Source organism: Phyllostomus hastatus, unplaced genomic scaffold, assembly GCF_019186645.2.
Source record: "Phyllostomus hastatus isolate PE091 unplaced genomic scaffold, TTU_PhHast_1.1 phas_contig_29, whole genome shotgun sequence".
In the NCBI taxonomy this organism is placed as follows: Eukaryota; Metazoa; Chordata; class Mammalia; order Chiroptera; family Phyllostomidae; genus Phyllostomus; species Phyllostomus hastatus.
Window position 1 is genome coordinate 39685670 of NW_025333835.1, and position 71433 is coordinate 39757102.

The following is a 71433-nucleotide window of genomic DNA, read 5'->3' on the forward strand; positions in this document are numbered from 1 at the left end:
TGCAGGAGGCTAACAAATTAATACTAGGTCACTCCGGCTCTCCATCTGAGGTTCAGAAAGGTGGCTTTATGCTCCCTGAAGAGCTGACCAGCTGTAGGCTTCCATGTGACTCACTCCTTGCTCGGTCCCTCCGAGCAGGACACCTGCCTGGCAGCAAGTCTGGCCGGGTCTGGTTGTCATGGTAATCACAGCTGATCCGCTTGCTTCTGGAATCTCCGCAGTCGGGGAGTGGTGCCAGCTCGTTCAGGCTGTGGCATCTGGGGACCTAGGATTTCATGAGCTTGCACACGTCTCCTCGAAGGGTTAGTGGAGAATTTTCAAAGGTGAGTGCCCATTTTCACATTTGCCCTGACCCGGCAAACACGTCTCCAAAACTCAGTTTTTTTTACCACTACATCACTTCACATCGTTCTACAATATTAGTAGGAGAACGGACTGAGAATGAGCGAGACCAGAATCAAGTCAAGAACTTAACATCGTGATAAAAAAAAAATATGGAGAGCTGCTACCCTGTGGCATATAAAAGACAGCTGGGCAGGAACAGGTAAATGCATTGCTTATAGTCTGAAGGGCACATTTGTTTCTCTTGGTGGTACCAGTACATAGAAGTTTGAAATTTTCTTCAGCAACATTCTATGGTACATGTACAGAATTAGAGAAAGAGAAAGATTAGATTCATTTAAGGTTGGGTGAGGTAAGGATAGTGCTTGGAACACATTAGGTAGTCAATAATAAGGAAGGAAGGAAGGAAGGAAGGAAGGAAGGAAGGAAGGAAGGAAGGAAGGGGAGGGGGGGAGGGAGGGAGGGAAGCAGGTCACAGAATTAAGAGTACTAGAAACAACTTTACACCCATTTGGACCACTAGGTCCAGACACAGTAGGAAGAGTAGGGAAGCCAAGTTGAGGCCGATGAGATAGATTGTTGAGGCTGCTCTGACTGGGGTCCTAGGTGGAAGCAAGATTGGATGGACCCTGAAGCTCAAGTCGGGGGGATGACATCGAAGGGGTTGCTTCAACAAACATTTAATTGTATCATGAAAAAGATCTGTTTCAAATAGCCCAGTTGAAAAACCAGCAACAATATAAACGTGCCGTTCAGAACAAAAAGATACACAAGTGGCCAAGAAACATACACAGAGAGACTTAAGCTGTCTAAAGATGATAGTACAATTAAACAATTTTGCATCTTTCAAACTGGCAGAGATGAAAGGGTCTATTAAAACCCACAACCGGTTGTGTGGTAGGCGGTCAGACAGACACGAGCAGAGTAAGGGCAAGGGCCAGGTACAGAGGGTCAGCAGGGTGGACACCCCGGGGGGCCCAACACCAGGCAAAACTAGGAAAACAGGGGCCTCACCCCCAGGGCATCCTTGTGTCTCCTAGCACAGCGCTAGTCATGTGGTTGAGCGCCTTGAGCTTCATATCACCAGTCATGTGTTTGGACCCTCCACTGACCTTTCCTCCCCTGGCGTGTCACTAGTCACTCAGTAGACCCCCTTGGAGGAGGAACAAGAGGCCCAGGAGTGGCCTCATGTGACTCCCAGGAAGGGCCTTGCATGACCGCTCCATTAAGCATTAACCCCTCTGGGTCTCAGTGTGTTTCAGCTCCGGGCCCCAAAGAGTGGCAAAATCAGACTGAGGAACAGCACGGCTGACCTCAGGACCGGATGCACGGACTGATGCCTGCCCGCCCTGGCACCAACCCACCGGTGGAGGCTGTGACCCTGAAAGGCCACGGGTGGGACGCTGATGAATATTCTATTAGGATCCTCCCCTGAGACCCCCAGACAAAGGCCCTCGAGACAGAGGACCCAGTGCGGCTCTCTCTACGGAGCCTAGCCTGTACCCTCTCTCCACCCCCTTCCCCTGGGTGCGGGTGTGTTTCCTTGCCTCTTTCTCTCTCCTAGGCTACACCGGCCCTTCTCGTGCCTCTGCAACTTGTTTCCTGGACCCCTTTCTTTGACAGCTGACTTTTTCTGCCTCTGTGACTTTCCAAATAGACTTTCTTTCGTAGTCTGAGTCTTGGCTGTGAATCCTTTCTCAGCCAGAACTCAAGCACTGAGGTTGCCGAACCAAGGTCCTATCGAGGGTAACATTCAGGTGCCACTTCGCCGCTAACAGTTGCAGTGCAGGCAGTTTCAGGAACAGGGGTGTCCAGCCTGCAGCCCGCAGGCCACATGCGGCTCAGGACGGCTGTGAATGCAGCCCAGCACAAAATCGTAAATTTACTTAAAACATAATGAGATTTCATTTTGTGATTACATGTCTCAATGTATTTAACGTGTGGCCCAAGACAACTCTTCTTCTTCCAGTGTGGCCCGAAGATGCCAAAAGGTTGGGCACCCACATGCCTTTCCAATGTCAGGTGTGTGTGCTTTGGACCCAGAAACAGCACTTCTGGGCATCAGTCCCTCAGAAACGCGCTCACCCCTGTGCAGAGGGGAGAGCACACACAGGGTGCCCGAAGCAGCGGTTTTTCCAACAATGGCAACAGGGGCCACTAGAAATTTGTGGCTTTCAACTTGGCCATGCCCTCACCTGGGTAATGATCAAGTTTCTGCTTTTACTTTCCTCTGTGACACTTCAAAATTCTCACTTCCCCTCATTTGCCTTCCCTACCACTCAAGAAGAGATTGAGGCCATGGTGAATTCCCTTATGCCCCTTTCTCAAAGTTTCTATATCCAGAAATTCATCTCAACTCCTGCCTTTGCTGGTCCAGAAGGATGAGGGAAACCCCACCCTTCCCATTCCACCCAAGCCAGTGCTCTGCCCTGGGGCCTGTGTCCCCTGGGGCCCGTGAATCACCTATCCCTGACCCACCATCAGCCTCTCCTTCTCTACTGCCCAGTCTCCCTTTCAGAACACTACAGGATCCCATCCCATGCAGAGAGAGAGAGAGGGGCAGGGAGAGAGAGAGGGGTGGGGGGGAGAAGTTAGTTTCTGAAGATCCTTTTGAAGGGAAAAACTCAATTTCCTCCTCTACTCTCTACTATTATTACTCTCTATAATTATCACACTTCTGACCACCAGAAAGCGTGCTTTTTTCCACACCAAGCAATTCTTCAGTTCTCTGAGGACACCAGCAGGCTGCCCTACAATTCAATTCAGTTGTGACATAGCTGCCTGGATCCCCCAACACATCCCACAAGCAAAGACTGTCCTCACCTCAGGCACCAGTCACCAATCCAGGTTGTCACTTGTGCTCCTGACGATTAGCTGTCAATTTCAGGTCCCCATGACCTGCTCCTCAGGTTTGATAATTTGCTAGAAAGGCTCACAGAACCCAGGGAAACATTTTATGTACAATTATTAGAGAGGTTACAACTCGAGAACAGCCGGACAGAAGATGCCCCCAAGGCAAGATGTGTGGAAAAGAAGGCAGAACCCCAGGCCTTCTCCAGGTGCACCCCCTGCCAGTACCTCTGCCCGTTCACCAACCTGGACGGTCAGCAAATCTCTCTGATCAAGGGGTTTTTTACAGACCTCAATTTTTAGGCTCTGTTTCTAAAAAAATCTTACTTTCATAATCATTTGGTATTTCTGGTGGCCAGAGCCATCCTGAGGCTACTTAGGGGCCCCACACTAAGTCAACTTATCAGCATAAACTCAAGTGTGATTTCACGGGGCCTCCTGTAAATAACAAAGACACTCCTAACATTCTAGAAATTCCAAGAATTTTAGGAGTGCTGTCCCAGAAGCCTGGGACCGAGATCCAATACATTTCTCACACCACACTTTCCTGGACCCTGGACCCTCCTTAGGGCTGGCCCCATCTTGATTTTCTCAGCTCCTGTGGATGTAAAAAGTCAAAAGCTGTAGATTTTTTTTACAGAGTTTATCCGAACCCAATTGATGACATTGGCCAGGAAGCAAAATCTCAACAGACTGAGAAGTGTTCCAGAGAGTGGCTGTTTTGCAGCTTATTTTAAACATGGGAATGAAAGGAGGGGATGTAAGGAGGGTTATGTGAAATCTACTGGTGGTAGATGAAAGGGGCGGGAGAAAGCAAAGTAGGAAAATCTCTGGGCCTGGAAAAAAGGAACACGGAGAAACACTACTTAAGAACTAACGTTTCCAGCACGGAGAGATGCCTGAACAAGGTAATGTAGGGAACAAGGTAACGAAGAGGGGGCTGTGGTCTCACACTCTGTCTGGCGCAGCAGTTATCTGGGGGGGTCTGGGAAAGGACACGTCTCTGCCTTGGGACACGCTTTCAGTTCGGGATGTTTCTGTCCAAGACGGTCCTGTGGGGTTCCTGTCGGTTTCTGAGCCTGTATCGCCCGTCATGCCCGCCTCCCCTGGCCTTGTCAGGCTTCATGTGTAGCCCCCCACACTCCATTCTGAGATCCGTAACTGCAATCGGCATTAAGGCTCTCGGGGTCTTCAAGTTAGACATTGCGAGGAAACCCCAGAGGCACTTTCAGACACATTTTATTAAGCTTATGCTCGAGCACAAGGGAGGCGCCATGGAGGAGAGGAAGGAGGTCCCTCTGAACTGGCTGGGCGGCTGGCTCTGCTGGGCCGCGTGTATAAGCTGGGGGCAAAGTGGGCTTTGTCAAAGGCAGGCTTGGGAAATTTTCCATCTCAGGTAGGGCGACTTCCTTTTCCAGCTGCGTTGCCTGGTAACCATGTTTGCCTGCACTGTGTGGACAGGCCGGCAGACTGTTCGTGACCGCCACCCTAGAAAGGCAGAGAGGTCAAATCTTGATCAACTGCGTGCGCAGGTCAGTGACTTCGACACCAGCAGTTAGAAGGGAGGTATCGGCTCCCTCCGCTCTTCTGAGCAGGGAGTGGCGGGGTGGCGACATCTTTGCGGTCAGCCTATCTGGCACTCTCTCTGACCATGTGGTCTCAACGTGGCTTCCTGGCTGCCCTGTATTCTCTATTCCCGGCCCCACGTGCCTGTGCTGTCTCATCACCACCACTCGGTCCTTACTATCCAGACGCTCTCCTTCTCCCCCACACTGCACTAAGTCAACTCCAGAAATGTTGTCTGTCTATTGCCCAAGCCAACAGGTGCTTTTCAAGTCCTTACCTTACCCAACTTCAGCCGGCCACCTGCTTGTTGTTGACTATCTATCCCCTTGACTGCTGTGGTATTGCTTCCTTCTGTTGTCTGCCACGCCTCTGACCATGTTTTTAAACCATTCCTTCTCGACCTCTCTGGCTCTTCTGCCTGAAACTGACACCGTGGTGTTATTTCTCATGGCGTGTTTGTGAATCGTGACGCCCACCATCAGCCTTGTTCTTGTGTGTGATCTCCTTGGGGAGATTTTAATCCGCTCTCTGGGTCTTAATAGCCACTGAACTCATTAATACAGGGGTGGGCACAGGTAGGTTTACAGTCGTTCATACGGAAAAAGACATGCAGGTGATGATGATTACAACAGCTTTATTAACTCAAAAGAATGTCACAATGCAACTGTAAACCTACTCGTGCCCACCCCATATGAATCTCAGGTTTTCTCGAACCCTGCCCACTAGTCTGAGCCTCAGATTCGTGTCTGATTTTCTGTCAGATATCTCCTTTTGCATGCCTCGCCGATGTCTAAAGCTCATCACCTCCCAAACATAATTTACCGTTCTCCACCCCTTGCAGTGCAATATTTACAACCTTAAAATACCACCCAAGTCAAGAAAGTGCACCTCCCTCGTCTAATCATCTGGTTTTTAATCTCAACACCTCTCACGTCTGTCCTCGACACCATCCCTTTTGGGCAGTGCTGGGCTGTGGGTAGCCTGATTTACAGCGACGGCTTCATCATTGGGATCCTGCAGGGGCTCAATCTTGCTTTCCTTCAGCTCATCTTCCACGCCGTTAGCACAATAAGCTATCAAAGCTGTAATTCTGCTGTCAGTAAAAGTGGCCAAAGATCTCATAACATATAAAACCATTCGTGATATAGTGCTTAGCGTAAAAAGGCGACTCTGAAACAGTATGTCCATTATAGTTCCATGTTTGATTTTTTTTTTAAATTATATCTATTAATTGACTTTTTGGCTTCTATGCTGCATGTACCTGCCTTCCCCTGCTCCTGCCCCCAATCTTGTACTGTGGGAGGGATGAGATAAGGGGTGAAGGGTTACGGCTTCTTTTTCCTACCCAATGCCCTTGCCAGCTTTCCACACACTCAGTGTAAGAATCTCCCCACTGCCACCATCTTGGCCAATGGGCCAGATTCCCCCGGACTCCAACTGTTTTACAGTAACAGCGAGATAAAGTCCAAGCATTTCTTCATGGCAGACAAGGCCCTCCATGACCTGGCCACCCCATCCCTCTCCCGCCTCATCCCCCCGCCCGCTTCAGGCAGCAGCGGTTCTCAGACATTAGGGTCCATCAGAACCACCAGGCCGCACCCACGGAGGTGCCAATTCCCTGAGTTGGAAATGGGGCCAGGAATCTGCATTTCTAAGAACTGATGCCAATGCTGGTGGTCTGAGGGCGATTTTTTAAAATTATCATGATAAACTATACATAACAAAAAGTTCCCCTTGTTAACTACTTTAAGTGTATAATTTACAATGTTATGCAACTACCACCATTATCACTTTCAGAACCTTTTCATTATCCCAACATACTCTGTGCCCATTAAACAGTAACTCCCCCTTTCCCTCCCCGCCCAGCCCCCAACCCCCAGCCCCTGGTGAACCGCTATTCTACTCTTCAAGTCTATGAATTCCTACTCCAGATGCCTCCAATAAGTGGAGTCCCTTGTCCGCACTGGGTGGTATCAGTGTTACAGATTTTGGGCTTTCTAATGGGTGTGTAGGGGTATCTCGTTTTCATTTGCATTTTCCTTGTGACCTATGATAGGGAGGATTAATTTCTTTTAAACTTTTTTGCATTAAAAAAATAAACTGGTTTTCCATTATATGTTCCTAATGTCTGTCAAGGTTATCTCCTGAGATTAGACAAACAATAAAGTGAAGGCATTAAAGTTGGAAATAAAAGTGTACACAAGTCCTGGCTGGGTGGCTCAGCTGGTTGGAGCATCGCCCTGTGCACCACAGGACTGTGACTTCGATTCCCAGTCAGGGCACATACCTAGGTTGCCGGTTCGATCCCCGGCCAGGGTGCATATGGGAGACAAGAAATCAATGTTTCTCTCTCATATCGATGTTTCTTTCTCTCTCCCCCCCACCTCCCTTCCTCTTTCTCTCAATTCAATAAACATATTCATGGGTGAGGAATTTTTTTCAAAGTGCACACAAAAATATGTGCAAGAACAAAGGACACAAAAAGTGTTATTTTGTCATCTACTCTCAGTGACCAAACTCCACGGACCATTTGCTCCCGGTCGGCCTTGTTTCTGCCTGTAACTGCTGGGCCCCTGAGCTCTCACCCCAGCCTCCCTTTGCCTGCTATCGTCTCCCTGTCTCCCAGGGCTCTGGGCTACCTCCAAGGGGCATTTTCCTTCCTGCGCATCTAAGGCCAGTGAAGCCCCAGTTCGCTTGCCCTCACTCTCTACTCCTGCCCGACCTGCTGCGGACTAGTCCCAATTCTGGCTCAATCTAACCATGTTCACAAATCTCCAAATTCTAGAGTTACCAGTGTTCAACTTCACTTCCTGTTTGTCAGGCAAATCCTCTGACTAATTTTGGGTCTGCTTGCCCTTCTCCCAACCTCCACTTCCTCAAGGTCCTTATTCCCCTCCTCCCCACTCCCCCACCACCTCTGCGCTCAGAACCCACCTTGCTTCCTACTTCACAGAGAAAACCACCATCACTCATGCACCGCAGCCAGAGAGTTGGGCATGGTTTTTGACTCTTTTCCATTTTTCAATGTAATATCCAATCAGTTACATTTCTCAAATCATCTTAGTCTTAGAGGAGAGAGGAATTAAAAATATGCAATCAAGTATTTTAAAATTTTTGTACCGCAAAATAAAAACATACATTACCCCCAAAAACAGACTCTATAATACATTAAAATATTGAATTTATAAATAAAATCATGATAAACATTAAGTACATAATACAATTTCCAATATGTGGTTACTTACACAGAGTTCAATGACTGATTTTGAAAATATAAAAACTACGTCTTTGTTTTAAAAAAACATTTAACTTAATATTGCAAAATTATCCAAAATTAAAAAGTGCTTCCATTTGGTCCCACTTTCAAAGCTCACGTGGCACGAGAGCGCACCTTTAAAAAAAGATGAATCAGGGCACACCATCGCGCGCCGTCTAAAAAGGAAAACCCCCGAGACTTCTCAGGCAGCGGGAGACGAGGGCACAGCGGTCACAGCCGGCCCGAGCTCCGCGTCCTCGCTCCCAGATGTGGGGGGGAAGCTCCCCTCCGGCCCACGCCTGCGCAGGGCTCCGTCTGTGCCTCCTGGCTCCCAGCCCAGAGAAGGCTCCGGAAAGAATGTTCATATTCAAATCCTACTCGAATACTTAAACTCTTCTCAAGATGGGCAAAATTTCTGCATTTTATACCAAAAGTCAGGCATCTAGTTCCAAAGGAAAACAAGACACTTCATTTGGTCGCTTGACTTCACATCACTCGTTGAGGTAGGGTAAGGCTCCTCCTTCTCCAAAAGCTCCGTCTACACAAACGGCGGCTGTGCCTGCGCCGGGAAGGGCTCTAATGCCTTTTCCGCGTTCTTCCAGTTGTGAAAATTCTCTCTGTACCACTCAACTGGTAGGGAAGGAAACAAAAGACAAGGACCAAAATTAAAAAACCAAACGTCAGTGCACCAGAATTCACCGGGTTCCCGTAAGGAAGAGGAGTCCTGCCCGACAGCTGACCAGCGGCCAAGGGCGGCGCGATGACGACAACAGTTCGATTTGGAACTGACAATGAGAAACATTTCATCATCTGAAAATTCAGATCTAAAAAACCAACTGTTTTTTTTAACTTCAAAAGTATTATATTGAATTTGCTGGTATAAGTATTTAAGACATTCTCATTTGAAGAAGTCCAGGGAGAAAGGGAGATAAGCCATTTGTACTGGTTTTAAAGTTACAGAAAATAAGTGTGGTATTTTATTCATGCAGATGCAGCAATACTGCAGTACAGGCATAGTGAGATGATGTGAGTTTACTTCTGTTAATATGTGAAATTATTTTATCTTGCTATACTAGCCTTAAAGTTTTTTTAGTTAAAAAATAATCTTCTAATTTGCTTTTTAAAATGTAACACTAGTATTTTGTATTTTAAGCTCTGAATCAAGACTTTATGTTTGAATATATTTTTTCTCATGAGTACGTTTCTAAATAGAACTTTAACATACATACACTTATATACATTTATTTTAATAGATTTTCTGCACATGGTCAATTTGCCTCCTATTTAATATAAAAAGACTCAACACTTACAGACTGTAACTATATATTTCATCAAACCTAAGATGTCACTTAAGATGGACCATTGTTTTACATACCAAAAAAAGAAAAAAGTTGCAATAACTTTAACATGTGAGTGACTGTAAAACACACACCTTCCAAGGGTATGAAAAGAATAAGGAATGCACACCCGAGAATCAATGAAACAGGAATCTGAAAAGTGCCAGTAAGATATAGGAGGGCAGATCAGAAGTTACTCTATGAAATTCAAGAGGCTTAGGAAATATATTAAATATAACAATTTGAAAAGTAAAAATGATTCATCAAAATATCCCACTGAATTTGTAGTGTTCTAAAAATAAACTACTTTTTCTTTAAAATTTTCTGAAACCCTCAGCACCTAAGGGACCAAGTCACAACATACTTGTTTTCTTTATTCCTTCTTTCCAAGGCACTTTGGGTCTCCATCCCAAGCCGTGTATCTTCTCTGACTTCATTGGATACCTCATGTCATTGGTGGGTCTTGGGAAACGAAACAGATTTAAAATGACACTGTGGAAATATATTTATACATCTGAGTATTATGAGAAATAATGTATCCTTGCATCTCGACCATAATTTAATTAAAAAAAATTCTCTTTGATAACATGATCATAGAACATTTGTAAAATAAAGTTTTTTTTTTAAGATTTTTTATTTATTCACTTTTAGAGAGGGAAAGGAGAGAGACAGAGAGAGAAACATCAATGTGCGGTTGCTGGGGGTTATGGCCTGCAACCCAGGCATGTACCTTGGCTGGGAATCGGACACTTTGGTTCGCAGCCCGCGATCAATCCACTGAGCTACGCCAGCCAGGGCCATAAAGTATTTATTTTTAAAAAATTAGCCCTGGCTGGTGTGGCTCAGTGGACTGAGCACCAGCCTGCAAATCCAAAGGTCACAGGTTTGATTCCCAGTGAGGGCACAGGCCTGGGTTGTGGGCGAGGTCTCCAACCGGTGATGTTTCTCTCCCTTTCTCCCTCCCTTCCCCTCTCTGTAAAAATAAATAAATAAAACCTTTAAAAATATTATCTATAACCCCAGATACCTAACACTCCCCACGGCTTGTCCTGTTCTTATCTCAGCACAGTCTAGCTATGAATGCAGTGGATAATACCTACGTGTCTGAGGAATGAGTCAGCAAACACACACAAACTTATCAGGGCTCTTGGGTTCCACACCCTGGGCCGGGTACTTTGTGTTTATAATCAAACCCTAAAATTCTTGTTAAACAGCAAGATGGTCTTTTCTCTATTTCACACTCGAGGAAACCTCAGCCTTGGAAAGGGTCAATAACTTTCTTTAAATCACAGAGTTAGCAAGTAAGAATGTTACACTTTATTTGTACGACATTTATAATTAGGAAAATATTTTAGTAGGAAACTCAAAACGAACCAACTGGTTTTGGCCCATTCCCTGTATTTTATAATTCTGCGAGCACCTCAGGTCTCACAGTCTTTCCCGGTGTTTGCACTTGGTACCCACCTGTCACTGACATAATCAACCCAGCGTTCCGTTTCAGACTCCGACTTGGTCTCCTTGATCTGTCGAAACGGAAAAGGCTTTGAGTCCAATTATAAAATGAGACCAGAGAACAACAAGGTATTCCCTGGCAGAGTCAAAGGGTGAGAAGTCCAACCCCCTCAAAGCTGCGGAGACAGCTGAGACGAACAGCGTTTCAGTAACACCATCTGTACTTTACGGCCCAAATTCTACCTGAAGCTCAGTTAATACACGATGTATACTATGGCAGAAAATGCATTTGTTTGGCTTTTGGTTATTACTCAGTGTGATATTGTGATTTATAATAAGAAACACAGGCTTGGTCGTCACCCCCGTTCCTGGCACTGGTTCTAGGAGTAGAACACTTGAGATTTCCTAAGTGATGAGATAAAGTCTTCCTGCTGTTTACAGCAGCCCCTTCCAACCACACCGGAGTTCACGTTCGTGTCTTTGGGGAAGTCCATAAGGTGGGGCACTGGTTTTCTGGGGAACCAACCATGTGATTAGAGGCACAGAACTCAGGCCTACTCCCTTCATACCCAGGAGAGGGCAGGAGGCTGGGTCAGTCACCCATGGCCAATGAGTCAGTCAATCATGCCTACTTGACAAGACTCCATGGAGAGCTCCCAGCCTGCTAAGGTGCTGGGAGAGGGCATGCCCACAGAGTGTGTGCACACTCCATGCCCCTTCCCTCATGCCTTGTTGACCTTACGTGTGTCCTCCATCTGGCTGTTCCTGAGTTATATAGCCTTCGTAATACAAGTTCTGTCCAGAAAAAGCCCAGCCATTGTTAGTATAATGAGAACGGTTTGGTGGCATCGATGTCACCTGGCAGCCAAGGACAGTGGACTGGAATGTGCATGTGTGAACAATGACAACTTCACTGTACTAGTCAGTGGGGGTGGGAGATGCTGCTGAGTGAGCACGTGCACTGTGTGACCACAGTGCATTCACATCCAAAATGTCACATTCAAAATGACTGAGTGAGTAGAGCAATGAATCTGCATCAAATTTTGTGCTAACCTTGAACATTCCTCCACAGAAACTATTCAGATGATTCAGAAGGCCACAGCTATGGACTACTGGTGACTGGCAGCTTCATCCCGACAACTCCCCCCACTCATGCATCATGTCTCATGCACTTTTTTGGTGAAACATCAAATCACCCAGGTGACTCAGCCACTCTACAGCCCAGACTTGGTGCCCTGCGACTTCTGGCTTCTCCCAAAACTAAAATCACCTTCGAAAGGGAAGGGACTTCAGACCATCGGTAGCATTCAGGAAAATGCCATGGGGCAGCTGATGATGACTGGGAGAACTGTGTGAGGTCCCAAGGTGCCCACTTTGAAGGGGACTGAGGTGTCACTGTCCTAAGTGCAATGTTTCTTGTATCTTGTGTAAGATACAATAAATGTCTCTCTTTCACATTACATGGCTGGATACCTTCTGGGCAGAACTTGTAAACCCGTAATCTAGGAAGTAAACTGCTGTTTTCCCCAGTTCTGTGAGCCACTCAGCGAATCACCTCCAATTTATCACTGGCTGGTCAGGAGCACAGGGACAGCCAGGCCTCACAACTGGTATCTGAACTGAGGGCAGTCTCGTGGGGCCGGGTGCTGTCTCCAGGCAGGTCACATCAGAACGGAGCTCCACTGCAGGACACCCCGCTGGCGTCGGGGTGGAACACCCACGCTAGGAGCACAGCGCATTCTGATGACAGTGCAGAGGCAAACAAGTTTCCCAATATGCTCAGCCTTCCTCTCTACTGAGTCCCGAGGTTTTTTACGACTGATATTCAGAAATACACACCTACACTCACGACCACAATTATTTATATATCATTCCATTGTTGCTTGATTTTAGGGCACCACCTCACATTTCTGAAATTGAAGTAAGTCTTTTACTGGGTGCGCACACTTAACCTCCTGCGGGGTTTTCCCTGAAAAGACTGCTGCTGGACGGGTGACACAGCCTCACACGACGTGTCCCAGCACAGACGGTGCCGGCAGTGCTCTCCCGCCTTCTCTGTCCCGGGGGACACGTGAACTAACGGCTAAACTCCTGCGGCACGCCGACAAATGTATTACGCTTTTCGCTGATCTGACGAAAAACAGGTATGATTTTGATTCGCTTACGCCGGACGGCTAATGCTGTGCTGGCTGCTGCCATGTTTTTATCTGACAATCTACGGGGAGAGGGGCCAGTGCCCCGACTAAAGAGTCAGGTGCTGCGTGTTTGAAACCTGCGGTGGCACACCGCTGGAAACTCGCTGGCGTGCGTAATTACAAATGTCACTGATCAAACTTCACTTTTCACCAAATAAACTGCAAACGGCTGGCTCTGCCTGAAGCGGTGACCGGCCGCTGCCCCGAGGGACGGACGACCTTGAAGCGCGCGCGCGCACGCACCAGCTGGATGAGCTCGCGGGCCAGCTGCAGCACCGACATCTCGAGGCTGCTCCCGATGTTGTAGATCTCCCCGGGCTCCCCCTTCTTGAGGACGGTGAGGAAGGCTTCCACGACATCGGTAGCATACAGGAAGTTCCTCGTTTGAAGCCCTGACCCATGGATGCAGCTAAGAAGGTTGGATAAAAGGGCATCATAAAATGTCAAAAGTAAGCTCTCCCAAGCCACAGCGAGGCAACAAACAACTGGGTACAGCTCCAGAAAAGCCAATTCCCGTGGCGATCCTGGAGACCTCAGACTGCAAACACCCCATCGCGACTTTGCTGAATCTTATCCCGAGTTCTTAAACGATCTCCAGCCCTGCTGAGGGTGCTCAGTAGGACAGCGGCAAACGTGTAAGTGACCCCCGAGAGAGATTTTTTCATCAACTGTATGCCTTAGGTTCATTTTGAAGAAATATCTACAGTTCTATGAATTAAATCTTCTCAAAAAGTTATATAAAGATAGATGTCAAATTTTACGGGATCACTAAAAGCTCCAGGATAAATCACTTGAGAACTAAACTTTTCTTCTGCCACTATTTATCCCCGCTTTACCCTCTTCATCCTCCCCTACCGCCCCGCCCCCGCCCCCGGTAATCACCATACCGTTGTGTTTATAAGTCGCTTTGGGTTTTCTGTTTTTGTTTTTGCTCAGTCCCTTCACTTAAGAACTGAAATTATCTTAGTAAATACACTGTAAAGACGAATTACAGATCATACTTATTTAAAAACCTCGCCCTGGCCGACACGGCTCAGAGGGCTGAACACGGCCCGTGGACCAAAGGCTCGCGGGTTCAGCGCGCAGTCCGGGCGCAGGCCCGGGCCGAGGACGGGGTCCCCGGCTGGGGGCCTGTGAGAGGCGACCCACGGGTGCTTGCCCCTCGCATCGCTGTTCCTCCCCCTTCCCTTCCCCCTCCTCCCCCCCTCTAAAAGTACATACATGATTTAAAAACAAGAAACCATTACACTGACTGTAGAAGGAATTCTTAAATTTGTTGAGACATCCAATTCTGTGGCCTCCAATACTAAGACTTTATGATTTTCAAGAAAGACTGTCAGCAAATAACTAACAACATATCAGAGAAACATCTGGGTACAAAGGTGAATAATAACATACCATTTCCTGTTGTGCTGTAGTAAAGATATAAATTTTGGAATAACCTAAAAGAATATTTAAATATCATTTCAGACTTTGGGAATTTGCTCACTAATATGTATTTGCACTCATAAGATTAAAACATTGTTATTGTTAAGAAATATACATATAGATACACTCCAATTATTATCAGCTGTTCAAGAAAAACCTATTATAACTTTGATAAGTGAAAGAACTCTAAGATCGCTTCCTATTTCACAAAACAAGTTAACTGCTACAAAAATATAAAAAGAAAACAGTATGAACAGTGGAACATGTTTATACTGTTTTCAGAAAATGTCTTTGTGAACAACTGCTTTCATCACAAATCTCACTTTTGTGCTGATTTTTACAAGAGCAGGAATCTTATTTAGTTATTGCTTTAAATACAACACCTACTCAGTAAGTGCCTGGGAAATCAATTCTTTAAAAAACTACATTCCAGCGCTTTGGATTCAAAGAAAATTTATGTTAAACAGAGCAAGACAAATTATTACATTTATAATAAACCTGTTGAAGATACTATATAAACTAAGTGAAGTAGGTATTACTACCAGCAGACCATGACAGGGGCCCTTCCCTCACCTGGGAAAACAGGTGAGCGCATCCGGCAGGGGAGTGAGATGTGGCCCAGTCTGTAGACTCAGGCAGAGGGCGGGCACTGGTCGCTGACACGTGGGTTCAGTGACACAGAGCCAGGCACTCTCGGCCTCCCCCTGCACTGCTCCCCTCACCACTCGTGCCGCTGTGGGGCCCTATTTCCGAAGTGCCCTCTGAGGTCACTGAGCCCCTCGGGACTCCCCAACTGGAGCGACCGACCTGGCATGCGCTGTCTGCGCCCACCTGGAAAGACTCTGTCCCACGCTGGTGCCCCACTGCCGTGGGGTCTGAGAGATGCCTGCACAGGCTTCCCGCCCCACGCCCTGCCCCGAGTCTCCCTCCGCACAGCCCGACACACTGGCCTGACTGCACACCCGGTGTCTGAACGGTGCGGGAGGCAGCGCAGGCAGAACCCCCCCCCGCCCCCCGGTGCTGGGGAACCCTGCACAGTACAAGGCGCTCTCACACTCCTCGTCTCACCGGAGCCTCCAAACTCCTGCCTGATCGTACCGCTACTCCTCAATTTAGAGGTGGCGCTCAAAGGGCCTGACTTAAGCTTGAATGTTCAAACTTGAAACCAGGTCTGCATGTGGCCTATGTAACATTCATAGATTACGTATCATTACTAATTACATAAATTCTGAACAAATAACTGGAGAGGCTATTATAAGTAGTAAGTTCCCATCACTAACACACACTAAATTCAGAAGTAAAATGTACCTTTTCTGGGTATTGGTGTGGTCCATAGACATTGCTGCTCCTCGTGATGACAACTGGAAACTGAGAGCAGTAAGAATTGAGAGAAGGGAAAGGTCCTGAATGATGATTACCTAAAGTTAAAGTTCTAAAACATGACACTTCTGGCTAAATGATTCCTCACACCGCGAGGACAGAAGTGAGGGGACTTTTTCTCATGTGAGGCCCCTGAACAGACAGGAGACGACAGGATTCAGACAAAGGCAGGAGTTCCAAAGGGAAGGGGAGGAATTTGTCCTTCACTGGGACAAGGGGAGGATAAATGCAGATGAAGGCAGGTTTCTAAGTCTGACGGAAGAAAATTAAGGACATTTCCAGCTGGTTATTTCAGAGACTGCCTCTAAGACTCTAGGTTTGGTTAGATGTTCAACTTCAAGTCGGCTTCCCCTGCTGAACCAGCCCTTACAAATAAAAAACCTGCCACGAAAAGAAAAGAGGAGACCCCGCCGTCTGCCCCGGGCTTGCCCCTGTGGCCCAGCCCCTCGGCACTCCCGGGAAAGGGCAGTGCGGAGGCACACGCGGGTGTTCGAGTCGGTGACTCGGGTCGGCTAAGACCCTCAGACTGACACCACAGAACCCCCCCCCCGGGAACCTGCCTCCTACTCACAAGGCACCAAGGGAGGTGGGCCGGGCAGGGAGGGGCGCGCGGGGGAGCTGGAACCTGCCCTGCCTCCGCCTGCCTCCACTCAGAACAGGGCTTGTCGCTAGAGCCGTCACACTCGGCCTGTCACTGAGCAGGAAAAGCACTCTCGTGTACGCACACGCCAGCCCTGAAACGGGGAACTGAGGAAGCAGCAGGTCCTACTTTGTCCGCATGGTACAGAAAGTCAGTTGTTTAGAATTCCTTAATCTATACCTTTCCCCAGTATCTGTCCTCTACCCTAGAAGTGAAACACTGCTAAGGCTAACTTGAAGTTTAATCGCCTAAGCCCAAAGAAAAATGATTTGAGAGTTTTTAAGTCGGTTCTTACTTTGTATCGTTCCCAGTAGGACTGCACAAAACACTCGGCGGCTGCTTTGGAGGACGCGTAAGGATTTGTGGGTTGCTTGGGCGAAGACTCATCAAACTCCTAATTTTAATAAGATACATTTAAAAATAAATGTCATGCATACTTTCTAAGTAGAAAAATCAGAAAATATTATTACAAACTTGAAATGCTAATCACTACGTTAAAAAAAACAGTCATGAACCCCAACTATGTGCCCAGCATTTTTCCCAGCGCTTGAACGTACTGCAGAGTAACCTATTCCAAGTTCTCGACCACCCCGTCAGGCAAGAGGCAGAAGGGCAAGTGCAGAGGCCCTGAGACAGAAGTGCGTTCAAAGGAGCTACAGGGAGCTCCGTGAGAGGGGGGAGACGTGGGGGATGAGGCTGGAGGGCTGGGGAGGCCAGAACACGTGGAGCCCTGGGGCCCAGCGCCGGAACACTAGCAGAGTGAGAGCGCGGGGATGTCACGGCCTGCCTTACACTTCACAGATCATCCTGGCTACCCCGTCACTCCTGCTGTGGCGTGACAACGCACAAGGAGGAGTAAGACAGCCTCACAAAAACGGCCAGGAGAACGGAAAGTGGCTGCTGCTCAGAGCTGGGACTGTGGACTGGAAAGTGGTCAGGATCTGCTTTTTCTCAGTGTAAGTATTTTCGAACGACTTGATTCTTTTTCACATGAGTTTTGGTAAAAATAAAATAATAAAACAGGATGAGGTCACTGCTGACCACGAAAAATACAAACTGGAAAACGGAGCCATCCGTTTGCATAAAATGAGTGCGACACTCACGAACGACCGGGCGAGGGGAACGGGTTCCCGTCTCTGCAGGAGTTGCCGCACACTCAGCCGGCACGGGCAGTGTGCCGCAGCCTGGCGCCCACGAGCTTTGGCCGTGGGAATGCCATTCACCGTGTGTGCAAGACTGGGACACGCAGATGAAATCGGCTGCTCTCTTGTAAAGTACTGCCGGTCAAAGGTCAAATCACACACACGCCTGCCCTCAGATGACTGCTGGGCCGGTGGGGCGGCGCCGTCGGATCGAACGGAAGGCACGATGGCAGGACACGCGGACAGCCCCACCAGGATGAGCAACCGGAGGATGGTGAAACAAGCCCAGAGCAGGCCTTACTGAGACAGGCTTGCTCCCCGGTCCACGGGAAGCCGGCGGGCGGGCGTTTCCTGCACTCACCTTGTCGAGGCTGCCGCCGTACACCTCGTCTGTGCTGACGTAGATGAACTTCTCCACCCTGGCTTCGTGGGCTGCACTCACCAGCACGTGAGTGCCGTACACATTGACATAGGTGAACTCGAAGGCACGCACAAATGAAAGATCTAAAAAACAGAGAAAAAGCTAGAACGGTTTCACCCTAGGGACAGAACAAATACCAGAGTTGATAACAGATAAGTCAAGTTAAAGTATCTAAGGTCTTTGTGTTACTTGGGAGGTGAGCAGAGGTTTTGACAGACTTTAGGCTTTGGTAAGCCAATTACACATGTTATAATTTCTAGGGAAACCACTCACAGAATGCAGGCAGAATATGTAACTTCCAAGCTAGTAGAGGAAGAAAAATAGAATAAGAAAAGCTCCTCAGTCAAGCCCTTAAATGAGCAAGAATTTTTTAAGGTATTTTTTAAAAGGCGTGGAAGAATTATTTTAAAAAGAATTTAAAAAGAAACAAGCAGAGAAACAGAACTGGTGAGAAAAACAGAGAGCACATAATAAGACGAAAGGAATAAATCCAAACAGATCAACAAACTCAGTGTTTAGGGGAACTACCAAGGGTGGTCAGACTAGATGAAAGAAAATCCAAACATAAGTTGTTTATAAGACACACAGCTAAACCACAAAGTCAGAGAAAGGTTGGAAATAAAAAGATAGAAAAAGACATATCATAAAGATAACACCAAAGGAGAGGTGACACAGCTATATTAATGTCAAACAAAACTGATGTCAAGGCAGTACACATCACCAAGGAAGAAAGATCATTTCATAAGGATAAAAAGTTCAATTCATCAGAAATAGACAGGAGATCTGGAGATCATGATCAGCCAACTTAACACAAGAAATGTGTAATCACAATGTACTCGACATTTGCAGATGGCACATTCTTTTCAATACACGTGAAAAGAATACACATGGGTAAGAATGTTCACGGTAGTACTGCTGAGAATTGCCCAAAGCGTAAACAACCCAAATGTCCATCAGTAGTGGAATCGATACACAAATTGTGGTATATACTGAGAATGAAATATTTTATCTCACCGAAAATGAATAAATCACACCCACACTCAGCTACATGGATGAGTCCAGCTGGGTGGAAAAAGCACAACCAAAAAACCTACACGTTATTTTATATATAAATTTTTATAACATTTTAAAAAACAGGCAAAACCTATCCTATTTCTGAATAAATAAACAGACAGCAAAACTACAGAGAAAACCAAGGGAAATGGTAACTTTGAAGTCAGGTTAAAGCAGTAGTAACACTACAGCTAAAGAGGGCTCAGCAACATTCTGTCTTTTGCTTAGGTCATGGCTACAAAGGTGTTCGCAGTATCAGCATTCACTTAATCTTCCTTCTAAATTCTTCTGAGTATTTGTATCTCACACTATAAAATGCTAGACAAACGATGAGAAGAATCTCAGATGAACAAACAAGTACAATTATATACTGTTCAAATGTGCATCCAATGCCCAACTTAAAAACAACAAACACAGTTTGAATGTCCGTCTGCCCAGAAGTAATCGCTGCGCTGAATCTGGCTAAACTCACGGTTTTGAGAGAGTGTTCAGGGTTATAGTTCAACCTCCCTGAACAGAAATGACCTGAACAACGACAGCGATCTCAGTGGTACAGAGACCGCTGGCTTGTTCTCTGGTAGAGCACGGTACGTGCTCTTTCAGAGACACACACACACACACAGGTACCCGCTCATTCAACCCCAGGACTGCACTTCGACGCGGGCTCATCAGCAACTGGAGGAAACAATGTGCCTGTTGTAACTGTAACACAAAACGATGCTCACCGACATGTGTTTGTGCTGCGAAATGCAGGACCATGTCTATTTTCTCTGTTTCAAACAGCAGCTTCACAAAGTGAGGATCACATATGTCGCCCTGTATGAGACCGAACATGAAAACACTGAGTTTCATCGCACATGCCCGTTCGTAAGAACCATTCTACTGCAGGAACCACAAAGAAAAATGATAAGAGAAGAATTCATTCTCTCCTCCCTGGTTTAAGAGAGCATATCTTAAAAATTCAACTGAGGGCTAGAGTAAGTATGGTAATGAATGACGCATCTTTTTCAGCATCCTAGGATATAAAATACTCAATTCAAAAATTTTGTTGCAAATTAATGCCTAAAATATTTTATTATGCACTAACTACTACAAAGGACTTGCCAACCTAAGATCATTAAGTTAACAGGAAACTTTTTAAACATATTTTCAAGAGTTTGAGATAAACATTATTGAAATGTACTTAAAGTACATGTTACAACTGGAATGATGTTTTGAAAAATCTGTTTAATCACAACTAAGTAAATTTATGAGTACTTTTGTTATATGTATAGTTCCAAAAATGTGTATCCTCAATAATCCTTTGGTGACTGAAGGAAACCCTTTCTTCATACAGAACAGAATTATGAAATGTTTTCTCAGTATATTCTTTAAGATTCATGATTAAATGAACCACTACAAAATAAAAATAAAAACAAAGCATAGGATAAATAGTTACACTTGCCATTAAAATTCCCCTTTGCAAATCAATGACCTGGCTCTCTGGTTTATACTTTGGACTCTTTTGGGAGTGGCTAGTAAGAATCAGTCTTCCAGAACCAATCCATTAACTCTCACGGGAGAAGACCATGCTACAGGCTGTATGGCGGGCTTTTTCGCTGTTGTGTGGCCTAAGTCACACCCCACTTTATGCCAGTCTTTCAAAATCCCAGCAAGGCCTTATTTAGAAGCATAGTGAGGACCTAAAAGAATCCCAAACCATGTGAGTTCAATCAGCTACTCACAGATCTGCTGAGACACCAAAAATCACATGTAACTTTATATGTGGTGTAGATCTACAGCATGTGGTGCTTCTGGAAGCTAAAAGGTTTTTAATTAGCATGCTTTCCAAGCCCACGTCACGCAAGTGTGGAAGGAAGATACAATATCTGAGTAACTAAAGACACCGTATAATAATTATATAAGAAACTATCATACCTGTATAAATTTGTAGTTTTGTTTGTTACAAATGGTTTCAAGATTCTTCAAGCTTGCACAGTAATCCAGCTTAAAATATTCAAGGGGAAGGGAGGGTGGAGAAACAACACAAAAAGAGATGATAGCTTTTCCTAGAAAATACCAATTTATTGTAAAGATGTTCTGATTATAGTGCAAGAACATGTCTTCTCAAGGTGTTTGCACTTTGTATTTTTAGATGTTTCTAATATATTAAAGTAAAAACCAAACAAAAAATATAATTTGTTAATGTTTCAAAATTTTTTTAAAAAATTAGTTGTTATAAACCTCTCCTTTAAAAAGTTTTTCCACCCAGATTTGCCTCCAGCCCCCAGGGGCTAGAAAAGTTTACCATTCCTCACTGAAGAAGAATCAGCGGTTGAAGACAATTACTCCTGTGTCACACATTGTAACTCATTACACTTTTTCCTGAGTAACCGGTGGTAAGTCAGTGGAAATGGAAGAAACTACTGCCCATCATATTAAGGCAGGTAAAAATTCCCGAGACTCACGGATTACCCTTTGACTAGACATTGTTACTATCACGTTTTATGAAATGAAAGTGACTACCTGCCTCTTGTGTCTAAAGTAAAAAATTCAGTGACTACCAATCCAGGCTTTCAGACTCTCTCGGGAGACTCCAATTATGACAGAAAAGTTCTCAAAATTAAATTAATTTATTTACATTTTAATTTTAAAAAATACAATCTTCCATGAGATGGCGGTTATAAAATCAAAGAATAAAGTCAAATAATTTGGAATATTCCAACTCCAAAAAAGGTTAATAATCACAAGATTACACTAAATATTAAATTTAGGGTGAAGATTTTTTTTTTGGTAAAAATACTGCTCTTCAGACCTTTACTTTATGGGTTATCATAATAAATAAAAAAGTTTCAAAAGACTTTATGTAATATTAAATACAGCATGAATACATAACTATACAGGTCCCTAAGTTGCTGAAATGACTAAATAAAGAACTAAAATATCAGCATGACAGGATTCTAATACCTTTAAAAATGTAGATAACTTTCATGAAGCTCATTTTTATAAAACTCACCTTGTCTAGATTTATGATCATATAATTTGGATAATCTTCTACTAAAGAGACAATCACATGTGATGCACTATAAGAAAAAAGTATATCTTGTTAGTAAAAAATGTAATGATTTCCATAAATTCTTAACTGTTACCCTAAGCCATCAAGTATTAGGAAACTATTCAAAGATACCTTTACATTTTTCCAAGAAATATAACTACACTGAATAGACACACACCCACCCTTTTTACTAACCTTGCCAACAGATCAATATACAAAGCCTTATATTCCCTTTACACTATAGAGAAGAGTGAATTTACTGCCCCTGGGTATAAGAAAAGACTAGTTCAACCAAATGATCTGTCCATGCATGCTTTGAGTATGGGAGCAAAGCAGGATGATAAATATAGTGGTTGGTGGTCAGTGCAAATGGGCTATAATGTGCCTTTTCAGACTGTAGGTGTAACTATGTAAAAATTAAGTTAGTACAGGCATAGGAGTTGTCTGTGTCCATAGTAATTGCTAGCTCTTCGTACAAGAATTTGATGGTGTAAGCCGGGTGCGGGGCAGAGCGCAAGTCTCAGACTAAACCTGGTTTTCAAGGCTAACAGCTGACACCACCCTGAGTTCAATATCCACAGTGACTCCTAGGTTTGGGTTTCAGAGGACCCTGAAGTGCAAGGACAGGCACAGCTCAGTGAGATGACTCACCAGATTTTATCATATACACCACACAAGGACAGGATCAAGGGCAGCACCCAACCAAATCACAAACTCAAGAGTTTGTACCTGACAGCCCTTTCAGTGTTTTCTGAAAGTACCCTTCCTGGACCAGCAGTATCACCCCTGTACCACCCTGTTATGTCCATGCTCCTGCTGTCATTAAGTCAACCTTGCGGGCCTGATACCCTCCTCCAAGTCACTGTCAGATCAGAAGAGGAGATGTAACATGCTAATGGGCCGGTGGTGAGAGAGAGTCCCATGTTCCTCTTCTCCCGCTAGACATTGGGAGAGCTTCTTGTTTGTACTTATGCATTCAGCCATTCAACAATTACTGAAGACCTTTATAAAATGAGCCAGACATTCTCTTTGGTGCTGAAAAGAACAATAGTTTCTGCCCTCATTCAGTTTACATCCTTAAGTGGGGGTGCAAGCAATAAAAACAAGTAAACACAATACACAATACAATTTCAGGTAGTGATAAGTGTGTTAGTAGGGAGAGGGGTAGTTTAGATAGGGTGGTAAGGGAAGGCCTCTCTGAGGAGGTGATGCCTGAATACATGTCTGAATTGAATGATGCAAAAGGGGAAGCAAGTGTGAAGGCCTCAAGAAAGGAGGAAGGAACCTCGTACGTTCCACGGACGGCAAGGGGTCAGTCGGGAAGGCACAGAAAAGAAGGGGGTAGACTGGGAGGAGAGCGGATTGGAAAAGTAGTGCCAGGCACTTGAGACTCTTCAGGATATGGGAGTCTCGATTTTAGTCTAAGTCTGATGCACTTTCACTTAATAAACACTGACTTGTGAGGAACAGAAGCACTATGCCCAATTAGGATGCTACAGTAGTAGTCTAGGCAAAACCAACCAACCAACCAACCAGTAACCTGGGCTGGGGTAGAAGGGGAAGGGAGGTGAGGAGTGGCCGTGAGAATAGACTTTGGAAGCAGGGAGAGAGGACTTGCTGACTGCGGGTGGAAGAGGGGGCACAAAACGTTTAGTACCAAGAGAGAATGTTTAATTCAGCTGAATAAATAAACGTCTGGTCGTGCATTAAGACCCTCCCCTTATCAGGCACCCAAAGCTGGTCCCAAGTTGCCTAGAGCGAGCAGAGCCGCAAGAAAAGGTTGGGGTTTCTGGGGAGCCACTACTCGGCTAGCGACGCCGTTACCTACATGAAACCAGCACCCCCGGTCACCAGGACCCGCTTCGCAAAGCTGCTGGGAGGACCCGGGGGATCCACCCCACCCGCAGCCGACATCTCCCGGCTCAGCAGTGGCTGGCACCATAAAGCCACAGGTCTCGGCACCGCAGGGAGGTTCCACCGCGACCTTTTACGACGGGCGCAGTTTCCCCGACACGTTTACAGGGGCTGGCAGGGGCGGCTTCCGGAGCGTGGCGGACTTATCCCCGCCCCTTGGAGGGCTGGGCCGAACCCTCCGGTGCGCACACCCCCGCAGCGCCACTGCGCAGGCGCAGCTCTCTGCGCAGTCCCCTGGCTCGGTAGCTGCAGTTGTGGGTGTCTGGAAAAGTGGGCTTTGGCGCGTTGTGCGGGAGAGTGTCACCAGCATGAATTAGGCTTTACTTAGATGCACAAGTAGTCGGAGTTATGAATGATTACCTTCTTGTCAACCTTGTACTACAGCGATCTCCACAGGCACGCACCAGTTGTGTTGAGAACTCCCCAGGAGTTCTCTTGCAAAAGTCTAGAAATGGGAGGTTGGATTAGCCAAATGACCTTTTGCTGTTGTTGTTACGATTATTATTACAGATGTTCCCTAGATCCTACCCTCAGATCTTCTCCTACTCTGCCCCAGCCTCTATTCCTTGCTTTTCCCTGAATATGCCTGGCTGCTGTTTCCCCAGATGTCTGCCTAGTATTTACCCTTACTTGAATTCTCAGTTTGAATGTCGCCGTATTAGAGAGTCCTTCCTTGACCCCCCAAATTAAAATAGCAAGCGCTACTCCAGCCCTGCCGAACAGCTCTACCCTTTATTTTTCTCCGAAACAGTTATCAACATTTATGTTGAATTGCTTACTGTCCCTGCTCCATGAGGGCAGAGGCTGTTTCCTGATGTAATCCCAAAGCCGCAGGACCAAGCCTGGCACAGAATAAACCATCAGTGAGTATTATTAAGTAGGTGAATAAAAACCTTGTGGCTTTTTAAACAATGTGTGTTAGCAGTGCCTAAAAAGAATGGGAATACCCAGACATATAAAAGAGTCATTGGTAAGAACCTTTTCGTGGGCAAGTTAGTAGTATATGTGCAGAATTCAAATGTATGTATCCTATGATTCCCAAGTTCTATGATGGATAGTGTAGGTAATTACAGAAAAACACAGGTATGTTGATTGCTGAATTGCTCGTAGTGATGAAAAATGACAAAATATAAATGTATACTAATACTGTCACAGTTTTTAAGTTCAAGGGTTGATATATAGCCTTTAAAAAAAATGTACCACCATAGAATGAGGACCAAATTTATTGGAGTGGATACTTACGGTTTTATATGACCAGACTCCCCCGCCCTTTTTCATCTTCCCAACTTGACCCACTCTGGGCAGACCCCCAGATGGTCATGTGACTCACCCTACACCTATTGAAGCCTCTTCCTGGGATCTGGAATTGGACTAAGGTTCTAGGGTAGTCTGGTTGCTCTTCATGAACTCTAAGGACCTACACATTTTGGACTTGCTGGTGGCCATACTCACTCCAATGAACTGAGGAATCAAAAAAGCCTGTTTTCACCGAGAGGGAAAAACAGACTTGATAACAAAGAAAAGAAAGAGACAGAAAAAGAGGCCTCAGAGTATTCAAGGCCCATATTCTGATTTTTTTTTTTTGCAGGACCAATTTTATTCCTTTTCTTGGTTTGCAAATACCACATATAAATATATGCAAACACATGTCTGAAAGGACTCGCCCTAAACTATTAACAAGGGTTACCTTTGGGCATCAGGTCTAAGCAAGGAAAGGAGGGAATGAGGACTTGCATTTTTATTTCATATAATTTTGACCATGGTTCTTTTCTAAGCTACATAGAATTACTTTTATAATTAAAATATGATGTAGTTTTCACTGGGATGGGAGTAAAGGACAGAAAACTGAACTTGAACAATAATTAAAATAAAATTTTAAAAAATATATAATATAGTTATTAAAAATCTCATAATATTAATACCTTCAATTTATTCCTGGTGTACCAGAGATACCAGAAAATGCTGGCTATATGATAAGAAGTATTCCCCTAAGCTTTCTTTTCCTAAAAGGTGAGGTCCAGTGTGAGAATTTGCTTCTATGTAATAACGCTGGTAGTCTAATGAAAATAATTTGTATACATTCATTCATGGAATAATTTCAAGCTTCTACTCTTATAGAGACATAGTCTCTGACCAGCTGGAGCTTACAGTATAGTAGGGGATTCACATAAACCAATAAAGATTTAAAATACCTTGTGGCAAGTGCCTGTAAGGGTAGGGAAGTCGGGGCCTTTTCCCAGGGCATCCAGCACACACTTGGGGGTTTGAGAACGGTTCTAAAAGAGCCGTGGGAAAGAAGAGTAAAGTAGAGACAGGGAGGTGACCTGGAGATTGAGCAGTAGAGTAAGACAGGCATTCCAGCCAGAGGGATCTGCCAGGGTTGTAGGCCCAGAAGCGAGAACTTGCAGTATTCCGCCGACTGGCAGTGGCTCACTAAGGATGGAAATAAAAAAAAGCCGAGAGATGGAAAGTTAAGAGGCCCCAAAACCGTAGCTAAAGAGTGCGTTGTGTGTTAAAAGCAATCGAGAACTTTTATAGGAAAGTTAGGCAGTCAAACTGCACTTTCCAAAACTCTCTGTGGCTCTAGGGATGGGCTGTGTGCTGTAGCCAGTTGGAGAACATGAACACTGGGGGCAGGCCAGTTGCCACAGGCCAAGTAAGAAGATTATATGTTATTGCGTCCTGGAGAGGATAGTGGCTCCTGCTTCCTACCATCACCGCCCAGGAGAGGCGCCAATAAACATCTGTTGCATTGAGTTGACAGGATGCAGCCAGTAAGGGCTGGGGGCGTGGAGGTAATTCTCAGCTGTCTGGCCCGGTAGGTGATAACGTGATTCAAGAAAACAGGGAACAAGAAAAAAATCGATTGGACAACTACAGTTAACTATCTTTGAGGTGTTAAAGTGGAAATGTCCATAGGCTACATAGGCACCTAGTGCTTTTCGACCGTTTTCCTCTCTTCGCCAGAAATGGTGCTGCCGTGGGTTTGTTCTCTCCGAAACCCATAGGCTTCTGGAAAGTGGAGAGCCCAGGACCGCGCTCACACGCATGCGCAGTGGACCGCGATGGCAATAATTTTTCCGTAACCTGAAGCAACATCCTCCTCATTCTCCATAGAAAAAGGCGGGAACTAGCCAAAAGGTAGGGATGTGATGGGACGCGGGCAGCTGCATGTCCCGCCCATTTCAGCCTCTGATTGGTGAATGTCCTAGGCTCGTGGCGGAGGCGCCCTTCTCATTGGCTATCCGTCTTTGGGCGGGCCCGCGGTGCTGTCCGGCTCCCTCTTCCCCCTTCTCCGGCTGCCGACGTGGGACCGGTAGCCGCTGGTGGTTGGCGGCCGCGGTGCGGGTGCCCAGCGGCAGGCAGGGATGGGGTTGCTGCGGCTACTGGCAGTGGCCCTCACTTGCTGCTGGTGGCCGCCGGGCAGCCAGGGTAAGACGCTGCGGGGCAGCTTCAGCAGCGCCGCGGCCCGAGACGCGCAGGGCCAGAGCATCGGCCACTTCGGGTTCCACGGTAGGTGCGGGGGCGGGGAGAGGGATGAAGGCGAGTGGACACGTCCCGCGGGCCGCGCCCCCAGCTTCTCGTGGGGAGACCTGGAGCCGGGCCGCCGGGCCGGGTGTGTCACCTGGACTTCCAGCGCCGCCCTCTCTCCGCAGCTCAGCGGCCTCGTGGGATGCGTGTACTGCGAAACGCACTGTCGCAGCCCCCTACACCCTCGTCATCAGCACCCCTTCCCCACTTGGTGATTGTGTTCTGCACCTCAAAGATCGTTTCTTCAACCTTAACATACAAACGTTGTACAGATGACACGCCTGCTCCATTTTTCGAGATCCTTCCCTCCAAGAAGCATCATTGGCTCACTTCTGTTTCAGCCTGATTAGGTACACTAAGGCACTGTAATTACGTGTAATCTTAAGCCCCAGAACGTAGATTTCTTGGGTCTGTTGCTATTAAAGTTAATTGGATAAAAACTACCTGCAATAAAGAGATTTTGGGAAACAACACCTGATAATCTAGTTGTCACTGTCGCTGCAACAGTTTACTCTGCCAGCAAAGGAGTAGATTGATTATGGATCATGAAGCCCAGAATTAACTTGAGAGAAATGCATGTGTGTCCTGGAAGGTTCATAATTTGTGTCCAGTAAAATAATAGTAGCACAACTATACTGAAATAATGAACTCTAATTCAGAATGCTTCTTAAGATATTAACAGGGCCTTAACATCATTGTTAACTTTCGACACTTTATAATGTAATCAATTTATATAGGATACTTACCCTCTCTTTGATACATACTATACATTTAAATTTAATTAAAATGTTTAGTCAAAATGATAATTATAATAACAAAGATAAAAACAAGAGAATAGAACATTTGAAAATGAAACAGTCTCCTGCTTTACTTTTCACCCAGAGTGCATTTCCACAGAGGCACCTATTTTTTTTTTTTTTTTGCCATTTATTTCTGGGCCTTAAATGTATTTGGTGTGTGCAACCAGACTCATTTGACGCTAGTCTTGCAACGTACTCTGAAAGTTTTATTGTAAAAAAATCCCATGTCAAAAAAAAAAAGCCCTGGCTGGCGTAGCTCTGGATTGAGCGTGGGCTGCAAACCAAAGCATCGCAGGTTCGATTCCCAGTCAGGGCACATGCCTGGGTTGCAGGCCATGGCCCCCAGCAGCCGCACATTGATCTTTCTCTCTTTCTCTCTCTCTCCCTCCCTTCCCTCTCTGAAAATACATAAATACAAAAATCTTTTAAAAAAAAACTTAAAAAAAAACCTCGTGTCAAATTTTGTGTTGGGTATAAAATGCCCCAAACTCTTTAAACTTTCTTGCTATTAGCTATGCTTATTTTTACATTAAAAGTATAATTCAATATTAACAGCCATGTTATATTAAAAAAAGAAACTTAGGAAATGTCTATAGATAGTTTATGAACAGATGTTAAAGACATGTGGAGTGGTTGTAAAACGAGGCAAAAATTAATAAAAGGTCCCCATGCAGCAGATGTCGCTGTTTAGTCAGTGAACTGGCATCTGTTAGCTGAAGTACAAGGAAACTCCGCACATCGCTTTGGACAATTAATGTGTGTCATCTCTTGCCCTGCATCTGAATGGGGTGTTCATTCTAATGCGATCTACCTAGTTCAGTGAAATTTAAGAAAAATTGTGATCTTTTCAATTCTCACTTTGGTAAGTGGAGGTGTTGAATTGTCCTGCCATTTCCCTTTTGTACAAGACCAAACTGGTTGATAATTTTTGTTTTACTGTCCAGGTGACCGTGCTCTTCTGTGTGTCAGAATCAACAACGTAGCAGTAGCTGTTGGAAAAGAAGCAAAACTCTACCTGTTCCAAGCCCAGGAATGGCTAAAGCTGCAGGAAAACAGTCACGGTGACAGTTGTAGTGAAAAATTGTCCAAAGCTCAGTTGATGAGTGAGTATAGCCTTTTTGATATGATGGGTATGTTTTCTTCCTCCTTTTTGCTAAATGCAGTGTTTGCATACCAGGGTGTTTCATGATGCAGCACATCTCACACTGTGATGACTCTTTGTCTAGTACATTTTAAACTGAAGTTTGAGGAACTGAAGTTCAAGTTTCCATGATCAAAGATGGCATACCTTTTTCCCCCTTTGTCATTCAAACTTTTTGAAAATATATACATGTCATTTATAAGGGCATACTTTCTTTAAGTCAGACCTCTTACAGGTAACATAATTCATACCAATGTGGCGGGTAGATTTTGACCCACTAGCAATGTAGAGTGAATGACATTTGTTGAATGCTCAATATATATATGCTAGCACTGAGCTAAGCAGTAAACATGTAGTATCTCAGTTAATTGTATAATGTAGCCCGTGTGATGCAGTTTTGCAACCTGTTATTTGAACATAGGACCTAGTCATGGTGACACAGTAAGTCATTTTGGGATGTACCAGCACCCCATCATTTGTAAATCTTTAGGTTTGCCTCTAGAGAGGGCCTGCTTTTATTATCCTAGTTGCCTGGATCCTTGGGCCCTTCCCTTCTCATCATCGCTATACTGTCCATTAGGGTGTTAGCCATCCGGAGTGCGTGCAGGTCTTTTTAATACAGAAACGAAGAGCACGTGCCACGCCGCCCATTTTGCCTCTCGGAAGGCACTTATTTGAAGGGGTCATTAGGAAGATAAAGCACCCGTGAGAAAAAATGGAAATTATCCCTCTTCCCTTTTCGCCTCTACATTTTCCCCATCGTGTTCTGCATATTGATGAGTCTCCGAATCTTCTTTCAATCTAGCCAAGGAAAACACCGCCATTTCTGAACATCCATTCTTCCTAGCCTTAGCAGCCCCCTGATTCCCTAGTGAGGCAGCGAGCCAGAACAGGGCTACGAGTCCCCAGTCCTTGCCACCCACTGTGAGGGTATCTTATTCATATGTGTGAGATGACTTTGACAGTGTGCCGAAGAAGTCTGAATCACTTAAGGCTTCAAACACCAGAGAGGCAGTGACACGAAGGGATGTGCCTCCACCCTGAATGTCAGAACCTACCTGAGAAGTTCACGCAGGTGCTCATTCTCCATTCCCTTTTCCTCCGTACACCAGCGTGTCCATCTGAGTGTTCCACACAGATGGGCCAAAACTTCTTGCCCACCCAAACCCTCTCCAGTGTTCAGTGTTTCAGGAACTGGCACCACCACCTGCCTAGGAAACAAGGGAGCTGGAAACCGGGGAGTCTGCGGACCCTCCCCTCTCTGACCTCTGTCTCCCCTTCTAGCCCGCCAGTGAGCAGCCTCTAAATATGTCCTGAATCCATCTGATTGCTTCCTCCCCACCCCACCGGGTTACTCCAGGTTGCCCTGATCTCTTGCCTGCACTGCTGCAGTAGCGTCCGACCTGGCCACCGCGGCCGCGCTGATCCCTGTCTGCCTTTGGAGGAATCTTCCTGAACAGCAGGTTTCGTGGGCCACATTCACTGCCTCCCCACACCCTCAGGACCTCAGTGGCCTGCTGCTGCTCCTAGGTCAAAGACAGGCCCCCTCCACCGGACCAGCAAGGCCAACAGAGCCTGGCCCCTGCTTCCCTGCTCTCCCCGAGCACTGTCCCCTCCCAGCACTGTCCCCCTCCTGCCTCCCTTCCTTGGCAGTGCTTGTTTTGTTGAGTGCTCTCCTGCGCCTTTGCACGGGCTTTTCTCCTGCTTCTTCTTCCTTCCCTCTGTGACTCCTCCCTCCTCTAAGTTAACACTGGAGTTCTTACAGCCTCTTGTGTTCCTCCACAGCGCTTATTATAGTTACCAGTTTGCACGTTATTTACCTGTTACCAAGTCAATCAGTAAGAGCACCAAGGCTCTTTTGGTCTAGTCATTCATTCATTCATTCACGAGCTCTTCTGTTGTATCAGGGATTATGCTACACATGTGGTAAATCACAGAACAAAATACTGACATTGTCTCAGTCCTTAAGGCTAGTGGGTATAACGGGAATGAATCACATCAGTGTAATGTAAAATCGCAACTGTGATAAGTACTATGCATGTTAGTTACATGGTGTTATGAGGATGAGAATTTAGGGTACTCTAGTGCTGAGTTAAGCATTTACTAAGCATTTGTAGGATGAATTATCACAGAGCTTAGTGCTTGAGGGGTTTTCATTGGTAGGTTGTTTGCTCTGTTTGACACCCCAAAGTCTTTTCCTTTCTTTTAATTTTCATTAAAAATGTATCGAGTAGTTTAAAGCTTTGAGCTATAGGAATGGATTTATTTTCTTGTATCACACGGTCACTATTATACCACATACTATATACACCGGGAAAATCATAGCTTTTGTATCAGTCATAAAATGCCTCCTGTCACAGAACTCAGGTATACAGAGGGACGGTGCGGGGCCCTGGAAAGACTGCTGACCTGAGAACCAGGGCTGCTGCCTTACAAGATCTTCTCTCTGAGCCACGTTTTCCTTCTCTGTACAGCAAGGGGGCTGGGCTCGTTTTCTCTAAGGTTTCCGGAAGTCCGAAAATGCCGTGATGCTGATTGTCACTCTGTAGGGCGGAGTCGCATATACATGAGGCTGTAACTCAATAAAACCTCCTGCTGTTGTTTCTCTTTCCGGCTTTCCCTTCCTCTTGCCTACTCCCTCCAGGGAAAGGGTGTTCTGTGGAATTATTAGAAGAGAAGATCTCAGGAAATGGATTTTTTGAGAAAGAAGCTTGTTTTGTTCAATTTTGGGGCCTGAAATAAATTAACTATTGCTGAGACATAAATCACTTTCTACATATTTCACCAGTTCTTTTTCTAATAACAAATGCCAAGTCTTGAGAAAGTCTGTATTCTCTAACTTTATATGAGTTGTCATATTTATAGTCTATTGTTCTTTAGGGCCTTGGGTGCTCTGACACACAAAGCATGTTCTTAAATTCATGACGGCATAGTAGCACCACACTTTAAATTAATTTCTTATAGAAATAATTCTCATTTCCTGGCCATTTAATAGGACTTTAGAAATTAATAGCCTTTCACCTACTTGGTAATGAGTTCATTAACTGTGCCTATATAAAACCCTGCTGCTGCTCGGAACTGTGAAAAGACCCGCAGATTTGAAAAACGCCCTAGCATCACATGTGGCTTCTGAGTACACATTCTCCCAAATTAATGTTCAGGGAATTATTTTTCAGTCTTCCTTTGTTCCTTTGCAGTAATGTCCTAAAACATCAGCTTTAAAAATGGTGATAAAATATTTTGCAGGTCTTTTTAAAGCAAGCAAACAAGACGTTTAAAAACACTAAAATAAGTTCCTGTGTAAAAAAAATTTAAGAAGGAGATTAAGAGTCATTTGCTGTCAGATTAGAAGACCCAAATACAATTTTGTGTATAAAACATTCAGTAATGTCTCTGTACATCACGTGCGTGTATTTCCTTTTGTACATCCAGCGTGTTTGTAAGTCCTTTAAAGGTGTCAGTATATTATTATTATTATTATGTGTATTCCTGCTGACTACACTCATTTCCCTTCATCATATGATTGAGCGGTTAGCCAGGCACCACCATTCCCTGCAGCTCAGGTTTCGCTCATAGGTGAGGTGCTAGTTACATCAGCACAGAGTAGGCGCGCTGTGCTGTCGTCTTTTGTCTTGAAGACAGTGAACACCCCGTTTGGTCTGGAGGCTCGTCTTTCCGGCCTTGCTGGGAAGGGCAGCAAGGCGGGAAGTCGAGGCAGTATTGCTCTATGAAGCACGCTCTTGCTTTAGTTTGATGTCAATCTGCGTAATTTAAAAAGACACATTAAAAAGTGTATTGGTGAACATATAAGGGTTCATTTTTACATTGTTTTATCTGAGATAGAAAATGCAAGGGATAGGATAGCAACACCGCAGAGCCTTTATATAATGAAGTCCAAATTATGTAATTGCAGGCTGCACATTTCAAAAGCCTTATTTCTGAGCCATGTATTGATTATATATTGAATTCTTATTAAAGCTCTTCAAATATTTAACAGGAATTACATTATGTGTTACATTTTTTCCAGCAGCTGCACAGTTAAAAAAAACCACACAGTGTAAATGTCAGCTAAATTAAGATAGCTAAAATAACAGTGCCGTGGTGTTATTGATAAAAGCCTCTTATCCAGTTTCACTGCTATTAATGAAATTCCCAAACGTAAGCCCAAGTCCTCAAAATTTGAATCCCGACTAGATAGATCAGTATCTCATTTATAAAGACAACCTATAAATAACATTGTTCCAACTTTTTTGTTAGGAGAAAATGTTAATCATACAGAAAAGTTGAAAGTCTATTACGCCCTATATCCGCATGTATATCCTTGGCTTACATTCATTCATCGTTAATGTTTTGTTAGATGCGCTTTGTATTTGCGATACTCGTTTTTAATCAAGCTGTCTGAAAGTAAGCTGTGGGTCCTGGCCGGTGGGGCTCGGCTGGTTGGAGCGGCGCCCTGGAACCAAAAGGCTGCGGGTTTGGTTACTGGTCAGGGCACATATCCAGGTTGTGGGTTCAATCCCTGGTCCGGCACACAGGGCAGACAAACAATCGATGCTTCTCTCTTGAATCAATGTTTCTCTCTCTCCCTTCTCTAAGAAACAGTGAAGGAATGTCCTCCAGTGAGGATTAAATAGACTGGGAAAGAGGGTGGGAGGAAGGCAGGAAGGGACGGAGGGACAGATGGTGGCAAGGAAGGAAATAAGCTGTGGGTGTCCTGAGCAGTTCGACCCACCACGTTTCGGTCCACCTCGTGTAACAAGCAGTACAGTAAGGACATTCCCCATAACTACAACACCGCATTACACCGGAGACAGTAAGTTGTTTCTTAATGAAACGATGATTTTAGATTCCTCTAAAATCTCCCACATATGCAGATCTCCACAGTTATTTCAAGACATGTTTTCTGTTTATTAAAAAGTTGTTTTCTGCCTGGCTGGCGTAGCTCAGTGGGTTGAGCGTGGGCTGCGAACCAAAGCATCGCAGGTTCAATTCCCAGTCAGGGCACATGCCTGGGTTACGGGCCATGGTCCCCAATGGGGGCCACATGAGAGGCAACCACACATTGATGTTTCTCTCTCTCTCTTTCTCCCTCTCTTCCTGTCTCTAAAATAAATAAATAAAATATTTTTTAAAAAGTTGTTTTCTTTAGTTGAGAAAAAGCTGGAGACTGGTCGGCTTGCTGTGCAGGTAGTCTAGAGTTGAGACTCGGCCCGTCATAACTTACAGTTTAGGAATAGTCAACTTTGTTCAGAATCAGACTGTTGACCTGGGATTGTCACATGCTGTCTCATTTGCTCCTCACAGGAATCTGAACTAGCCAGGGCAGGTGTCTTGGTCTTACTCCTGAAAAACGAGTTTCGAGAGATTAGGTACATGTATTTGCTGAGTCGTAATGCTGGTAAGCAGTAGGGCGAAGACTTCCTCTTTCAACCCTCCTACTCTGTCTTGTACCTCGAGTCGGAGACACCGCTGTCCTGTACCTTTGCGGTGGTGTTAGCGACTGCCTCTTTGGGCAGAAGCATGGGTTTAAATTGAGAGGCGATGTTAGACGTCATTTAGCGTTTCTCAAAGGGGGTACCGTTGGCATTTTGGGAGGAACGGTTCCTTTTTGTGAGACGTCACCTTCGATTTCATGAGGCTTCGCTCCGCCCCCTCCACGCGTCTTCTCGGCTTATGTGACCAGACGGTCCCCGCACATTTCCAGATGCCCTGGAAGGGGGCGGGGTCACCCTGGACTGGGGACCGCTCGTTAGTGTGACCACCTTTTTAAAAACCACCCTTTATAAAGGAAGGAAAAGGAGAAGTAACCTTTATTCGGCAACTCCTATGTGGCAGATACCATACAAAGCGGCTCACGTAACGTAGTCCTTGCGTCAGCTCTTAGTGTTATCTTCGTTTTACAGATGAAGAACGTGAGTGCTGTTGCTCATGCAACTTGCCCAAGGTCACACAGAAGGTGAGTATCGCAGCCAGGGTCCCAGTGCAGCTTGGTGTGATGCCAGCATTCAGGGGTCCCCTCCATCCCGCCGCTAAGTAGACCCGACCCAGTGTGATAACACCTACATTCTTATCATTTCTGTGTGTCTACTTGTAGTGCCGCCTTAAAGAATTGCCCGTTAGAAAAGGATTTTGGGAACTCTTTTGAAGGTATTTGTGAGTCATAGCTATGAGATATGGTTTTCTACGTTGAATGCTCCATTGTAAATTGAACTTTCATTGATGTTTCCCTGTTTTTCTCCCTCTGTTTCTTTCTCTCTAAAAGTAAATAAATAAATGTAACTCGTAGTTTTCAAATATGTCACTGTGATGATTATGTAGCATTGTGAAGGTACTTGATGCCCCAGAACTGTACACCAAAAAATCATTAAAGTGCTAACTTTTGTGTCTTGTCTATTTTACCGCAATGCAGTATACAGATTATGTATCCTAGAAATGTGCACTTGAATCCTGTATAATCTTATTAACCAATGTCACCCCAGTAAATTTAATTGAAAAAATTTTTGAATGTCACTAACCCACTTGAAAAATGTGAAAACATTTCAAATTCAAATTCAAAGTTTCAGTGAAATCATTCTACTCGTTTGTGGTGTTTCACAGTATTTTTATAGTGATTCCTGTGGTTATGTTCTTTTTCTCTGATTTATGATTTACAGACCATATGGCAATACTACAACAGGGTTTGAATGTCTGAAGCTATAAGAAATAAACAAGAGAATTCTAATTTCAGATTGATTGTATGACTAAAACAATGAATATGTTGGAGACTTGTGCTTTGAAAGTGCTATCTTCTTTCTCTTTAAAGTGGCCGTGAACCAGACGGAACATAATCTGACAGTGTCCCAGGTTCCGTATCCACAAACGTGGCATGTGTTTTATGCAGACAAGTACACATGCAGAGATGACAAGGAGAGTTCTCAGGGGGACGACATACCGTTTGAAATGGTGTTACTGAACCCCGATGCGGAAGGGAACCCACTTGATCATTTTAGCGCTGGAGAGTCTGGTAAGAATGTTCATTTAAGTATATGTCCTCGATACAGAAAGGGATTAATGCACAAATTATTTCATGTTGTGTTTTTAGAATATGAAAAGTTAAAAATAACATGTGTCCAATAGTAGGGAAATGGTAAAATGAATCTTCCTATAGCATTTTAATAGCTATACAATTAAGTTAAAAAAGCAGAACACTAAATTTTATATGGTATGATTTGAAATATGTATAAAAATTACAGAGAATAATCAGAAGTACAAGAATATCAACAGATTATTTCCATATGTTGGGTGGTAGAAATTTGGATAGTTTGATTTTCCTCTGTATATTCTAGATCTTTTTAAAATAATAAGTTAGCATTTACATAAACAGAAAAATATTAATAAGTTGAGTAATCTAAATCAGAAACTCCGTGATCAAGGTTAGGAGCTGCGCTTCCTTGTATGACTATCCTTTTAATAAGTCGTTTGAGCAGATTTAAGGATTTGACCGTTTTAGGAGTGATCAAAGTTCGAAATGCTTTCCAAAATCAGGTGTACTCACGCCCATTACATGTCTCATCGACTGTGCACTGTGGTACTGGAGGGAGCTACCTAGCCCAAACAGAAATGCATGACTTCTCGTGACTCATGATAGACATGCCCTAAAGTATCCTAACAGATTTGTAAATCAGCACGGCAGAGTAAAAACCGAGATCTGTAGGACATCTGACGAAGAAAGGGGATTCTTGAGTTCTTGACCCATTTGGCAGAGTCAGCCTGCTTAGAGAAAAACTTAACCCCATTGCGTTTCCTTCACTGTCAAGGTGGGCGAGTGGAGGCGAGGCAGGAGCTGCGGCTACATCACACAAAACTGATTGTTCAGTTCGAAATGTGAATGGCCAGCGATAGGGAAACACTTTAAGGAGCTTGTGTTATGGACAACAGGTCACAACTAACTTAATGTATCAAGAGATCAACTTTTTAAAAAAGTGTCCTTTGGTCTGAAAACACATGATTTATATAGTGACAAAGTGAGATGCTAAAGGTTTTAAAATAGTTAATTCTGAAAGGTTTCGTGTGTGTGAAAGAAATGACGTAAGGGTCAGCTGCTCAAGTTGTTTCTGAATGCAAGTGAACCTGAGGTTACATTTCACTCGATGGTAGTCCGGAGCACTGTAGATTGTCACGGGAAGTTGTTGGTCCTACTACGGTAGTTTGGGTCATTGTGGTGCTGGAGGAAGTGGGGTTCCTTCACGCAGTAGCAAGGAAAGCTGTTCTGGGGACCCACGCGTGGGAGGTCAAGGTGGTGTTGTGGTAAGATTTATTGGGGTTGAAATGGAAGGGTGCCCCAGGTCCCCGGGGTTCCCTCTCTGTCTGCTCACTGTGGAAGAAGTCCAGCGTTGTCTTTATCAGGCCCAGAACAAAGGCCCGTGTCCAGAAATTCTAGGCCATGCCCAAGCTTAGTTCAGGTTAGCCTCTGCCCTTGTCCGGCTGGCTCAGTCTGTCCCCGGGTGTGCTTTGGCCGGCACTGGCCCAGGCCTGCAGTCTGCGTGGCCATACGGCTGCTGGGGGGAGAGAACGTGCGAGTGAACCGGCAAGCACATGTTATGGAGAGAGAGAGAGAGGGAGAGGGAGAGGGAGAGGGAGAGGGAGAGGGAGGGAGGGAGGGAGAGAGAGAGAGGGAGAGGGAGAGGGAGAGGGAGGGAGGGAGGGAGAGAACTTGTCTTTGTCAGGCTGATTATATTACCTAGAGCGTGAGAAGGACCAGGCGCCCTTTCAGACTAACTGATCAAGTTCCCAATCTTACTCTGGCTTCCGATGGGTCTTCTGCTAACCAATCCATTTTCTAGATCTTCTGGGGTTCTGTGTTCCTTATCCAATTCAATCCAGCCCTTTTCCCAGGCTGGGCTCTGCCCCTTCTGGGCATCATCTTCGTTCCTACTGTGAATGCCTCCAAGCGGAAGGACCTCTGCCTGCACCATCTGGGCCAGCAGAGGAATTTCTCCTCCTGTTTTATCTGTACCTGAGCAACCCTGGTCCTTGACTAGCCCAGGAGAGATTTCAAGGATGAATCAGAGTGAGAGTCAAGCACTTATTTTTCAAGTAGAGAAAAAGAAAGAGGCCAGGGCGTGGGCGCCGCTGTGAAAGAAGTGAAAAGCGCACGTCCCAGCAGAAACGGGCCCAGTCCAGAGCGCGTTGTGTGCGTGGTCAGTTAGTTCCTGGGATTTTGTGTGTTTCCAGGGGTTGGGTGTTGTTCCAAGCTTTGTGGTAGCAACTTCCAGCTGCCTTCCGGTTGGGAGGAGGCCTTGGTGTTGCTTTCCAGAATCACAGGCGATTCCGGCCACTAACCGTGTTCTCTTGGGTCCTTCCTGGAGATGGGGTTCTGGTGGGAGGGTGTCGGCTTCCACTTCCTCACTCCACCTGCCAGGGGTCCCCTCACTTTCTTCCATCCTGCCTCATGGAGGCCGCTCTTCCCCTTGGTGCCCTGTGGGCTGTAGGCCTTGAGCTCAACAGATGGGTTCACTTACCGTACAGATCCACAAGATGCTGCTGTGCACTGAGACGCTTTTCCTTCCTCCTTGTCCGGGCTCCCATTTCCGGTCTCCTTCTGTGTGTCCAGTCTGACATGCGAACATTGAGCATAGACCACGAAGTGATCACATGTGTGCCCTGCGCCATGCGCGAGCCACCGCCTGTCGGTCATCCTCCCCCTGGCGCATCCTGAACCTTCCCTGCATTGTCTAGTGTTTTTCCCAACATCCTGAATGACGGTTAGCTCTTTCTTTAGGGTTCACGCTAACCATTCCGATTGAGTCCTTAGTCCCGATTTCTTCTGATCTGTATTCTTCTGTGACTGACTTTGATTAGATGTTTATACTTATGTCTAAAATCTTGTTTTTTAATTTTTTTTTAATGTTAGGATGGGGAAAGTTACATGGGACATGTCATCAACAAAAGTTAAATTAGGGACAAAACCTCATTATAGTACTTATTTTCCTTAAGCGTGGGATTCTGTGCATGGCTAATCTAATTGTCAAAAAATGCCGGAGCACTCAAAAATATTCATATTTGTTAGGTGACTGGCTTAATTCTTAAAGGTCACATTATTTCATAGATTAAAATGCCTAGAGGCCTTAAAATACGATTACTTCTATGTTGCCATAAAATGTGATTAATTCTACATCAAAGTCTAAATCAGTGTTTCTTCCCCTGTCACTGCGTGTGCATCTGGAGAGCTTTAAAAAAAAATAGGTGTGCATCCCTCAGAGACCCAGGTAGATTCGGTTTGGGGGTGGAAGCCAGGAACTTGTAGGTGGTCGAAGCTCCGAGGTTGGTTCTAGTGCGCAGAACCACTAATCTCGAAGTCCATATTCGGTTGTCTGGGCAACGTGCTGGTACACAGTGGATCCTTAAGAGGGATTTCTCCTACTCTGCAGCCTTAGGTATGGGGTTTGTTTTTGGCAAATAAATCCCAATTAGCTCATTTTAGGAACTTTCGCTCCTTTGTCTCAATTTCTGCCCTGAGTAGGGAAAATTGCTTTGCTGTGCTTTCTCCTAAGCACTGACTATTAAACCATATACTCTTGAATTAGAATAACCTGGTGCATGTAACTGTGATTAATGTTACATATTATTTTGGTTAAATTTTATATGTTGTTTTCTTTAAAACCATTTATACCTACCAGACTTATACCTACCAGACTTTGGTTTATCCTGTATTTTGTAGACTTGGTCTAGATTAAAAAATAAATAAATAAAACGGGGGCAAGCCTGATGTCACTTGACAAAATACTACATAGGGATGTCATGCTTTAAGGCAGAATAAAATAAAGCTGCTTCTCCATTAAAAAAAAAAAACAGAGTTGCAGTTAACTCTATTTGTGCTGCCGTTAGAGACCAAGAGAAGGAGTAGCAGGAATCCCGAGGGCTGAGTCCTCACCGTCTAAAGCAGACTGGTTGCCACTGGACTGACATTACGGGTCCTGTCAACGTCTGCCCATCCCTGATGTTGAGATTCCAGATACCTGCCTTCTTTTCTCTTGCCCCTTTTCCCTCTGTCATCCCGACAGATTATGGGTTGGGCCTTCCATTTAGCTCGCATAACATGTTGCTAATAACAGGTTGGAAAGTTGTTGGCTTCAAGTAACAGGAAAAAGTCGTGCAAATGGTACAGACGGTAAGGAGATTAATTACCTTACTGTACCCGAATTTCCAAGACTTCTCCAGGGCGGTGTCCTCGGCACCGGTCCATCCTGCTGCTCCCAGCCGGTCAGCCGTGCCCTTAGGCCCGCTCCCTGCTGTGCCACGTTCCCACGTTACCCGCGGCGGAACCGGGCATCACGTCTAGATAGAGCCGGCCCTCTGTAGCTGTGGATTCCCTACCACATACTCACAGATCGAAAATAACAGAAAAGTAATCCCCCGCAGTTCCAAAAAGCAAAGGTGGCGTGTGCCCCGTGCCGCCGCGCGCTGTGCGGAGTCGCCCGTGCGGAGGATGAGGCGTGTGTGGGCAGCCCTGCCGGCCTCTGGCCGCCTTCGGGGATCCGCGGCCTCGCTCCCGCGCTGTCCTCGGAGCGTCGTTCACCCCCAGCTTGTTAGTGTGCCGCTGCTGTGCAGGAGCGGTGCGCCCTAGAACCGGTCCCCTGGGGTCGCATGTCCTTGCTATACGCACGGTGAGGGACCTGTAAGAGAAGGTGTCCGAGAGAAACCGGTGTTGGCAAGGGTGCTGGAACTTCTCCCATCGGTTAGGCGGATCAGGGCACGCCCTAGACACCTGGCAGTGGGGTCGTCGCGGGGCTCCGAGACAGCAAGCACCGTCGGTAGGCAAGAGTGTTCCAGTGCTGCCCGAGACCCAGTGGCTCTCCCCTTCTCGCACCCTCTTTTCTTTCGTCTCCTACCGTTTAGCTGGAGCCAGACTTTTAAAAGCTGTCCCGTAAGTTTTCTTCCAGCTGAATTTTGCCAATGCTTCTTCCCCGTGAGCTTGTCTTAAAATCTAGATATTTCCTAATAACATAAGTGTTTGTCACTTGTTGCACACTCACTTAAGAGTAGTTGTCTTTTGTGTGTAGGAAAATTTGATACCTAGTGTCCATCTACTTTAAAATCAGATTTTAATTTCAAAGTGAACATAAAGTGTTTTCTTGTGAAGGATGGTGGCAGGAAAAAAGTAGATAGCTGAAGAGAAAAAATACTTTTTTTTTCTAGAGGTGATTTATTTAAAATAGAACTGAGTGCAGAACTAGCATTTTATCTTTAAAGTGCCCTGTGGGCAGAGTCATGGTAAAAAGAATTTATGCAAAAAATCAGTGAACAAAGTGTAGGACAAATGACCTGGTTCAATGTATTTAATACATTATCTCAATGAAGTAATTTGTTGATTATAACATTAGCTTTCTCTAGAAAATATACTTAGTCTTGAGTCTTGCCGGTGACATACGTCTTGTTTTCCAAAGCTCCCCCCTCCCCTGTAATATCCCGATTACTCGGTAGATCGTCCAGGGTTTGCTTTTCATGGTGGGACTGTAACCTAATGGAGTCTAACCTTCATCTTGTCATGGGTATTCTGCAGAGAATTATAAATAAATAAAACTTTAAATAGAATGCCATGTTTAATTCTTTCTGCTAAGAAGGAGGATAAAAACCAGAATTTTAAAAGCCTAGAAAAAAGAATTTTACTGACTTATAATCAGCATATTTTCTGTCTTGCTCCATTACTATAACAATCCCAGGTTTTTTGTCCCATTGTTTCTGAAGCTGGAATACTTCTTCTATGTAAGCAGTTTTGTAAGGAAAAGAATGCCTTTTCTGTAATTGGACCCTCCCCTCCTGGAGGATGAATGTGCCCGTCACCTGGACTAGAGAGTGGACTCTCAGCACGTGTGTACGCAGAGCAGGGGGGACACCCAGTGGCTGGAATACTTCTCTCTCATCTCTCCTACCCGTGCCAAAAACATGAGGAGGTTGAACTGTTCATTGGCCGTTTTTCCTACAGTTAGTATCCGGATTGCTTTTCCAAAGTTATTTTTCACATAATGGAAGTATTCCCTTCTCTGCCTGTCGGTTGGAGTCTGCCACAATGAGAAAGTGGAGCGTGTTCAGTATTCACAATGAGAATGGAAGTGAGTGCAGTTGGTACTGTTCATCCACAGATTCGGGAGAGACAGCTCTATTCCTATTCACGGTCACTGTATTCTGGTGTTGCGTAGATACACTATAAAAGCCCTCATAGTCAAGGCTGGCTTGAGATGTAACCAGATAAATGTAAGCCATTAAGCCCGAATTAGCCTTCCAGCTCATTATAAAAATGTTCGGAAATTTTTGAAAAATGATGACCGAATATTCCAGATAGTGCAGAAAAAGGGTGGGAGAGACTTATCTTGAGGATGCAGGAAGACTCGACTGAAAATCTGCCGGTGGGAACTGGAGGCTGCTCGGTGGCTGGCACTGTTTCTAGTACGAAAGCTGCACATTTCCTTTGTCTTGTCTGCACCAGCCAGCTCCTTTTGCTCATTCAAAATGTCAGTGTGCTCAGGAATTTTATCGTGGCCTGGGTTGACACCTTTGACCTTCCCCCACGTTGTCCCCTTTTAACTTCAATTCCTGTTGCCTAAGTCCCTGTTTTGTGGTTTGATTTCCCAAGAGAATATGATTAGCCTAGCTTGTCTTTGAGAACAAATCATGCTGTTTGTTGGCCAATGGCTAGTCTTTGGACTGGCGCAGTTCAAGGTAACCGGGGAGTGGAGTCACATGGCCACCGCAGGTGGGATTTCCTCTCTGATGAGAGCCAAAGACAGTTCACTTCAGAAGGGGGGTCTGGCCGCAGCAGGTGTTTGGAAGCTTGGGCCGAGGGGCAGTGTGAGGTCATGCTACGTCCCAGAGCTCTGGTTCTCGTGCCCAGCCGCAGTCAAGGTCACGTGAGGGGGTATTGGAACACAGGCTCCCGGGGCCCGCGCCGAGTTTGGGTCCGTAGATCTGGGATGAGGCTCAGGAACTTCACTTCCAGAAAGTTCCCGAGTGAGGCTGCACTGCTGGCCCGGGGAGCACATGTTGAGAGCTGCTGTCAGGGTGCGTTTCCCTGTCGCTGACCGACTCAGTCCGCTCCTGTGTCTCACGACAGAAGTCCTGGGGGTGAGAAGTCTGTCTAATGATGCTGAAATCGTCATTTTAGTGCACTGTTTGTGAACAAAGCTATGATCTAATGGGCAGTCTTCAGGTTTATTCTTGGACCACTATACTTTTTAATAGATTGACTTTAACTAGTTTAGTTTAATCTGGCCTTCTTATAGTTAAAACTACCCAAAAGTATAAAATTTTTAAGTTTCAGTGATTTCCTTTTTTCTCTCTTTCTTACAAAAGTGAATGCTGTGACTTCAGTTAAAAACCAAGTTCTAGAAATATATTGACAGGAAGATTTGAAAGCAACCCAACACTGTAACTGGCTTGTTTTACTGAAGCAAACTCCTTTCTTCTCTTCACAGGGTTACATGAGTTCTTTTTCCTCCTAGTCCTAGTGTACTTTGTGATTGCTTGCATTTATGCTCAGTCATTGTGGCAGGCTATTAATAAAGGAGGACCCATGCACATGGTTTTAAAGGTCCTGACAACTGCATTGCTGTTACAAGCTGGTTCAGCTTTAGCTAATTACATTCATTTCTCCAGGTAACTCACAACCACTAAACTGTGTTCATCATTACCTCTAATTAATCCTAATTAGTCCACCAAAATTGTGCTTGATTTGATTGTAAACAATTTTTTTTCACATTGGCAATTTACACTGATACTCTTCTCTTTAATTCCTCAGTTACTCCAAAGATGGGATAGGGGTCCCTTTCATGGGAAGTTTGGCAGAATGTGAGTATCTTCCTGAGCCTTGTTTCCAAAGATGTAAACTTGCTCTCTGTTTCTTGTTTGTTTTTCTTTTTTGTAAATTGTTTTTTTTGTGCTAATGCAATTTTTCTCTTCAAGGTTGGTTACAATTTAGCGTGACCGAAAACTGGGCTACAGATTTAGTTCCCATGTATCCTGTTTAGTTTCCTCTCAATTGGTCAAGTGGGCCGCTCCTCGCTGTTCATGGGGCATATTTATATGCATTCTTCTATCTCATCAGTAAAGCCTCAGTGAACTGGAGGTTTGCTTCTCCCTGTTTTGCAGATAAAGAACTGGGGCTCAGTGCCAAGCAGCGCATTTCCAACTGTCAGTCAGCTACTGAGGGGTAGAGCAGAGACTCAGACCCGAGTCTCCTGACCCCAAGGTGACAGGGGTTTCCTCCCTGTTTGCAACCCTTCTTTTACTCTTTTTCCTCCATCTGACTCAGAGCCATGGAGTGTACTTATAACCAAGCTGACCTCAAAGCTTTGGGTTGTTTTTTTTTAATTATTTTTAAGAGGAACTCTAATGAAGTAATTTTTCAGCTAAACATGATGGGAAAAAATAATTTAGAAGTTTCTCTAATCATGACTCTTTAAAGAGAACTTCATACACCAGGTCCTATGCCTTTCTCAGTCCTGGAAAACGCATTATGATTTGAAAGACACCAAGAAAGATTCTAAATATGAAACCATTCTAGAATTCACTTTTCCTTGTATTTCCCTATTTCTCTCCTGGTCTCACCCCTCTTTAATAATGTATCTTATGGTAATCTCTGTAATCATCTCAGGCCCCCTTATCCTGAACTTGCTGCCTACTGCAGATTCGGGAATGCTAGAACTTTTTCATTTCCTCGTGAAGGGAAGGCGTGTGGCTCCCTCCTGGGCTTGAACAAGAGCTGCCTCTCCTTCTCCAACATCACCCAGAGCCCTGGGTTCTGCCGCTCTTCTCTCTAGGATGACTCAGGATGTTTAATAGAATCATAGAATACTTTAAAGCTGGACAGACCTTAGAAATAACCTAGCTTAGGCATTTGAGATGAGGAAGTTGAAGCTTAAAGAGGCAGAACACACAGAAGCCCACCAATAGCAAAGCCCTTACAAGCTCAAGGACTCTTGCATTTTTGTGTCTGCTGTGTGCAAAACAGTGTAGTGGTCTGTCTGGCATCCTCACTGTAGGTTAAAAAGAAAACATCTTTAATAAAACTGCAGTACGTCAGTGTTGCTGCTTTTGGTAATTCTGACAGCAGGTTTGGTTAGTGAGAAGATTAAAATTTTAAGATTTTTAATCAAATCTCACAGAATGGGATTTTCTGTGTGATCTGTGTATTGTACCTGCAATTAGTTATTCTTCAACAACAGGTAAGCAGTATTCTACCTATCCTCAAAGCTATAGCATTACATCAGTATATGTATTACTTGGTGTATAAAGAAATGCACCGGAAAATCGGGTGTTTTCACCCCCAGGTATTTGGTTTTGCAAATTAGCAACTTATGTAGGAATATTTCTTTGCCTATAACTTCTTTCAGTAACTAAATATGTATTTGTGAAATGTTTAACGAAAATGATTGACACCACAGTCGCTTAAAATCTATCATGAAATAAAACCGTGCTTGATCTGAAATGCCATGACATTTTATATCATTCAAATGTAATGACAGTTCATTATCAGAATTCACTATTATAAATACATAAGCATAAACGTAGAGAATGCAGTTTTAATTTGGATGGCATGGCCGAGTAGGGGAAAGATATGTCAAACTGTGTATGAAAAGGTATATTGTTCATGGGTCTTTGGCTTGAGACTTTTAAAGACAAGTATTATACTATAGCTGGTTTTATTTGTTTCTTCAAGAATATCTTCATATAAAAGGAAGTAAAAGTTCTGCACTTCAGTTATGGATGGCAGTTTGAAAAAGTTTTGTTAAATTGTGATCACGTTTACTCTAAAATCTAAATCAAAATACACTGTGACGAGAAAGGGACAGCCTTTTTTAGAGTCAATAAATACTATCTTCCAAAATAAATATGCGCGGAGCTTGAAGTATTTGTAGATTGTTGTTGAACTGGGTGCAGGCAGTTGGGCTGCCCCCTCCGCACGGCAGCCGGCCGGCCCTGCAGTGCGAGGGACGGCCGCATGGTGGCGCAGCGCACTAGTGCCAGCAGTGTTTGGTCTGTCTTCAGGACTCTGACACTGAGGCCGCACGAGTGGACGTTACTGCAGCTGTGCGTGCTTCTGTCGTCCGATTTCTTATGAATGGTTTTAGAAAATAGTCTTCGCTTTGTGGTTCAGCCATCAAAAAAAATTAGCGACTGAGAAAGAAAAGTGGCAGTATTCTGTACATGGCAGAAATCATATTTAAAATTTGTCTTCTTCAATAAGCAGTGAGGTACAGAGGGCAGAGTGATGTAGTTAGAGAAGCTAAGAAAAATGGGAAACACAAAGAGATTTAAAGTTTATCTTAATAAAGGTGTGTTAAGGGCATACATATACATGTATATGTACATAAAATAGTAGTGCCATTATTTTCACTGTTCTCATGAGTGTTTACAGATTCAGTGGCAAAATTTTACTTTCTTACAATCTTATATATGAATACCTCTTATTATTGAATTGTATCTGTTCTCTCTGAAAATGGCCATCCTTCTGTGGTAAAAAAATAATGATATATTCTCAACTCCAAAAGGACCGCACTCTTGGTATTGGGAAAACTTGGTTCACTTGGATTTTCCTTTCCCATCAGTTTTTGACATCGCTTCCCAAATTCAAATGTTGTACCTCCTCCTGAGTCTGTGCGTGGGCTGGACCATAGTCAGAATGAAGAAGCCCCAAAGCAGGCCTCTGCAGTGGGACTCCACCCCCGCGTCCACCGGCATCGCCGTGGTCATCGTCACAACACAGGTGAGCGTTAGCGCTCGGCGCGTCTGCGCCGCAGGGCGCGGAGACGCGCACTTACGCAGCCCGTTTCAGAATGAGACTCGCGGCCCATGGCAATTTGTGCAGGCAGATTTTAAAGCGTGACTTTAAGGACTGATTGATTAAGGAATCTGAATTGTTGTAAGTTATCTGAATTTGAGCTTCCTATCAGCTTATTCAAGTGCAATGTGTTTCATATTAGGTTAGATTCTTATTTTCTAGTTAGTAGTTTTCTTTCATATTTTATAACACATATTAAATTCTCAGAATTAAATGAGTGAATCTGTGAATCTGAGATTCATCCATTGGCAAGGGTCTTTAGGTCCAGTTTTACACTTTATACATGAAACAATTTAGGTGAATATCTGAGATCAAGAAAAAAGCAAAATGTAGAATAAAAAAAAATGGATCTTGTTTTTGTTCATGAAAACCATTACAGAAGCAAATTTGATCTTTTTTTAAAGATTTTATTTATTTTCAGAGAGAGGAAGGGAGGGAGAAAGAGAGGGAGAGAAACATCAATGTGTGATTGCTTCTCATGCACCCCCCACTGGGGACCTGGCCTCCAATCCAGGCATGTGCCCTGACTGGGAATCGAACTAGCAACCTTTCAGTTTGCAGGCCGACACTCAATCCAGGTCTAAAGTTGGTCTTTTACAAAGACCCTCTATGCCTTATTTTTCCCCCATAGTGACAGTACGAGATGTTTTTCTGGGATCTCCATGTGCCTATGTGCGGTGGATTTATAGAAATTAAGGGGAAAGGTACAAATGTAGATATTGGTACCCAGTTTGTAACCATCACTGACTATAGATGAAAATGAAATATACACCTGGGCTCCGTAAAGGACATTGTAATCCAAGTTTTAATGCATTAAATAAACTGCAAAATTCATTAGTGAACGGTAAGGTTCTGTGCTTCATTCTTCTCTGTGCTTCTAGTATTTAGTAAGGATACTAGTTGCTGAGTGAAGTAGTCATACTGAATTTGCAGGACTGACTTTAGAAAGAGAGTGTATCACAGATAGTGATATTAAGAAAGGAGATAATGCCGGGAAGGAAGGGCTAATGAGAAAGAACTGAGTTAGAAGTTATTAAAATGAGGGCAAGATTCTACCAACTTGATGTTTTTGATTTAGGATTTGTAGAGAGTAGTGTTAGAATCTCATTTCTCAATTAATAGCTGTTTTAAAATTTGAATTTTTATTATTTCTTTGTAATTTAAATTCATTACCACAGACCAATGCAAATTAAGAATTGAGGTTATGACACTACCGTAGACTGTTAGGTGAGCTTTTGTGCAGAGAGCATTAGACACGGCCCTGGTACTGGGCGACCCAGACTAGGTGAGTGATGCAGGCCACAGAGACTGTGCGAATGCATGTGTCCATTTTCCAGGTCACGTATTCGCATACATATATGAAAGTACGGGCGTTTGAACTATAGAAAAGTGAGTCATGGGAATCGGCGGGGGTTTTTTTTCTGCTTTATTGGGGTATATAATTGACAAGTGGACATTGCATGTATTTAAGGTGTACAACTTGATGTTTTGATGGACATATGCATCGTAAGATGATCACAAATAAATTCATCACCTCACAGAGAGAGCAGGAAATGGTTCTTCTATGCTATGCACTTCTTTGCTGTAAAAGTTCAGTTTGGAAATGTAGGGTCAGAAATCACATGGGTATAATTTGGTGGAGTGGAAGAGGAATGTTTTCAGTCATAAGGAGCAAATCGTCCGTCCAGCAAGGAAATCCGCGTGTGCCAGATGGCCATGGAGCTCACCTGTCAAGAACGGCAGCGGGACTGGAACTGGCGTAGAAGGTTTGAGAGTGAGAAAAGGGAGAGTGGCTGGAATACTCCATAGAGTCTAAGAATTGGAATTAATACTTGAGCTTTGATACACACTTTTGGAAGCCACTGAAGATGCAATTCTGAGGTCTGAGTTAGCATGTGAAAGAAGCAGCGAAGGCTACTGACTTAACGATGGAAAAACCATCAGAGTAATTTATGTATTTCAGTGAGTGGTGCTGGTGAAGATGGGGGGACTGTGGGTGCAGATTTCTAGTGAACAGCAGTAAACAGCAGCTTGCTGAGTGTTTTACTGTTACAATAAGAACATGCGAGAAAAGCAACTAAGGATAAGTAACTGCGCTCTCGGTGAATGTTAAAAACATACTCTCCTTTACCCAGGGAGGTGACCGTGGAAAAAGAATAAAATCTGAAATTAGCGGTTCTGACTTGTTAATCTCTGGATCACAAAAAATACTCAGATATTGAAAAGTTACCTTGAGATAATAGGCTTGAACGCAGAACAGTTTGATTTCTAACAAGGTGTTGGAATAAGAAAAAGATGGATTTAGAAAAAGTTTACATTTATTCTCTTCATCTTTTCACTTATTTCCACCTTGACGGACGTCTCAGTGGAGTCACGTAGCAGCGGCGCTCTTTATCTGCCGTGTGTGGTCCCTGTGATAACCCAGTTTCTCTGGCCGAGGGTGTCGGCCAAGAAGGGGCTGCCTCTGCTTCACTGATTGGCAGCTTTATCCTCTGATAAATCTGAGAACCTCCTAGAAGGCTGATGTGTTTAAAGGGATGTGTAGAAGACTTGAAAAAGTACTTCATTGTAAACAGGTACTATTTTGTTTCTGTAAACGTACTGTCTTTTTTTGCAGAGCATTTTGCTCCTTTGGGAACAGTTTGAAGACACCAGCCCTCACAGCCACTACTCCCACCACAACCTAGCAGGGATCCTCCTCATTGTCCTGAGGGTCTGCCTCGCGCTGTCCTTGGGCTGCGGCCTCTACCAGATCGTCACGGTGGAGAGGAGCACCCTGAAGAGGGAGTTCTACATCACCTTTGCCAAAGTAGGGGTCTGCTCAGGACACAGTGTCTCCTGACTGTCGGCTTCCGTCTGCCTTCTGTAGCGAGCACACGCAGGCAGCCGCCATTGTCTCCCTGCCTTCCTCCCCAGCCTGGGGGAGCGGGTGGTACTGTCCCCGTTTTGCAGACCCCATGGGACAGTGGTGTCCACTTTTGGTGGTCAGTTTTGCCTGGCCCATGATTCCTTCACCAATGGGAACTTTGCATTCTTCTGTAGTATCGGAATTTTAATTTTTTTGAAACAAATTAGAATACAGTTTACATTTTCTCCAAAGGGGGGAAAAAAAAAGTTACCTGACTTGTTACTAGAAAGTGTTCTCAGGATTGCGCGGTGCTCTCCAGCTGGGAGGCATGCTCCGTGGGCCTGCGCAGGTCAGGCCCAGCTCCTCGTCAGCTGCGGCATCTCTGCGCCCATGTGCCACGCTCACTCCATCGCCCGCTCCGTGCCCTTGGGGTGGTAGCAAGATCTAAAAGCAAATTTGGTTTTTCTCTAGATCCATTTGATGAAGGAAAAGGTCAGGAGAGAGTGGGGGCAGTAGCATTGCAAGCGTTTCTCCCCAGAAGGTTTCCCTGTCGGGGTGAGAGGACCCACATTCCCTCATCCGGCCACCTTACGTGGTGTTCCGACAGGCTGGTCTCTGTGTGGCCCGTGGCAGCTGTGGGGGGGCCGAGCGGCCTCCCTGTCCCTAGTGCGGAGCCCTGCCAGGCTGCTGCTGCCGCGGCCCTGCAAAGCACCAGCCAGGCCAGAAAGTGCCACTTTGCTTTTGAATTTTTTACAGAGATAGCAGTGCTGATTGTTTGAAAAGTGAGTATATATTTAAGGTTTTTAGAAACTAAACTTCCTCTTTTGTTCTATGCATAAAACAGTACCATTTTCTTTGAACTTAAATTATTTTTATATGTTATGATTTAACTTTTTGAATGTGTTCAGATGTTCAAAAGTATTGACAGAGTAGCAAAACATTTCTTAGCTCTCTACCATCCACCCAGTTATCACCTTCTCATCTAGTCACTGGTCTTTTCATTTGTCCTTCCAGAGAATTTTTAACACACATTCCTATGCATTTCCCTCCAATGTTATGTGAATAGCAGCATACTAAGCACATGTTGCTGCATCTTTTTTCCTTATCTTCAATAAGGAAAATGTCACAGCAGTAAGCATCTCAACAGCTACTATTTATTAACTTATTATTTTATTTCAAAGTTAATTTTGGAATACAGAGTGCATTGCCATGGTTTTAGGAAAAATAGAAAGCAGATATCTGAAAAGGACAATGTTCAAAAGCCCCCACTCTTCCTCACCCAGCCCTGCTGGCTTCTGCCTGCACAGCCCCCCGGCAGGTGGCCGCCACAGGTCACCGCATGTGTTTGTGTAGCATCTGTGTGTGTGTGTGTGCACGCGCGTGCCCAGTCTTACTTGTTACAGAAATACACACATATATATGCACCTTGGTTTTCTCAATTACCTATTCGTTACTTATTTGTAGTATGTCAAAATGCCCATGTGTAAAAGATCCAAGATTTTGAAATTAAATACTCTAGAAAATGCCCATTTGATTAGAAACAAAATATTAATGTCACCGCAGGAGCAAATTTACTTCTACATTTTTTTCTAAAGTTCTACACGTTCTCTAAAGTCCAAGTGAAGTAAGTCAGTCAAGACCTCTGAAATACACTGTTTTAGTTTTATCTGGAACGTTCTGAAAGCAAAGCTGTTGCGGCAGTTCCTTGACTCACTTTCTGTGTGTTTCAGGGCTGTGTCTTGTGGTTTTTGTGCCACCCAGTTCTTGCGTGTGTTTCTGTCGTGTGCAAGGACTACCAGAGAGATAAGGTGAGTGCTGTCAGTGATCAGGATGGTTTTGGGGGGTCTTGACTGAGCCTGTTTTCTCTCTGAGGCCTCTTGGGTGCTTCCCAATGAAACTTTGAAACCAAATATTGAACTGGTAAGTATATAATTTAGAAGTTTAAAATATGAAAGACAAAATTTTCCATTTAGCTTATGAGCAAAATGATGGAAAATAGCTTTGTTATTCATGTTTGAGCCTATTTTATAATGCCAGTTTTTAAATCAGAATTCATAACACATCTTTGTTAAGAAAAAATGGCAAAGTTCTTTTCTGCGTAATGGTAAAAATCAAAATAGAATTATGAAGCTCAGTCCTGTTGCCATAACACCCTGACGCTGCCGTGCCGCTGTCCGGTGCGCCGCATCTTGACTGCGTGGGTCCCTACCCCGGTCCCTACCCCGGTCCCTACCCCGTCAGGGGAGCGGCCGGTCTTTTCAACGCGCAGCTCTGCCCGAGCCCGTTAGGAGCAGTGCGGTGTGCGCTTGAACGCACGAAGTGTCCTGAGCCTGGCGTGTGTACAAAGGGTAAATAGGTAGGAAGGTGGTCTGCAAAAATGGATAAGGTGGTCTGCAACTTGAGAACTTCTGGAAGGACTTCTGGAGTCCTCAACGGGCTGGCGGGGCGTGTTGTATCCCCGCTGCTGGCGGAGCCGAGCCCCGTCTTCTCTCCTCGCTGCCGGTGGCGGCGCGGCGCCGGAAGGGGGGGTGGCGCAGCGAGTTGCCCTCCCGGGGCTCCTTTTGGCGTCTGTAAGGTGTTCAGAGGATGTCATCTCCGAACAATCACAGTTCTGAACAGCAGCCATGTTTCCCTGTGGAAAACATATTCTAAAATGCGCCCGAGGTAAAGATGGAAGGCAGGGTGTGCATGTATACAGGGTGAGGCCAAAGTAAGTTTACAGTTGTGAGTACACGACACACCTGGTTCATGCTTGCTATTTATTAATTACTGTATTATTTTCCCATATGAGCAACTGAGAATCTGCTTTTACCCCACCCTGCCTGTGTACGTGAAGTGCAGTATGTATCGGTTTGTGATCGGTTGAATTTGACCTCTGTTCTGGCCGGCAGTGAAACCTCTCTCTCTCTCGCCTTCCCAGGTGGTCACAATAGGCGTGATCCTTTGCCAGGCCGTCTCCATGGCGGTCCTCTACAGACTCTTCCTGTCCCACAGCCTGTACTGGGAAGTGTCCTCGCTGTCCTCGGTGACGCTGCCGCTGGCCATCCCCTCCGGGCACAAGGGCCGGCCCCACTTCTGACGCCTGGTTTTCTTGACGGAAGAGTGAACGCGGTGCAACAAGGATCCAAATTCTGACTTTTTTTTTTCATACTTATAGTATGAAAAGTTGAACATGGAAAGCAGAGCATGTTATTTATACGACTGCATTTAAGCAGTACCAAAACTGAAAAAGGTAATACATGAAATGTTTCGAAAAATACTTAATAAACTTTGAAGAGAGAGTATGGTTATAAGGTGACTTATGCAGTTTCCATGTGGAAATGAAGATGAAAAGAATTATATGATATTTTGGTAAGAGATTCACCACTTACAATGCCTCGTCTTATGTCAAATAGTTAACTCAGGTCTGAGAGGCATATAAACAGTAATCAGTTAAATGATTACTTGCTTACACATAGCTAACCTAAGCCCCGCTATAAAATCAGTGGAGTACACTGACCAAAACTGCCTTTTATGCTTTAAAGAAAATGCATTTCACATTGGAGTTTAAAAGAATTGAAAATGGAACTTGCTTCAGAAAATAAATGCCAAGTATATTCATGGTTAAATGAATAAGCTTTCGTTTATTTGTGGGTGGGGTTTTTCTCTGCTTGCTTCTATCACTTTGGCTCTAATTCAGGTTTTACTTTGATTAACAAGGGGTTTTTGACAGTGTATGAAAAATAAAAGCAGATACATTATATGTGCTTTGAGGACAAAGGGTGTTGAAGTCTGAGGGTTGGGGTGAAAGGACGGGCAGGTCTGCATGTTTGAAAAGAAGGAAAGAGTACTGTGCGATACGGTGCTGAAGTTTCAATCCTGATGTAATTCATTTCTCTTAACGTTGAATCCCCCATCGTAATTAAGCCACATACACAGATTAAATTAACAGAAACATTTCACATAAATGTTGGTTTCAGTCATCAACTGCCCACAAATTCCTGCCCAAGGATACTTAATCAGGATTAAATTTTCTATGAATAATTGAAAAACAAAATACTCACTGGATTTGTTCTAATCCGCATTGGCACCGGATTCTAAGTAGTTGCCATCTTGAAACTTTTGTAATAAAGCCATATCCTTTGGTGTGGGGGATGCCCCAGCACTGAGTATGATGCTGAAATGCACTCTGTCGAGTGCCTGTGGAAAGACTTGTAGCTGGTTGTGAGTACCTGCTGTACAGAATGGGTGTTCCCATCAGCGACCGATGGGAAGTTATTCTGTTTCTGTTTGCGAGGTTGTTCGGGTCTTTTCATTTTTACCTCTAGCTTATTTTTAAAAATGTCTTAAATCTACTTTCAGAGGTATTACATTTTTAAGTAAGAACTGGTGTGCTGATCTGGTAATTAAACTTTTTAATTAAAGTTAAAATACTGTAGCACAACTTAAAAATATCTATGGCTACCTTTTTTTCCCTTATACCTAGTCTTATTGGAAATGAATAGTAGTGTATCATTTTAAAGGCAAAAATATATTTATTTTTGACTAGTGACCAGCAAAATGTCAGACTGACAAAGTTCAGCCTGCTCATTAGATCATCTCTAACAGGTCTTTGTAAATTATCTAATAAGCGAGAGCTGCACGTTGAGACCAGAAGTCTGGGGTATGTTTTAGTCTTACTCAATCTGCCGAGTGGTCATGACCTTTTCTTTGCCCAAGTCTCACTCATAACATCGGTTATTGGCGCTTGTGTTCAACTGGAGTGCTGTTAATTTCAGCTGGTAAAACAAGGGAAGCATTTTCAGAAATTTTGTGAATTTGCAACAGTGGGAAGGGAATGGTTTTCATGTTACCTTACACAAAGAACATAGAAACTACAGTCAATCCGTATGCAATATGTTCCTGTGCTTGCATTTATGAAACTTTAACAGGTGTTTTTATTTTTTAATTTATGGTTGAATTTGCTGATAATTTATTTTTTCAAGAGCCATTGTTAAATGAAGTGAAACAGTTGCTCATAATTAATGTATAAAAGAGTTGTTAATAAAGTTTAGTAGAAAGAGCTCGGACTTGCAGTTCCTAAGTCATGGCACAGCGTTTCCCTTTTCTGAACGTTTGCACGGAGACATGTCATTCCGGATTACAGAAAGATGAGTGTATATTGCAAAAAAGATCAAAACGTTTCCACTTTTCTTTCCGTCAGAAAAATGCTTTTTTAAAATTTATTTTTACATTTTTCTTAAAGAAGATGAATGGTCTGTCCAGAGCTCTTTTTTTTTTAAGAGGCATTTTGGCATTTTCCCTGAGAAAGGAGCAGAGGATGTTTATTTTTATCGACATGTATCGTAACGTTAGATCCTACCTGAGAAGGTGTGCACCTCAGCACACTTCACTGTTCGCTCCTCGGCTTCCAGCCAGGCAGCACTGCTAGCGAGAGGGGTGGGGGGGACCCCGGCAGGAGAGCCTGCTGCAGGAGAGTTTCTCACGATCTCAAGCAGAGCAAGCCAAGTCCGATGAAAGCAGAAGACAGGCGAGTCCACGGCTGACTCAGCATAACGAGAGGAGGACCTACACGTTAACGTGAATGTCGGCCCCTCCGTCTGTTTCCCTCAGGAGGCTGTGTGTATTCCCTGGATAGTCTTTGAAAATCTGAAATTATCTGTGAAACGTTCTCTTTAAATAACTTAGTGATGACAGGCCTTTGGGGGGTTTTGTTTGTTTGCTTGCTTCCCATTGCACTTATACAAAAGCCGTCCTAGGCCCATGGGAGTGCCAGCTGCTATCCTGACTCCCGGGCCAGGTGTATGTCTAACTGGATGACAAAACACGCCAGGGCTGCAGGACAACCCCGCTGTGGAAGGCAGAGGCGTGGAGACAGACACTGGCCCAAGTTCCACTTGGCCCCCGTGGATTCTGCTCAACCTGGCGGGTTCCAGCATGCCCTTGCGTCCCCTCTTCACTTCTGTCTTCCTTTCCCACCTGCCAGACACAAAAGGAACAGCCTCCCATAATCCCTATGATAAATCCCTTACTTTATATATGAAAGATGGTGTGTGTGTGCGTGTATTATAGCCTAGTGGTTCTCCTCGTCTGGTCAGACCCTCACTGAAATGCCATCCTATCTAATGCTGCTTCCCCATCCTAACTGCTCTGCTGCATTATCTCCTTCTCTGTAGTACTTAGCTTAAATTCTGCAGGACTTCACCCATCATCCGCGTTGTTCACTGCTGTATCCCTAGCACCTAGAACACTCTCTGGTTACACTAGATGCTCCAAAAATATCTTGAATGAATGGAAAAGAGTTCCAGACATGTACTTAGCAGTATAGCATTATCAAATAATAGAATCTCCCATTGTGACTTCAATAATACCTTCTCTGTTCTTTATTCAATTATATGGAACTGAGAATATGCAAAAGTTTTGAGTAGTCAAGTAGTTATTATAAAGTCTAATCTCTCAACCTCATCAATTAGGAGAAGACTCCTCAAGTTGTCTAAGGGGCAGTTTCCCTCTTTATATAGCACAGTGTAGGACCATACTGCTGGTCTCTTGGCCCATCACAACCAAACTCGCCCATTTAAAGGAAAGTTTCAGTCAGAGGAAAAATACTTGACAGTCGTAAAAAGCAGCTGGGGGCAGACAGACTAAAAAAGACACGCACGAACCACAGTAGCCCGGGTCATTTAGTGTGCATTAAAACAGTCTTACGTGCCTTACTAGACACTCAGAGCTTTACTGTTTAATTCACAACAATGGCCTTAATCAAAAGATTCCATAATAACAAACAACAAGTGCTAGCAAGGTTGTGGAGGAAAGAAAACCCTAATATATGTTGGGGGGAATGCAGACTGGTGCAGCCACTGTGGAAAACAGTATTTCTGAGTTTCCTCAGAAAACTAATGGAAGTGCCTTTTGACCCGGCAATTCCACTGCTGGGATTATACCCAAAGAACCCTGAAACACCAATCCAAAAGAACTTTTGAACCCTGATGTTCATAGCAGCACAATTTATAATAGCCAAGTGCTGGAAGCAACCAAGATGCCCATCAGTAAATGAGTGGATCAAAAAACTGCAGTACATTTACACAATGGAATTCTATGCAGCAGAAAGAAAGAAGGAGCTCCTGCCCTTCACAACAGCATGGATGGAACTGGAAAGCATTATGCTAAGTGAAGTAAGCCAGGCAGTGAAAGACAAATACCACATGATCTCACCTATAAGTAGAGCCTAATCAACAAAACAAACAAGCAAGCAAAATATAACCAGAGACATTGAAATAAAGAACAAACTGACAGTGACCAGGGGGGAGAGGGAGGTGGTAACCAGGGAAAGAAGGGGAAGGGTCGTCAAGGAACATGTAGGAAGGACCCATGGACAAAGCAGGAAGGGGGCAGGATATTGAGGGTGGGAGGTGGGGGTGGGTAGGGCGGGGGAGAGGGGTGGGGGGAAAATGGAGACCGCTGTACTTGAACAACAAAAATAAATATTTTTCAAAATATTCAACTCAAAAAAGATTAAGTTATAAACTATGTTTAGCATCCTCAGAAAAGTGTGTAAATGCATTGAAATGTTTCAGCCCTGTTAAATAGGTAATAACATGCACATTATACAAAAATCAGGAGGTTGAAAAGGGTAAAGAAGCAGTCCTCCCAGCTGCTCGTTTCCCTGGATCCAAACTCTATTACGAGTTTGTTTATTTTTCTAGAGGTGGCCCCATGGATTATATAAATATACATATATATGAAACACAACTTAGGGCATGCCACACACAATGTTTTGCACATTCAGCAATTTATCCCTACCTACAGAATTGGCCCATCTCCATCTGTTGCATAGCATTCCATTATATAGATGTATTTTAATTTTTTAAATTAGTCCTTTGTTACTGGACATTGTTGATTTCCAGTCTTTTGCTACTACTGGTAGCCTCCCTTGGAATAAAAAGTGCTCCTGGCCCTCTTTCTCTCCTTCCAGGCCCCTCCCTTTCTAGCCCCCCACACCTCCCCATCTAAATCCTTGGATTTCCCAGAGTGATAGAAGTGTCTTTGTTATTCATGATGAAACCTGATAGCTTATGCTAATGAGAGAACTCTGGATGAGAGTTGGCCATACCAGAACCACAGAATTAGATGGCGGGGGGGGGGGGGGTGAGTCACACTCCCCTCTAATTGAGTCACAATGGTATCAGCCTGACCTGGGGAAGGAAGGGGTGGAGATTAAGGTCAACCCATAGTCAGTGATTCAATCAATTGTGCCTATCTACTGAGCCCCCAATAAAATCCACAGACACTGAAGCTTAGGTGACCTTGTAGATTTTTTTTTTTTAAATACAGGTGGAATTACAGGTTTTGTTTTTTATTTGTAATGGCTTCTGTCTTTGTGTTCTACCTGTTCTACATGTGGAAAGCCTTGCCTCTTTGAGATTATATTTAAATCCCCCATTTTTTCTTCTAATAGTTTTGTGCTTAAAGTTTTGATCCACCTAAAATTTATTTTACTGTAAAATATGAACTAAGGATTCAACTTAATTTTTTTCAAATGGTTGCCTGCTTATTACAACATCATATATTTTGTGATCCACATTTTCTTTACTGATTTGTTTCTAGTCTATATCTGAGCTTTTATGGCTGTTTCAATGCACTGTTGATTTGTGACCTAAGTACCACACTGTTTTAATTATTGTAGCTTTAAAATAGGCCTTACTATCTTATAGGACTAATTTCCCTTTAGTGCTCTTGTTCCTTCAAAATCAGTTTTTCTGAATTTTCAAAAAAAATAAATCCTGTTTATTATTTTTAGTGGGATGACCTGAATTTCCAATTTAGGGAGATTCAGCTTTCCTAACACGTAAGATGTTAATCACACAGATGGTAGTTTATTCTATTGGCTCCTTAGTCAAGTATATCACTAACTGTCTGAGTCTGTGGTTGCTTTCATAGTGATGCAAAAAACTGGTGTGAAATACCTTCCCATTTCTTCAATATGAGCCTGTATATCACTTTTTGAAAACTTCTTTATATAATTCTTATACACTTCTTGATACCCCTGGATTTTTAATATTTTCTTTCATTATATCTTGCATATAAATATTATTTTACACATGAAGTCTGTTGATTTCTATATTTTAATTTTGCTCCCAATCACCTAACTGAATTCTCCTAAAAGTTGTAATAATTTTCTAGTTCTCTTGTATTTTTGAGATAAGTATGTTATCCACAAATAATGATCATTTTTATTCTCTTCTTTTCATTTTCTTTACCTCTTATTTTTACCCCTTTTGCTACTATCTCCAGAATAGTGTTAATTCGTTTCAGTAATATGCAGTAAGATTTCTACATTCCACACGAAGTGGTTCCAAGTAGACTCTGAAAAGTTAAATATGTATACTATAATCCCTAGAGTAACAACTACAAAAAAACCAAACTACACAAATGTTTGTAAAAAAAAAAATAGAAAAATTAAAGTGAAATTCAAAAATCTGTTCAAATCACCCAAAAGAAGAGAGGGAAGGAGAAACAGAGGGATTCAAAATAGAGAAAAACAAGCAGAAAACAAACAAAAAAAAAGCCCTAAATTCAAACACATCAATAATTTCAATAATTGTAAATGTTTTAAATACTTGATTTTAAAGAGACTGTCAGCACTGATATTTTTTAAAAATGTCCAACTACATGCTCTCTACAAGAAACTCAGTCCGAATACAATGCTATAGGGAAGTTAAAATAAAATGACGGGACTACAATAAAATACATACCCATGCAAACAATAATCAAACAGAAGCTGGAATGACTAGATTAATATGTGTAAATAAGTGGAACAACAAATCAATGTTTCTCCCTTCCTCTCTCTCTCTCTCTCTCTCTAAAATCAATTTTTTTTAAAAAGCCAGTTTTCTTTTTTTGAAGATGTTATTTGTTTATTTTCAGATAGAGGGGAAGGTGTGGAGAAAGAGGAGAGAAACGCTGTGTGGGAGATACATTCACTGGGCCTCCTGCACACTCCCAGCCAGGGACCTGGCCCACAACCCAGGCATGTGCCCTGACTGGGAATCGAACCAGCGACCCTTTGGTTGGTGGTGTTCAATCCACTGAACCACACCAGCCAGGCCTAAAATGTTAGTTTTAAATGGTCACATGCTAAATGATTCCATTTAGATGGTGTTTTCAAATAGACAAACCTGCAGTGATAGAGAAAATACCAGCGGTTGCCAGGAGTTACAGTGGGGGAAATGAAAAGGTAACACCAAGGAGTTTTTTGGGTGCGACTGAACTTTTCTGTACCCTGACTGTGGTTTTGGTTATCTCCATCTATACATGTGTTAAACATTTTTAAAACTGTTCACTAAAATTCAATTTTTTGCGTCATGACTTAAAGAATAAAATAATTACAAAATAGACATTGGATGTTGTTTAATGTGCTTCAGCATCCAAGAATATGATATGACTTTTTTCTTTTGTTCTATTAATATAGTGAGTAGTATTAATAGATTTCCTGATGTAGAATGAAGAGTCAATACATTTTTTAAAGTTTTACCATCTCAAACTGAGATTTTTAAAAATCTGGGATGTTTAATAGGATATAAACCTTAGTAGCTTGGAGAATGAAAATACTCAGATTCTTTTATTTCCTTAATTACATCTTAGAAAGACAAGACTCATGGGTGTTCGAAAAAGTGTTTTTAAAATAAATTGTATTATTTAAAATTTTTGTTTTATGCATCACTGATATTTCAGATTTATTATCACAAGATGCTTTACAGTATAGCTGGCTAGGTGCAAAAGGTGCCCAAATCTTTCATCTGCAGAAGGCGTTATGATCTACTGGAAAGAGCACTGGCTTTTTGGCAAGACAGACCCATTTCAAATCCTGGCCTTGCCACTTGCAATGACGTTCTCAAGAAGCAAAGAGTGATTCTTCTAGCCCAGAGGAGGGGTCTCACTGAATAGAGCGAGGAGCGGCCAGATGTGAGAGACAGGCTCTACTATTACTAAGTCACGCGATTGTTTTCAAGGTTACCTCTAACACCGTGCCTACTGAACACGAAGTTCTTTATTCATAGATCCGAAGGTTGTCTGCAACTTTCCATGAACCTGAGGCTCTTCCTAATCTTTCGCTTATGAAGATAATATTTAAATGTCAATGAGAGGAAAGTGTTTGTTTTAACGGATTGTACATATGTGGTTAGAACAGAAAGTAGGTGTAATTGGAGTATTTTCAAGATTCTATCTAATTCACACACGACAACATTCCAACTTACACCCACACAAGATAAACTCTTACATCTCTTGCCTAGCCTGCGAGCCTTAGAGATCTTTCAGATTAGTTTTTAAGGCTTACCCAGAAGTTAGTGTGTTTGTAGAAGGCTCTTTTGTTTGTTTGTTTGTTTTTTGCAGGGGTGGAGGGGAGATAGGAGTGGATTTTTTTTTAACTGGAAAGTGGTTTCTTCTCAGGTACACCAATGGCTGTGACTGGAGGTCCTTGTGAAATCAGTAAACTATGATATTCTTTCCTTCCTTTTGTGAAGGAATCTGGTTTTGCAGAAATGAATGATACCCAATAGCTGTTGCAACTTAACAGTTCTAAACTAACAATCGTTTTAAACCCTCGTGAAGTCTACCTTTCATTGCTCCTCTAAGCATATCGAGTGCTTTGTAAAATTAACCTGAGAATTCAAGAAAAAAAAAACCCCAAAACATTCCTGACATAGTCTAGTTTGAACCACAACAGCAAACATCTCAAGTTACGGCTCCTATGTAGATGTTAAACGTCACAGATCTCTTAGTCTTTGCAATATAAATTCCCCTACAGAGGTCGGCGTCACACTGCCAGCTCTCGGCGTCTGGGAGCCCGGTCTCACCTCCGGCCACTCCTCGCTCGGCCCGGTGACCCCTTCTCTGTGTTGAAAGACTCGCTGTTCACCCCGACCCAGATGTTTTCCCCCAGGGCTTTGCTTTAAGTGGGTAAGGCAACATTTTCTGCCCTTTGTCTTCTTATTTTTCATACTTCTGCTCTTTATCACAATGTTGTTTTGCAGTTTCTAGCTCTTGATGAGACACCACTGTCAGCTCAAGCCTCTGGTATGAGTTTCAACAGCTGCGACATGTCTAAACCGCATTATCTTGAAAGGGTTGGCACTAGTGAAAAATAGAAAGCAGCCAAATTAATAAAACAAAACATTTCAAAGGGTTCCTATGGATACCTCCTGAAACCGGGACGCACACAGGGGCTGGAGCTGACTCATTCGGCCTGCGCCAGCCTCGGTGTCATCCATGCACACACTGTCCAGGACGTGCCCGGGGACAATGACGGCATCTGATGACCCTGATCGCATCGCCACCAGTGTGCCTTTCTGCCTCTAAAGTCTATTCCTAAATGGGTTATTGTGTTTGAAGTGATTTATTACAATCTTCAGGGAATAAAATATGAATCCTGTACAAGGGGTGTGAAAATCCAAGCACAAAATGGGGTGTTGTGTGTAGGGGAGTAATCAGAAAATAATGAGTATGCATTCTAATCAGGGCAAAGTCACTCCGGCAGATGGAAAAGACTTCCGTTTTATGGCGCGTCGAGCCTTCCGGGAGCTGGACTCGGGCGGCAATAAAGCGGTGCTATGTTCCTTAACGTCCGATTTTATGTGTCTGGGCGACTCTCCTTTGCATGCATTCATATTTTAGTTTTAATAATATATTTGCTTAGAGTTTGATTTTTATAATGAGATAAAGCTTCATGGTAAAAATGTAAATGCTACAGTAAAGGCCCTGAGCTATACGTGGCAAAGGAGGAGTCAGGAAAAGAGGGTTATATTCTGAAGTGAAGGCCAGCTTATTTTTCATTTAAAAAGAAAATGCTTTTTATTGCATATATTTAGTGACTTTTTTTTCTGGGTAATTTACCTATCCCTAAACCTTTCCTGTTTAGTCCTTTATCTTTTCTGTTATACTTTCTTAAGAGCTTTGCCTATAATGTATATTGGAAATTTTTTTCTCAGTTTGTGATTTGCTTTTCAGTGTTGCCTGTTTGGTTTTTTATATTAAAAAATTTGAAGTTCTCATATAATTAAACATATGAATATTTTCCATTGGTGTTTCTGTCTAGTGTTATGTAGTACCCTAAAATTACATATAAAATTACATATATAAATTACATTTATATTTTTATTCACTAATTCTACGGCCTCTTTTTTAACAACCAATTTTTTAATCCAGTTGGAATTTATCTTGACAATAGTTCTCATCCAGGGCTCTGCATTAGAATCACCTAAGAAAAAAAAATTGTGCCTTGATCCTGTCCAAGACTAATTTATTTGGAATCTCTGGGGGTGGGGCATGGCCACTGTATTTTCCATTTTTTTCTGCAGGTGAGTTGTGATGCGCCCCCAGAGTCAGGGACTGCTGGGTAAAGAATCAAACACGGGCCAGTGCTTTCTTTTTCTAAATTGTTCCGATCCACCTTGCAAAGGATTTTTGAAGAATGTTTACCGATACAAAAATGACCCTGATAAAATTAGCATGTGTCAAACAAATTGATGTAAGCTTTATATAGGTGGAGTTACGTAAAGTCTCTGATTTCACTCTGATTTCAATTTTATACTAATTTATATAGTGTCGTATAAAACAGTGGAGAAAATATATTCAAATCTTAATGAGGATTATTTCAGGGAAATGGGATTTAAATTTCTTTTCTGCATTTTCCAAATTCTTACAAGAAGCATGTGTTACCCTTTATAATAAGAAATATTAGTTTCAGAAGAAAAAATATTATATACAAATATTGATTTAAATAACAATTGCTTTATAAGTTTATTAAATTTTTGCTTTCCAATATTAACTCATTTCTGAGAATAAAATACAGTTGGGAAAGGCTAGTAAAAAGAATTAATATATTTCAGCATTTGATTTCCTTGGCCAATGAGGAAATCATAGCAGCCAATATGGTTTTATCCTAGCTCATGTTAGCTCATATCCTCCCTTTGCAGAGAGAAATCAATTTAATAAGATCTTGCATTTATATAGGACTTCCAAAGTCATTAGAGACTAAAAACTTTAGACAACATTCAGTCCAGTCTCCTATTTACCATTGACAAGAGTTTTTGAAGACCATTTATTTCGCTAGAGCCTCACAAAAATTTCTGTATTGGGATGGACGGATTTTACTGTATTTAACTGAATTTAAGATTCCATTGCTTTTAAGATTCACTGTTAATTTTCTGAAGAAAGAAAAAACATTGGCATTCAAATTATGACACAATGCTTTTCAACGCATAGAGTACCTAATGCATTCGATATCAAGGTCTTAAAATTTGAAAAATACACGCATCTTAGAATCAATGAAATACAAGCATTAATCTCTTGAATGGAGAATACAGAAAGATGGGGAAATGTTCTTGTCCAGCACATTCTGGATTTGAACTCTATCCAGATTGCCCCACACCACACAAACAGTTAAGTTGCAGATGTTATAACTGAGTTTCCTGAAGTAAGGTGTCACGTGGTAATTTGCTGGGAGACTTAGGTAGCCCAGGTGATAGAGGTATCGCAGTGGGAGATCAACGTGGGAAGTATCAGAGGCCAGGTCTCCCAATTCAGGTGACACTCCTGGGAGACATTTGTTTCTGCCATATTAAGTGTAATGACTTTTACAACAGGTAGTAAGAGTTCTTCTGCCAAAACGTTCTGATTGGTTAAATGACTCAAGCACCTATTTGCCATAACTCTGTCACCTCCCCCAAGTGCTGGAGCGGAGTGAGATGTGGAACATTTTATCCCAAATATCAGACTCGTTAGATCTGAGCCGCGTGGCAGTTCTATTACTGAGTCAAACCTTAAAAGCATAGATTTGAAAAGGAGTCCGAGTTTCCCTTAAAACAGTCCCTTTGTCTTGCGGATGAGGGACATAGAGCCTCTGGGAGGTGAGAATTTCCTGAAGATCACGTGGTCACACTGAGACAGAGTCAAGGCTAGAATCCAGGCCCCTCGGTTCTCGAACTTCATTCAATCCAAAGGCTATTTGAGAACCAAATTGTTCAAGCTGGGAGACGTTCAAGAGATTCGACTATACGCCTTTCTCCTTTTTCATACCCCTGGCATTGGGAGATATGAAGATTATGGTTACTGAGTAACTTAGATGGTCTTCATTTAAAAACCACGTGCTTCTTTTGGCATATTTGTTTTGTGTTTGCTTCACCTATTTGGGAAAAATCTTTAAAAAATAAAACCAACTAGGAGTGACAACTTACTCATTACTTACAGAGTTCAAGGCAGCAGCCAACACACATTACTCAACGTAATCCTCTCAACAACTTCGGGAGGAAATGAGTCGAAATAGATGAAGTAATTTACCCACCGTTACAGTGAAGTGATAGAATTGAGTGTGTCGGGCTCTACAGCTTATTAGCTGCTACACTCTTCTCCCTCCTTCCGGTTAAAACTAGCTCCCAGGGAACTATTTGGGACTCTATGAAAGACAGACATCCAGGACCCCTCGTGTTTGCAAAAGATACTTTGACAGACTTTCCAGAACATTCATAGCCCCTTTGGAAGCAGAGAGGGGTGGGACTGATGCTGTTTGCACTGTGCTTGTAAGGAGGGGGAGGGAAAGGGATTCAGTTCTTCCGGGCCACTACGCGGCTGATTCTGACTGGTAGCATAACCTCGTCCTCATGAAGCAGATTACCGTTCATCTTTGTTAAGTATCATGCTTTTCTAAGGTGTGTCAAAGAAAATAAAGTTCTTTGCTTACATTTTGATTATGTTATTATGTTGCATTATGTCATGTTATTACGGTTTTCAGGTGTGTATTTATTCGTAGGTGTGCCCTTAGTAAGAGCTGAAAATGCTCCCTTCAGGAATAGTATGTAGCATTCATACAAATATTTCCTGTGACAATTTTTTCCTTAAGTATTTTCAAATGCAATTCTAAAATTTGAACCAAAGTCAGTTATGCTCTCACTATCCCCGGATGGTTCTGTGCACAGCTGCTAGTGTGGAGTATGACTACTAAGCCATAAACAAACTTGGCATGACCTTCATGACAAAGAGGGATGGTATTAGTTATTGTCTTTTGGGCCCAAAGAAATTACTTGTGTAATAAAATTGACTTTTTAAAACCTTACATGAATATTCAACAGTGTGTCATTTTCGGATGTAGCCAATGTGGTGGAACAATAGGGCAGGTGCATGCGAAAAAGTAAAACTAGACCACCAGCTTGCACTGTACATGAGAATGAATTCAAAAAAAGGATAAAAGACGCCCTGGCTGGCGTAGCTCAGTTGATTCAGCTCGGGCTGCGAACCTGAGTGTCGCAGGTTCGATTCCCAGTCAGGGCACATGCCTGGGTTGCAGGCCACAGCCCCCAGCAACCCCACATTGATATTTCTCTCTCTCTCTCTCTCTCTCTATCTCTATCTCCCTCTCTTCCCTCTCTAAAAATAAATAAATAAAACCTTTTAAAAAAGCAGCTATTTAAAAAAAAAGGATAAAAGACTTAAATGTAAGTTGTGAAACCATAAAACTCCTTGAAGAAAACATAGGCAATGAAATCTCAGCCATCTCCTGTAGCAATATTTTTGCCGATACCTCTCCTTGGGCAAGGGAAATAAAGGAAAAAATAAACAAGTGGGACCACATCAAACTAAAAAGCTTCTGCACAGCTAAAGAAACCAACAACAAAATGAAAAGGGAACCCTCTGTATGGGAACACATATTTGGCAACGACACACCTGGTAAGGGTTTAGTTTCCAAAATATATAAAGAATTTATACAACTCAACACCAAGAAGACAAACAATCCAACTAAAAACTAGGCAAAGGACCTGACTAGATACTTCTCCAAGGACACACAGATGACTCATAGACATATGCAAAATGCTCAGTGTCACTAATCATCAGAGAGATGTGAATTAAAACCACAATGAGATATCACCTCACACCTCTCGTAATGGCTGTCATCAATAAGTCAACAAACAACAAGCGCTGGCGAGGCCGTGGAGAAAGGGGAACCCTCATGCACTGTTGGTGGGAATGCAGGATGGTACGGCCACTGTGGAAAGCAGTGTGGTATTTCCTCAAAATATTAAAAATGGATCTGCCTTTTGACCCAGTGACTTCACTTCTGGGAATATATCCAAAGAATCCTGAAACACCAATTCAAAAGAATATATGCACCCCTGTGTTCACAGCAGCATTATTTATGATAGCCACATCTGGAAACAGCCTATGTGCCTATCAGTATATGAATGAATTAAAAAAAAAAGCAGTGGTCCATTTACAAAATGGAATACTATGCAGCAGTAAAAAAAAAAAAGAAACACTTACCTTTGCGACGGCATGGATGAACCTGGAGAGTATTATGCTAAGTGAAATCAGCCAGTCAGAGAAACACAAGCCCTACATGATCTCCCTGACATGGGGAATCTAAAGAACAAAATAAACTGATGAACAACAAATAGAAACAGAGGTGTGGACACATGGGACAGACTGACAGCTGTCAGAACACGGGCGGGTAGACGGAAGAAGGGGAAGGGATGGGCCAAAGAACGTACATGCGTGGCCCACAGACACAGACAACAGGGGGAGGGGCGTGGGGGCTGATGTGGGTGGGCAGAGCAGGGGAAAATGGGGACATATATGTATAGTCTCACCAGGGAAAATAAAGTTTAAAAAAATGCAGCCAAAATAATCTTGAAGAGGAACAAAATATGACTCCTGTGTCTTGACTCTAAGACCATGTTTTTTTAATTAGAACTTTCTCCATATATTCCATTGTAAAACTAAACACATAGCAAAATTAGAGGAAGCCAATGGAAGACAATTTAAAAATATAATCGAGAATGGAATATTACCAACAGAAAACAAATAAAATATGTCCACTAACCAGATACCACTGCTAATAAATTTGTGTCTGTTCCCCTTATCCATACTATTTCAATTACTTCAAAATGTAGGTGCTACAAATAACTTAGTTAGATTTATGTGATTTTACAAAATTCACTCATTTTGTTACCAAACAGCAATTGGGGCCCCGCTGCCCACTGCCACCATCTAGGCAAAATTCCAGAGGCAAAGGTTTGGTGATAGGGAAAGGAGCTTTCATTCAAAAACTTCACAATTTTGGAATAACAGTTTCTACAGGAATTAGTCGTTTAAGCCTATCAATTAAGGCTAAGCTCTTTAACACCTGAGTTCTCCTATCATTCCCCATTAGTTTTAATTATCTTATTTCTATAAGGCTAGTTTACAAACTAAAACAACATAAGATACAAAAGTTACACCATTTTGGAAGAACGGCAGGCTTCTGCCTCAGAGGTCGTCCCCTCCAGAACACTCAGAGAGTCACCCTGCCACCTTCTGGCAGGCCCCCCTGACCCTCGGCTGCACCCAGAGTTACTTCCCACCCAAAATACCTTCAGTTGGGAAACGCAGGCATGCTCATCCGAGCATCCTGGAGGAAGGAGGAGAGACAAGGAAAGCTGAGAGCCCTCCTTTTATTTCAAATCTTCTTGCCCATAATTCCCTGTGCTCTGAAGGCACTGCGCTTCTCAGCCAATCCCGTCCTAGGCTGTTTAGTGTTGCCACAGGCCACCTCCTCCTACGGCCCCTCCCAACTCCTCCCCAGTGATCTGATCAGATCTCTCTGTATAAATTTCACAAATCTAACACAAAACTGTGGACCTTTTAGTAGCCCTAACTAGTTTGGGAAATACCGAAGATAAATAAACTGAAGTATGAACATGATGAACTATTGAGATAGACTCTGGATATATGCAAAGTATTTTTTTTTTTCCTAGAATCCAAATGAAAAAATAAGCAAGCTTTTCTACAAAATAATTCCCACCCCCCCCCCCCCCGGCAAATTCGTTAACTCACAGATAAACATAAGCATCCGTGGAAAACGATTTAGGAGCTATTTTGTGTTTTACATTTAGTATGCCAGCGTTTGTGGGCCTGGAGTTCAGACCCGGCTTAGCTGGGTCCTCTGCTCAGTCCTGACAGGCTGCGGTCAAGGTGTCACGTGGGCTGTGTCCCTATCTGGAGACCCGGGTCTTTATCCGAGCTCTTGCGGTCGTTGGCAGAATTTAATTGTATTTGTAAGACCAAGGTCCCCGTCCTCTTGCTGGCTGTCAGCCAGGGATCCCTCTCAGCCCCTAGAGACCAGCCACGTGTGCTCTCTGTGTGGTCCTCATCCAGGTCCTCCCCCAGCAAAGCAGCTGACGTCTTCCAAGCCAGCCGGAGAACCTCCCTGACTTCTAGACCCTCTTTTAACAAGGCTCGTCTGAGAAATGAGGCCCATTCAGGCTCATCTCCCTTCTGATTAACTCCAAGTCCATCAGTTAGAGACTTAAACCGTATCAGCAATATCCCTCCGCCTTTGTCCTGGAGTGTGACGTAATCACAGGAGTGATTTCCCACCCTAGTCAGTCACAGGTCCTGACCGCACTCAAGAGTGTGGATCATTGGGGGTCATCTTAGGGTTCTGCCCACACAGACGATGCATTGTGACTTGAACTAGAACATACACAAAGAGGAGCAATTTTATCGGGTTAAATACTGAGTTTCATTTTCCAGGTGTCAGATTTGAAATGCCTGTGTGTCATCTGGGTGTAGAACGCTGTATTTGGGGACTTTCTCCACAGTAGCTGTGCGCTCTGGCACGCAGTCCCCTTTTCCACTTGAGCACAAACACTGAGAAATCATCTTCTGAGTAACTGCACGTATCCATTTGAACAGAAGCCGTGATTGCATTAATAATAAAAGCATCTTAAAGTTTCTTTGCATCAATACATTACAGTCTTCATGTGAAATTTCACTTTCATGCCCGTTTACTTATGTTTTTGTATATGAATGTACACACACACACACATCTTGAAATAACTCAAAATGCTTTCTTTCCTATGCTACATTTGCTTTGAAGTAGTGTGAGATATTCGTATGACAGACGTATGCACACGTGACTTGTTTTACATATTTCACCAACAGTATAAACTTTTTCCCAATATTTTCTGTGCCCTCTGGCTATGAAGCAGAAATGAAAGCACATTCTTTCTTACGCACTGAATTCTAAGAAGAATCGTCCTTAAAATGACATGTTGTGATGTCCTTGTGACACCCTCTAGAGTTGATGTCAATGAATATCATCGTGTTTTGCATTGACAGGGTGTGGGTTGGCATTTTACAGGGTGAGTCTGTGTTCCAGCCTCACCGTTGCCCCACCAAGGTTAAAACCGTGGCCCGGGGAGAGCAAGCACCACCCGACGCCTCTCAGAGCTCTCTCGAAGGACAAGGGCAATGTCAAACAAGATGGTGGACGGCTTCATCAGCTGCCTGTTTGAATAGCGTGTTCTCACTTTGAGATAAAACGTTCTGAAGAGTTTGTTTAGGCCCCCTAATGAATATTCCATCCCAGCTGGGGAAAGCACACAGGAATGCTGTGCAAACAGCCCTTGCGTGAACTCACCCACCCTTTGAGTCCCAGGGGTGCGTGCAGCGGGAGAGGATGGGGCTGTGCACTTGGGAGGACTGGCTCTTCTGAACGCGGTGTTCTCCTTGTTGTTGGGTGCTGTTCGCTGTGTAAACCCGTGGAGTTCTCACTTTCGGTCTGGGTTCCATACAGGTGAGAAATTAAAGTAGATCAGTATGTATCTAGTAAACATCTAATTTGAAGATTTACCAAACCCTCTTTCCTAAAGACTTTTATTAGGTGGAAACTTTACAAGGAATATAAAATTAAGAGGTTTACATATAAGTATGTTTTGCCCTGCCATATGATGATTTTAATTTATGAGTTTTTTAAAAAAAATCTTTGAAGTGTATCAGCCCTTACAAGTTCACAAGATCTGGAGGATTAGGCCCTTGATTTGCATCTTTGTATTTTCTTTAGCTCAAAATAGATTTGATTAAAAAACAAAATTTGGCACAAGATTAATCCATAATAGTATTTTATTGCTCCTGTTACTTGAAAAAAACAGACACTGTTATGCTTCAAGGTGTGATTAGCACGTAAGTATAGAGCAGTTACTTTTAAGATAGATCTCATTTCATTTTATTTTGTATTCACCCACTGGAATCCACATTTGTGGGAAAGTGTGCTGGAAGGATACAGTTTTGTTTACTGTCCTTGCATTTACCAAAAAAAACCCATAACATTTACTATCTTTTTTTTTATTGCTAGATTGCCGCAAATGAGTCTGCACATACTAGGTGTAAGATCTAATTTGTTACAAAAATGAATATGTTTGCCTAGAGGTTCATCCAGTTGATATTTGAACTGTAAGAAATTTACAGTTAAGGTTGAAATGTTAAGACTAAGTTGCC

At 43.5% G+C, this 71433-nt stretch overlaps 2 protein-coding genes across 9 annotated transcripts; one reads left to right on the forward strand and one right to left on the reverse strand.

Moving 5' to 3' along the window:
• Nucleotides 1-7816: 7816 nt before the first annotated feature.
• TGDS (TDP-glucose 4,6-dehydratase) lies at nucleotides 7817-24109 on the reverse strand. 8 transcript variants are annotated; one of them, XM_045839294.1, is made up of 13 exons: nucleotides 23925-24109; nucleotides 22058-22124; nucleotides 20980-21048; nucleotides 19788-19878; nucleotides 19024-19071; nucleotides 17950-18092; nucleotides 16742-16840; nucleotides 15735-15794; nucleotides 14397-14440; nucleotides 13242-13407; nucleotides 10816-10874; nucleotides 9716-9843; nucleotides 7819-8644 (listed from the first exon to the last, which is right to left on the reverse strand). In XM_045839294.1, exons 1-13 carry the CDS (start codon nucleotides 24008-24010, stop codon nucleotides 8553-8555), a joined length of 1152 nt encoding a protein of 383 aa, XP_045695250.1. In that variant the 5' UTR covers nucleotides 24011-24109; the 3' UTR covers nucleotides 7819-8552. The 8 variants fall into 8 exon arrangements, with proteins under 8 accessions (XP_045695253.1, XP_045695255.1, XP_045695256.1 ...); XM_045839295.1 differs by having other exon boundaries at nucleotides 7821-8644; nucleotides 9716-9813; XM_045839297.1 differs by lacking the exon at nucleotides 20980-21048 and having other exon boundaries at nucleotides 7817-8644.
• A 3178-nt stretch (nucleotides 24110-27287) lies between these two features.
• GPR180 (G protein-coupled receptor 180) lies at nucleotides 27288-53753 on the forward strand. Its single transcript, XM_045839281.1, has 9 exons — nucleotides 27288-27523; nucleotides 29286-29444; nucleotides 36285-36485; nucleotides 43933-44113; nucleotides 44256-44305; nucleotides 47065-47222; nucleotides 49915-50106; nucleotides 51876-51953; nucleotides 53066-53753. Exons 1-9 carry the CDS (start codon nucleotides 27379-27381, stop codon nucleotides 53222-53224), a joined length of 1323 nt encoding a protein of 440 aa, XP_045695237.1. The 5' UTR covers nucleotides 27288-27378; the 3' UTR covers nucleotides 53225-53753.
• Nucleotides 53754-71433: the final 17680 nt, after the last annotated feature.

Excerpts from the sequence above, each read along its gene's own strand:
- TGDS (XM_045839294.1), bottom strand. The coding sequence starts at position 24,010 with ATGTCGGCTGCGGGTGGGGTGGATCCCCCGGGTCCTCCCAGCAGCTTT. Across the intron at positions 16,841-17,949 it reads ACGGCGGCAGCCTCGACAAG|GAGTTTGATGAGTCTTCGCC; the intron begins GTGAGTGCAGGA and ends TATTAAAATTAG. Across the intron at positions 8,645-9,715 it reads AGAAGGAATAAAGAAAACAA|TTGAGTGGTACAGAGAGAAT; the intron begins GTATGTTGTGAC and ends CTTCCCTACCAG.
- GPR180 (XM_045839281.1), top strand. The coding sequence starts at position 27,379 with ATGGGGTTGCTGCGGCTACTGGCAGTGGCCCTCACTTGCTGCTGGTGG. Across the intron at positions 36,486-43,932 it reads TTTTAGCGCTGGAGAGTCTG|GGTTACATGAGTTCTTTTTC; the intron begins GTAAGAATGTTC and ends TTCTCTTCACAG. Across the intron at positions 44,114-44,255 it reads AATTACATTCATTTCTCCAG|TTACTCCAAAGATGGGATAG; the intron begins GTAACTCACAAC and ends TTAATTCCTCAG.